General features: G+C 35.2%; 1 protein-coding gene across 2 annotated transcripts; it reads left to right on the top strand.

Annotated features, from left to right (window-relative positions):
- Positions 1–40,163: 40,163 nt before the first annotated feature.
- Positions 40,164–69,870, top strand: LOC111507035 (uncharacterized). Of its 2 annotated transcripts, XM_023162263.2 has the most exons (4): positions 50,350–50,680; positions 50,774–50,907; positions 57,275–57,516; positions 68,026–69,870. In XM_023162263.2, the coding sequence occupies exons 1-4, from the start codon at positions 50,476–50,478 to the stop codon at positions 68,492–68,494; spliced, it is 1,050 nt and encodes a 349-aa protein (XP_023018031.2). In that variant the 5' UTR covers positions 50,350–50,475; the 3' UTR covers positions 68,495–69,870. The 2 variants fall into 2 exon arrangements, with proteins under 2 accessions (XP_023018032.2, XP_023018031.2); XM_023162264.2 differs by lacking the exons at positions 50,350–50,680; positions 50,774–50,907 and adding an exon at positions 40,164–40,469.
- Positions 69,871–72,089: the final 2,219 nt, after the last annotated feature.

Below are 72,089 nucleotides of genomic sequence, written 5' to 3'. Positions count from 1 at the left end.
ATGATGGAGCCATTTCTTCATTATATAAAAGTCTGTCTCAGATTGAATTTTAAGAGTTTGCGAGTCAGCGACCTGACAAAAAATGGCAGTATCATCAGCGAATCCATTAATTTTACCTTGACTCCTCAGTGAAAACAGCCATTTATATATATGTTGAAAAAGAATGGGCGTAGTACAGTTCCTTGAAGCACACCATGCACATCATATTCTACCGATTCTTCACGACTGAACACATTTCTGCGTTTTACAATATGTTTTCTGTTTCAAAGATAGTTTTTGAATAGTTTCAATTCACTATTTTTAATTCCGCTATTTTCTAGAGATTGCAAAAGTCATTCAGATATTTCAGTTAGTGCCAAGATTGCATCCTGAGAAGGAGTTTTCATGAAAAGAGAAATGAAAATTTCTGTTTTTTACCACTTTTAATTGTGACTAACGTTACTGCAGTTTCGTCCTATATGGACATTCTCAAACTAATACAATAACAATAACAAGTTTGAGAATGTCCATATAGGATGAAACTGCAATAACGTTAGTTAAAATTAAAAGTGGTAAAAAACATAGAAATTTTCATTTCTCTTTTCATTATGATCTCCTACCACGTAGTAACGGCTACATCCATCAATTTATTGAAGGAAGTTTTCACTTTGAATCCAAATTGCTTATCTGGCAATAACTTGTTTGAATTAATAAATGACATTATTCTATTCTTTAACAGTTTTTCAAATATTTTGGACATGTGTGATATAAGTGAAATTGATCTATAATCGTATATATCTGTTTTGTCAGCTTTTTCGTAAAGAGGTATGACAATAGTATTTTTAAAGATTGAAGACCCAGTACTTGTCTCGATACATTTATTAATTGTGTGGATCAGGGGAATGACAATGAGAAAGAATATTGCTTTTAAAGTTTCAGAACGTATTGTGTTGGCTCTCAAAATTGAGAGATTTTCTAATTTTATTTGCTAGCGAACTACCCAATTCAGAAAATTTTTTGTTCATTACGTTAGCCATTTGCTTTTTATCTGTTACTTATTCGCCTATACGTCGTTTTTTTCGAGTCAATTGTTTGATTTTTTTTTCTTATTTTAAGTCATGTTTTGAACTATTTTCCACAATTTCTTCGACTTGTTTGAACTTGCAATTAGTTTATTGCAGTATTTGAATTCAGTTTTTTCAGAAATGAAGTTAGTTTATCCTTGTAGGTATTCTATTCAGTTTTGAGTTGCATGTCATTAGGGTTTCTCACAATTTTTTTGAACATATTGTTTTGTATTGTTACGGAATTCAAGAGAGTAATTGTCATCCAGGGTGCTATTTTTGTGTTTTTTTCTTTTTGATCTGATTATCTTGTGTTGAAGTGTATTTGTTGATATTTACATTGGGGACATCAATAAATATTTTGGTAGTTGTTACTGGAATGTGAGCAGTGTATATACAATATATATAATATTGTATGTATGTAATATATGTAATTCATATATTTAATATTTTTATTTTTTAATTTTCCCTTCCAGAATCCAGAATTAGTTGTAGCAGAGTACTGAAATCATCCATTATATTTGTCTATACGATTAGAAGTAAGATGTAATCTGAAATTTTATATGGATATTTGATAAATATGTGATCAATACAAGACTGATGATTTGTTATCACTCATGTTGAATTGTTTATTATTGATATATATCCAAAATTCATTAAGAATGCTTTTGTATTCGATACTACATTCATCATCTTCTATATGTCTGTATGAAAACTCAAAATTCAAAAACTACCGAATGAATTTTCACGTGGGGACGGGTCAATTCGCGAGGAAGATATAACTCATTATAGTTTTGTGTAAATCGGTTGAAATATGACAATGTTATCTGTACAAAGTTGAGGAGTCGATGTTACCTATGCAAAGCCTAAGAGCTTTGAGATGCAACATTCTATTCTGAATAAAGTGCAGATGGCCAGCAGTAATTAAGTTGATTGAAGGAAACGTTGACCAAGGCACCGTTTTGACATATGTTCTGCCAGAAGTAACTTTCTTTTTAGACTATAATATGACCCTGTGTCATTTGATTGTCAAGTTTACTTCAGTAGAAATTTTGGTAAAATTAAAACAAGCCACTATATTATGAGGCAATGCTGTAAGCAATGAATTTGAATGACAAAGGAATTTGAGCCTAATATGGTTCTGAAAAAATGAATGAACGTCCATGGTCATCGAATTGATTCACAAGTGCACCGCTGTCTATCTTTAATCAACCACCCCAGTAAGTACGAGGGTGAGTGAGGATAAAACATTCTCCCCCATTTGGCTACCCCTGCACAGTACGTGACCCTCAAGCTTTACGCAAAGCGCATTCGGTTACGTTTCATTTTATGTCGTCCTTAACACTGAAGTTTTTACTTTTGTTTGTTTAGAGTTTATGTTTGTTGATTCAAGAATGAATCCTTTTTATTTTTGCACGATATAGAGTGGTTGGTCCCTATTGTGGATTAAGAGATAAAAACAGACAAGTTATCTCTTTATGGATTTTTTCTCGGTGGAATTTTACGTATTTCTCTTCAACTAAAATAATCTAGATGTGAAGGAACTGAACATTTATTACTATGAGGTAATTAGGTGCTATTCCTCAAGTACTTAGAAATATTTATTTCTCTATTAGAAAACATTGTAGGTATATGAAATATTCACAAATTTCAAATGTTTCGGATTCAGAATCTAAATCAACAAGTTTCGATAATTTTCATTCTCTCTAGAAGAAATTTGAATATTGTTGTTACCGTGTTAAGGTGATTCCTCCGAAACTCTTGCAATTGCTTATCATCTTCCGAACACTACCATTTTGATTATGAGTATACAACCGACAGAATGCCTATAAAACAAAAACATGTTATTACTTGCACTTATGCTCAACCGAGACAATTGGAACAGTGATGCTTCTCAATGTTGCAATAATTCTTCGTGTTAAAAATCATTATTCTTCGTGCCTAACCTAATCGCCGCGATTACCTGTAGACTGAAAATCGTTTTGTGCTCTCGTGAAAGAATGAATTCATTTACACTATCAAATGGGCGATTGATCAAAGAAAAAGTTGATACCTATAAGCAAACAGGGGCTTGTGATAAGCACAAGAAAAAGTAAAATAACCAATTTGAATTAGCATTCCATTCAAGAATGTTTGCCATGACAATTATAACAATACATACTTCAATAAAATAAGTTCAGTGAATTGATGGAAGTAGTCTTTACCACGTTTTCTTAAGGACAAAATACAAGCACTACTGGAAAATACTTAAGGCGCTCTCAGAGCGGTGCCTGTGCGAAATTAGCGATTCACATTGAATTTGAATCACTGGAGATTAAACCCATTTGCGAAAACGTTCTCAGGAAGTTCATTCCACATAAACGCAGTTCTCCAGATGAAAAAGCACTTAAACAGTGGAGTTCGAGATGTACTAAGTTGAACCTCAAAACGATGAGCAGCCACAATCCATCGCGAATCACTGATATGTACCGCTCTTGGTGGAATCGAATGTGCCAAGTCATTTGAACATCTCCCGTGGAAGTATCTATAGAAGAGAGATAAATCTCCAACCTTTCTTCGATGTTCCAGGCTATCGAAGTTGCACGTGACGTTCGCGTCTCCAATCAGGCGGATGGCTCTTTTCTGGATGGAATCCAGCAACTTCAGGGTATGTTTGGGACAGAACTCCATACATGAGAACGATACTCCAAAGAAGGACTGATTTGAGCTTTATAAAGCATCAAAAGATGCTGAGGTGTGTATAGTTCGGAACAGTATTCCACGCTTTCGAAAAGCAGCCTTTGCAATTCCAGCGACATGATTGTGTCAAGATATATTGGTGTCCATTTCAACCCCCAACAAACTTATCGAAGCAGAAATCGAAATTGTCTGACCTGACATTACTATATTCGGTTCAGGGACATTTATCTTTATGGAGAAAACCGTTGCATGGGTTTCTGTGGCATTGAATTGAACCTGATTGCTTTCACCCCAATTCGAAATCACTTCTAGATCCTCATTAAAATATGCAATCTCCCGGTGAAGATGTGCCTCCGTAGCCGATGTCCTGGAATCCAAATGGAATGACGCGACAAGTGTGCTGTCTTCAGCAAAGCAATATATTGGATTCATGGTTTTTTCCAATAAATCATTGGTATACAATAGAAAGAGGTTGAGACAATATGGATCCCTGGGAAACACCAGCGTTGATGGTGAAAGTATTCGAGAGATATCCATTGGCGGCCAATTGCAGGGAACGTGGTAGGAGATCATCATGGAAATTGAATCCCTTTTGTCTTAAGACGACCTGAAGCTTCGTTGACTCTTCTTGGTGGATTTGAAAACCGTTTTTATGTTGTGTTTCCCTAAGAGTGTTTCAGTTCTGTCTGTGACTCAAGGTTTATAAGGTATGCGCGTACAACCATCTGAGCTTTCCCCCCGTTTTGAGCCGTAAAACTCTTCAGTTTCATGGCTTTGTTAACCTCGTGTACACTGTATCCATTCGATCTCAAGATCACTTGAAGATGTTCCAGTTCTTCCTCTAGATGCTCTGGTCCACATATTTTTCGAACTCGTTCTGTTAGAGTGGAGATGACTCCTCTCTTTCGACTAGGATGATAATTCGATAGTGCGTGCAGGTACCTATCCGTTTACGTGGGTTTTCGGTACACTTTGTGGGTTAGTCTAGCACCACATCGTTCGATCAGTGGCGTGGCGATGGAAAGTACACTTAGCCTAGTGATAGCCAATTACTTCATGGACCTTTTCGCTGAGAAAGCAATTAACACCTTTGAATTAAAACCGACCATGTGGGTACGTTACGCGGATCACACCTTCGTCATCTGGAAACATGGGAGGGACGCTCTGAACCTTTTTTTAGACCAGTTTAACGCTCAATACCAATCATCAAGTTCACCATGCTGACTGAGCAAGATCAGCGGATAGCATGTCTAGATGTATTTATCAAATGATGTGGTGCTAGACTAACCCACAAAGTGTACCGAGAACCTGCATGCACTATTGAATTACCATCCTAGTCAGAAGAGAGGAGTCATCTCCACTCTAACGGGACGAGCTCGAGTAATATGTGGACCAGAGCATCTAGAGGAAGAAATGGAACATCTCCAAGTTACTTCGAGATCGAATGAATACAGTGTACCCGAGGTCAACAAATCCATGAAACTGGAGAGTTCCACAGCTAAAAAGGGGAGAAGGCTCAGGTGATTGCACGCGAGTTACAGTTCGATAACCTCTTACATCAGCAGGATATTGTTCGATGACCCGAAGACGACATCAATTATTTTGCTGATACCTGCAAAGTCGGCAATAATTTATATATAAATAGGTGCAATTGATTTGTAATAGCCAGTACTTGTATTTCATAGTTATTAGTTGTTACTCTGTTCAAATAAAAAGTTTTTAAAAACCCTTTTATGTGAACGAGAAATATAATTGGCGCAGTCATTAGGATAGTGGAAGAGTCCTTAGAAGATCCTCGTCGTTCTCAAACGTTTATCCACTATTCTCCCGAACCAAGTTCCAACGAGAAGCAAGTACTCCAGGAAGAATTCCGGCCGTAGACAAGAATACCTCTTCACTATCGTCCATCAAGGAATATCTACATAGAAATAAGTTTTTGGTGACAGAATATGCAACGAGCCATCATCGTCATCCTGTAAGCACAAATAAACTCAACTTCATCAATTGCAAATACTATTTTTCGTCCACCTACCTTAGTTTTACCAAATTCACCTTCAAGTACCAAGGAATCATCAGACCTAGCCAATCTCCCTGGTCCTCACCAGGTCGTTCCAAAAAACTGGACGCCTCTGGAAAAGCAAAATGGCGTATCGTTGTGGATTTCCGCAAAGTCAACGAGAAGACAATCGACGACCGCTACCCTATTCCGAACATTTCTGACATCCTCGACAAATTGGGAAGGTGTCAATATTTCACTACCCTGGATTTGACAAGCGGATTTCACCAAATAGAGATGGCAGAGGAGAACATCCCTAAGACCGCATTCAACGTCGAAAACGGAAACTACGAGTACCTGCGTATGCCGTTTGGACTGAAAAATGCTCCAGCGACCTTTCAAAGGGTTATGGACAATGTCCTAAAGGGTCTACAAGGAACTATCTGCTTGGTTTATATGGATGACATAATCATCTTCTCTACATCTCTGCAGGAGCATATGGTCAACCTCACAAAAGTTTTCCAACGTTTACGAGAAACTGGTTTCAAAATACAAGTAGACAAGTGCGAATTCCTGAAAAAAGAAGTCAGCTTTCTAGGACACATCGTCACTCCAAATGGGATAAAACCAAACCCAGCAAAAGTCAAAGCAATCATGGACTATCCTGTACCTCGAACTGTCAAAGAGATCAGAGGATTCCTAGGACTCCTAGGGTACTACAGGAAGTTCATCAAGGACTTCGCCAAGACGACCAAATCGTTAACCTCCTGTCTCAAGAAAGATGCCCATATAGAGCATACGCCAGAATTCCTAAAATGTGTTCAAACTTATAAAAACCTGCTTACCAATGAACCACTACTACAGTATCCGGACTTCACAAAGCCCTTTAAGCCACAGATGCCAGCAATTTCGCCATAGGAGCCGTTCTGTCCCAAGGACCCATAGGAAAAAAAAAGCCAATAGCTCATGCATCTAGGACTCTGAACGAAACTGAAATGAAGTACTCTACCATCGAAAAGGAAATGCTAGCAATAGTTTGGGCCACCAAATATTTCCGACCGTATCTTTTCGGCAGAAAATTCAAAATTCTGTCAGATCACCGTCCCCTCCAGTGGCTCTTCTCCTTGAAGGATCCAAACTCAAAACTGGTCCGATGACGCCTGAAGCTAGAAGAGTATGACTACGAAGTGGTCTACAAAAAAGGCATAAGCAATACCAACGCCGATGCGCTCTCCAGAATAGAGATACATACAAAGGAGCTCCATGAAGCAAACTAAGACGACGACAAGGCATCTCTATTCAACCATCCTCCATCAGAAGTTCCTGAGTCTGCAGATGACATCATCAACGATCTGTTTAAAGATTGCTTTCATCAAAATTTTCCTGAAAATAAGGACCCCATACCGCAAGAACAAGAAATTCAGAATGAACCCCCAACCGAAGGAGACAAGGAATGCGTGAACCTGAACCCGGAAATTATCCCAGACGAAGATACTAGTGGCATCACAGCCAGAGAAAGTCCAATATTAGAAATACCAATATCAGAGAAACCTCTCAATGTCTTCAATAACCAAGTCATCTTCAAACGAGTAAGCTATAACCCAGCAAGAACGGTGATAGAAGAAATATTCCCGAATAAAAGAAGATACCATGCTCAGTTGGGAAACGACAATATGGACGAAAATGTTTTCAACTTTTTCAAAGAATATATCAGCCCGGGAAAGAAATACGCTTTGATGTTCGAAGATGAAGAACTCTACCCCAGCATGTGCAGAATTTCGAGAGAGACATTCCAGAATTCCTCTTTCGATCTCATAAAATGCAACCGCCTTTTGGAAGATGTCAGTTGCTCAGCTAGACAAAAAGAAATAATCAAGCAGCATCATGAAGGAAAAACAAACCATAGAGGAATCACCGAGACGGAAACTCGGATCAAAAGATTGTATTATTGGCCCAATATAAAAAAGGATATCGAAGAAGCTATCAACTTATGCGAAAATTGTCAAATCAACAAGTATGATCGAAGACCAGAGAAGCCAAAGTTCATGCTGACACCTACCCCAACGAAGCCTCTTGAAATAATACACATGGATACCTTTCAGGCTAGTGGACAAAAATTCCTGACGATTGTGTATGCATTTTCAAAATATGGCCAGGCGTATCCATTAGAGGGATGTAATGCTATCAACACTCTCAATGCTCTCTTAGTATTCATCAACCATCATGGAATACCACATATGATCGTCACTGATAATGGAACGGAATTCAAAAATGTACTGATCCAAGAATTTGTTGACACACATAAAGTCAACATTCACTATACCACTCCAGAAAACCCTCAGTCAAACGGGATAGTCGAAAGATTCCATTCCACATTGATCGAGCACTTGAGAATATTGAGAGATACGCATAAGAAAAGAGACATCAAAGAACAGATGCTCTATGCCATCCTGGGATACAACAACTATATCCATTCAGCAACAAGACAGAAACCTATAGATATTCTGAACGGACATCTCATTCCATCCCATTCGATATCGACATAAGACGAGCCTTGATTAACAACTATGTCCAACAACACAGGGAAAAAACGAAGGAAATATATAGGAAAATCAACGAAGATTTACAGAAACAGAAAACAAATATCATAGAGAAGAGAAACAAGAAAAGAGAAACTCCTATTACCTACAAACCCTGCACCAAGATGTAAAGAAGAAAAACAGTGAAAAGAAACAAACTGCTACCACCTTTCTTCCCAAAAGAAGACATTTGCCTAATAAGATAACTGAATTCTTCGTCCTTTTACAGCCTTCATCTGACGAGAGGACAGGAGATCGAAATCCAGTACCTCAAGACAAACCCAGGACTACTTCCCCTCAAGATGGGACAAGCAAAGATCAAGACTAGTACCCACGACTTCATCCAGTACTACGATCTTCAACCCATCCACGAAGAGATATTCGCTATAGAATCCCAATATGATGCCGTGTCCACAGCAATTCGTAACGGACTAAGTGACCCTTATTACTTCAACTTGCAAAATTTCGATCAAGGACTGAAGTACCAACTGAAAACTGCCAAGGAAAAGCTAGCGACTCTTAATCTCCTCAGTAGACCCAAAAGAGGACTCATAGATGGCTTAGGAAGTGTGATCAAAGCAATTTCTGGAAACTTGGACCAAGAAGATGCAAGGAAATATGAGAATGCTATTGCTTCCCTAGAAAACAACCAAAGGAACATAATAAGTAATGTGAACCAACACATCAGTTTGAACACAAGAATAATGGAGAGCTACAATGAAACCATCTCTCTATTAACACATAATCAAGATACCATCTCAATAGAAGTCAAGAGAATTGAAACCGATTTCAATAGACTCGTTTTTGACTTCAATCACCATCTGGAAACCAGAAACGTATTGGATCAAATCAACCTGATACTTCAAGTTATTTTACAAACACTGAATGACTTAGAAATGGCAGTATCCCTGGCAAGGATCAATACAGTCCATAACAGCGTCCTCAAAAGCGAAGATTTGAGTTGGATCGTAAGGACACTGCTCACCTACCACTCAGAAAACCAGTTACTCTATAACCAGGAGGACGACATACATAAATACTACGACGTCATCAAAATAGACGCCTACTACACGGATCATAAAATCTTATTCATCCTTCATGTTCCCTTAATATTCCCTGATACATTCACCTACTTCTACTTATTTCCCATTCCTACACAAAATTTGACAATAATCATTCCTCCTTACCTAACAGTCAGTCCCTACCTACCAATACCTAAATTCACCTTGTGAACGAATTGGCCTGGATTACCTTTGCGAAGAAAATTTCCTCCAAGATACTGGCAGATCCCCTGACTGTGTTACCCAGATGTTGGAAATAACAGATGAAGAAGCAAGATGTGAACACGTTCCAGTTTCGATGAATGCAACACTGATTCTGGAAATGTCAGAAGCCCATTACATAGGAATATTTCCACAGGCCACGAAGATATCTACACATTGTTTCAGTACGAAAGGTATGTTTCTGGAAGGAGTGCATCTGACCAACCACCAGGTTGTGAATTCAAAACCAACAAGGACGCCTTCATAAACTCCAAAAGTATCATATTAGACGAACCCCTCACTTTACCAAATGTCAAGACAGCTCACATCAATTCCTCGCTGAAATTCATACCATTGAAATTAGATAAGATTCCCCTGGATAAACTACAACATCTGACCCTAGAAGAAGAGAGGTTACAACTCATCCCAGAAGAAACCAGACAATCTGATAATAGCCATTTCTGGATGACTCTCATTTACATTTCAATCACCATCTTCATTATATACGTAATTTACAGATTGAAAAGGCAAACGAAGAAAGAACCATCCAATGATGATCCACCAGTTCCCGAACACGAAGCATCATCTTCAGTCTTGTTCGTCCCTTACAAGACTTCCCCAGAGGATGGAGAAGTTACAGTTCGATAACCTCTTATATCAGCAGGATATTGTTCGATGACCCGAAGACGACATCAATTATTTTGCTGATACCTGCAAAGTCGGCAATAATTTATATATAAATAGGTGCAATTGATTTGTAATAGCCAGTACTTATATTTCATAGTTATTAGTTGTTACTCTGTTCAAATAAAAAGTTTTTAAAAACCCTTTTGTGTGAACGAGAAATATAATTCGCGCTTATCTACCTTATATCTCTAGGGCCACAGACATAATTGAAAAACTCTTGGAGAAACACAACATCGAAACGGTTTTCGAACCCAATAAGAAGATTCAACAAAACCTCAGGTCGGCTGAAGATAAAAGAGATCCACTATCAGCAGTAGGAGTTTATCGCATACCGTGCACTTGTGGGAAGGTATACATTGGAACCACCACTTGTGGGAAGATATACATCGGAACCACCAAAAGATCCATGGGAACAAGACTAAAGGAGAATAAAAGAAACTGCAGACTAGGCCAAACAGACAAGTCAGCTGTGGCAGAACACGCACTAAGTGAAGGAAACCACAAGATTCTGTTGGAAAACACGGAACCCATTGCCTCCGGCCAGGAATACAATAGTCGACTGGTACGGTAGGTGATAGAAATCCAGAAACACATGAATAATTTGACCAGAAAAGAAGAACCTGTGAACCTCAATCGAATATGGAATCCCATTCTGAGAAGTTCAAGAATAGCAAACAGCATGACGGCAGGTAGAAAAGGTTCAACGACATTATTGACACTTTACCAAATCCAGGTACAGGTATCATCACACCAGATTACCTGAATCAATATAAACACACTTTACGTAATTTACCTGAGCCAAATCCAAGTAATAGCATACCAAACTATCTGAAGCGTCAACATAAATACTCGTTATGCAGCCGTAATATCCAGGCATCGGATATATACAGATTTTCAAAAGGCGTACTCTTGTGTAAATTGAGTAAGTGAAATATAATATATTGCCATTATCGGCAAATTTCGGGTAAATTTGAGGTCAACTCCGGAGTTTCCCAGGGCTCTATCCTTTTCTACACATATTAAAAATATAGCTGAGTCTGCAAACTGATTGCTAGGTTATTTAATTTCACCAATGTACATTCCCCTAAAATGTTGTATTATAGTTTAGTAAGGCCAAAACTAGAATTTGGTGCAATAATTTGGCATGGAGAATACCAGACTACATTAATCTTGCAAGAAGAAATTCACGTATATCCCGATTATAATGTAGTTAGAACTAACCATCTTAGACATGAATTCAAAATTCTATCTTTGGAAGATCGAAGGGTGCTTATCATTTTGCTGTTTTTCTTCAAAATTATTAATAATAAAACTAATTTACCAACGTTACTTTCTTTACTGCGATTTAATGCGCCTCCAAGGAGAATGCGCTCTTCTGTTACATTTAATATCCCTGTTTTACATAGAACTACTAGAGCTCCTCTTACAACCAAGTGTCAACTAGCAAATTATTATAATACGATCATTGATCTGGATTAGTCAATAACTCAAAATATGTTCAGAAACATTATAATCAAACCAATTATTAATTTATAATCTTAATGCTAACTGATTATAATTACTACTGAATTAAATTTTTTTATTCGTTAAATTAAAACTAATATTGTAAAAAATCGTAGTGTTTAGTTCACGTTTATTATCACTTTTATTTTTACTTTTACTTTTATTATTCATATTTATCTCTTGTAAATTATTATTCATTCCCATATTGATTTCAATCTAAGAACCACCGGTAGACAGCTGTTTCAGCCTATTGGGCATCGTCAGTACCGGGTAGGCGGTCCTCGATTGAAGACAAAATGTAACCTGCACGTCGTCTTGATTTCAGACAGGTTGGAGCCTGGCTCCCTTACCCTTTGGACTGATGTTTGCCAGAAGGACAAACGGGTCATAACTGATGGTGAGTGTTGATGGTATGGTGGCATGAATGTCCTCAGACATCAGTACTGCCCTTCACGATGTACCACTACCTGGCTGGGGTGAATTGGATAAACAAGTTGTTCATCTTCCAACGGAAGATATAGCGGCCTCATTCGACAAAGTGCCGGGGCCTTCTATATCGGGAGGGGTCGTCTACAGTATAATCCATAGCTTCCCTGACTAATGGGACAAAATGTAAATAACCAAAAAAAGTACTTAATAAAAATAACTGCGTAAACGCAAGCGAGACATAAGTGGAACCACCTATTGGTGTGACACCCAAGTCAACTTGCCAAGTTTTTATGTCAGTGTTGGTGGTTTGACCAATCAACTCGGTACTGACGATGCCCAATAGGCTGAAACAGCTGTCTACCGGTGGCTCTTAGATTTATCTATTTATATTTTGATTTTCATGAAATTATTTTCCAGCAGCTTGACTGCATTACTTCCGTTCTGCTGATCACCCAAAGATATTCTAGTCAGCAAAGACTGTCATTCAACTAAAATCAACAGCTATGGGTTTCTATGAAGATCTAAGAGCTACTCTTGGTAATGAAATAGTCAATAAAATGAAACAGTGGTCCCGCCTAAAGAAGAAGCTAGCCAAAGAAAAAAACACCGTAGATGTTTCCTCCCGAGATGTCGTACAATAGGAATACTACCAAAACACATAACACACGCCACACAACACATTGATCAATTAGTGTTAAGACAAGGTGTACAATATAACAACATAACAAGAACTTTCACTTACAGGTTAGGAACCAAACTTCTTTATTATGAAATCAATAGTAACCATAAATCTCTTAATCACATTCAACACAACTTAGAGTTGCTTATGAATGAGATAATCCAATTAACAAATAGTGCCGTCTTCCGAGAACTTTCTGGAAGACAACAAATCTCTTTTAATAAAATCTTTCATAAAATTAGATTAAAGAATTTAAATAAATTCAACAAACTTTTATTTGCAATTAATAAATTAAAACTTTCCACCAAGCCAGAATGGATAAAGAATCTTTCAGGCACTAGTATACCTGAAGACATTTCAAATTTTTTGGCCTTAGGCCTCAAGTTCAGCATTGAACCGATCGTTTATGGTACATTCTCCATAAAGAATATTTTAGATGATGTTGACTACATCACTTCCACTATCACAAATGATAATGAAAAAAAGTCCATAGTAGCACGATTTACTAATATTATTACTAATTTTATTACTTCCAAAAAACATATCAACAACAATTTTTTCCAAAACCTTTTCTCAAAAACTTAACGTTTCTTAAACAATAATCCAAACCTCAGAATTACCAAGTCTGATAAAGGCAATGTCATTGTGATACTTGACCGTGACCAGTATATTAACCTTTCTACAAACCTTATTGAAAATTGTGATTCTTACTCACATGTGAGTAAAGATCCCACATTACAAGTTCAACGTAATATTTGTGACATTATGAACTTCTATAATCAATATTACAGTATCTTGGAATCTTCAAATCTCAATTGAAATTCATAGATCTTTGAAGATTCCAAGATTTCAAGCATCAGAGAAGTTTCTATTTTTTTCTACATCATACCACTGTTAAAACAATGATAATTATTTTAGTTGACAGAGAACATGATGAAAGAAATATTGAAATGCAAATGCATTTTTTCGTTATCAGATACTGTCCATTTCCTTTGTGAACAAATAGATATTCTGAGGAAATTACTTACTTTCATTATTATTAAGGAGAATCACAGAAACATATATACAATTTCCATTGAAATTCATTGAAGGTATTTTCACATTCTGAACAACAATGTTCATTTATCGTTAAATTACTCTAAGAATTGGAAAAGTTGGGGTTCATATTGGTAAGGATCCCAATTCGATATAGAGTATTTCATTTGAAGTAAAGTCTCAGGAAGGATAAGTTATTCAATTCACTATTCGAGAATAAATGGAAATGGTTTTCATTTCGATGTATATACTTCGTGTGACTACCTTGTATTTCGTTCATTGAAAGATTCAATTCATCAGATACTTCCCTGAAAATGTGCAAACGTGATGGGAACATTTCGAAAAATATATTATTTGGTGCGGTCCCAAAAAAGTTATTTCTGGTAGAAACCGCAAGTCATTCATTTTTTATACTCTCCTGAAAATATATTTCCAAACTGAATATTTCTAAAAAATGTAATTAAATGACATTCAAGAAAGACTATTGTATATTTCAATGAACTTGTGACAACCTGTCATTCCGCTCATCGAAAGACTTCATTTATTTGATACTCTCCTGAAAAAATCATCATCATCCAAAAAAATTGGAAATTTATATTTCAGGAAAAAACTTATGTTACAACATGATATGTCGCTGGATGAGAAACTTCATTTTTTGAAAATATCTCCCTTCCAAACTGTTTAAAAAAATTCAATAAAGACTGAAATTGCAAAAACTATACCGTAATGATCTTGGAAAAACATTTCGATTCTGTAATTTGCTTCAACGGAACAAATAACAAATCCGACAATAGCGATTCCTCGCAAGAAGATTTAGAATGCATTCGAAAGTACTCAAGGAGACGAAATAAGCAAATGTATAAAAAGTTTGAGTTCCAGAAGTGCATTTAACAAAATGGTGGACATTTCGAACTCTTACTTCAAATAATGTTTTTCAAGAAGTTTGTAGGGTCTACCCTACGAGAGCCAGCTACAAAATTCCATCCTTCTCTCAGGATCAGCTGGATGTAATTTTTGTGCAATAACATTTCAAAACACTTTTTTTGAATTCCTTCCTCTTCACAAACTCTCGTTTGTGGCACATTCATTTCTGACAAAATGATTTAGACTTTCACGGCTGAGGTTTTCAGTGTCGTTGCTTTTCGAGTTCTTTTCGGCTATGGTATCTCTAATTGCCCCCAACCAGGGATACCATAGCCGACTGGTACGGGAGGCAATAGAGATCCACAAACACACGGATAATTTTAACAGAAAAGAAGAAGCGGTGAACCTCAATCAATTTTTTTTTCAAAATAACCGCATCAACCTCGGGGGTTATTAGCGGAAGTACAATCGATTACAATACTGATGAAATTGAGAAAAAAAAAAAGATTAAAACAATTAAATTTTGTCAAGAACATTGATGTCTTTCAAAAAATGAATAAGATTTTCAATATTCTTCAGCTCTAATGCTCGACCGAAATCACCGGATAACTTTGACTGACGTCTGCTCTCTTCAAAAGCCGGGCACTCGTTGACGATGTGTTTAACACTATGGAACCCCATTCTAAAGAATTCGAGAATAACGAACAGGACAACAGGCAGCAAGATTGTTAATGTTCCAGGTTCAAGTAAAGGTACGAATACAGGTACAAATGCAGGTACAAATACAACTGATTACCTGTCAAGGCATAAATACGCTTTACGAAGCCTAAAAGGGTAGTCATAGGACAGCAAGCCATGATGGTTAAACCTCTGAAGAAGCTAGCCACTCGCGCCAGCGAAACGTCAGGAAGAAATTCCAAAAACCCACGGCTTTCAAATTCGAAAAGCAACGACACTGACATTCATTTCTGCCGAGACTAGAATTGAAGACAGATACTACAAAACAAAAACTGAAAAAATGGGACACGTCTAGAGCTAATAAAATTAAAAATTCTCGAAAATTATCTACGGAAAAAGACTCCTGAAATCCAAATAAAAATGTCAAAGGTAACGATATAATAACAATAATTCACCGAAATTTCTAAGCAAGCGGTTCCAGATAATAAGGAAATAGAAAAAAACATATCAGCACATTGTTTTTCTATCTTCACATAATAATTCCAATATACAATGGCTGAAAAAAGCGGTAATCGATGAGATATCTTCCTAAACCTACCTTATCTGTTTGAAAAAAATCCTTATAACCTTATAACATATATTATTCCAAAGAGGGGTACAGACAAAGGACAAAAGCAAATGTAATGACGAAATTATCAATAAAACAATAGTTTTTAAAAGAGTATTCTTTATTAATGATCTTAGAAAAAGTACAATGTAACAGTAACGTATAACTTACTTACATAACAAGTATAATAGTAGAAGATATTAAAAAAGAAAAAATCTTACTAATGAGAGATATGAAACTGTTTTTTAATTTTCATCAACTGGTTGACATTAGATTCAATGGAAGACAGTTGAAGTCTAATATCAGGTTCGGTGTCCAGGCTATTGCGGTATTTTGTTTTCGTGGCTGCATAAATTGAGAATCCTGTTTCGCTCAAGTATGTTGTTGGAACGAGAGAAGAATACTCACCACCATTTTGACAAGCATTGGATATTCATCACGGATTCTGCACCAAAAATCGTTCTTGTGTCTGATATAATTTTCAAAACAGATTATATAACTCGTTTGCCATGCTATCTGGCTTTTGCAAGTTGGGTAAAATAGGATGATGAATCCATGAATTCAGTTTCATTTTTGTATTCTATTCTTCAGGAAACTATTTCTTAAAAGATGCGGAAATTGAAGTGAAACATTGGACCATTTCTCCAATTAAATCATCTTGAGACATTTCCGAGTTGTTATCGCTAACAAACTGACTGAGTGACATAAAACTTTCTATTCCTCTCTTACCATCGCAAATAATCAAAAAATCAATTTTTCTTTCGAAGGCAGATATTTTGTTACAGGCATTAAACTACGTTGTCTGTTTACCTTGCAACGATACATTTAATTCTTTCAGTTTTCTAAAGATATTCGCCATGAAAGACAGTCAGAACAACCAAGTTTTATCATACAAACGATCTTTCAAATCAAAAGAAGTATGTGAAAGATACATTTGTAACTTGGCCTCTAAGTTTAAATAGCCTTGTTAAAGTTTTACCCCAGAGACAGCCATCGCACTTCTGTATGGAGCAGTGTTTTTTGTTTGATATCATAATCTTCACACAATAATGAGAATAATCGGGATTGTAGTGGTCGAGATTTGATAAAATTATTTATTTTTACCGCTTCATTCATAACTAATTTCAGATTCGACGGCATTTGCTTCATCACAAGTGCTTGTCTATGCAGGTTACTATGGCTGGAACTACAATCTTGTTTTTAGACTCGGGGTGTACAGTTTCTAAATATCGGCGCTACTTGACATGTGCCATGGAACTATAAGGAAGCAGTTTAGTATTCAAACAAATCAGAAACTGATATATGATTCATCATACTTCCTTTTTTTTCGCCTTTGGAACCATGGAACTTGACGTCGTTGCATCATCCGTCTGGATCGGTGATTTCTGATACTCCACGCGTATTGCTTTTGAACCCTCAGCTTCGTTAAAGGATATTGTTGCAACACGTTCAACGCCTTCTAGCCAATGTTCCTTTCCTCTTTATTAATGATGTTACATGGCAGGTTGGTGGGGTCGAAATAATGCACGATAATCGTAGAAGAGTTAGTCCGAAGAAGAAATTTACAATAATGATACAATCAGGATACAGCAGTAGAACAGTAGAACAATAAACATTTCGTTCCCAGCAGGTAGGTACTTATCGTTCCGACCGCTAATCGGCGCTCTCAACATTCTCAAACATTCTCAACATTCTCAAAAATACTCGAGTCAGTGCCTTTGATAAATTAAAAGCCAAAATAAAAAAAGAAATACGAAAAATGCGGTGTAAGCAATCTTGACTTTATGTTTTGAAGTTAGAGCCGAAAGTCGCCTGTTCACAACTAATGCGTCTAATCTCAGAGGCGAATTTTATCAAAGAGACTGCACGCTCACAAGTAGATATCAGCGGGGGCGGTATGGTTAGATTGTACGGTACGTTTACCCAAATGGCTTGCATCGGATTCTTTAGAGTAGCCAAACGTCGCCTTTTGGCAAGGCAGCGTTAGCTTTGTCTCGAGTGGCGGCCCGCCTCCTTGTATCTAAGATTTACAAAAAGAAGTTCTCCAAAAGAAGACAAACAGATGGAAGGACATTTCAGGCTCTAAAAACAAGATTTGAAAGAACTTTAATGTCAACCACGAGAAGTTCGAACGTGTCTTCCGTGTAACAAATGAAGAGAATACATTTCAAATTGCTCTTCACCTTGTTGAAAATCCTCATGTGAGTATTCGAGACCTGAGCAGGGAATTAGGATTTTCTCAAACCAGCGTATCTTGAATGATACGAGCAAGCAAATTTCATCCTTCTCACATGCAATTGATGCAAGAGTTGAGAGGAAGAGATTTTGAAAAACATGTTCAGTTTTGCCGATGGGGCTTAGAAAAGATCAATCAGGAAAATGCTTTGTTTGATTTCGAATTATTTTCGGATGAAGCGACTTTTCACAAAAATTGAACTGTGTATCGGCATAACATGCATTATTATGCAACGGAAAACCCTCATTTTGTTCGTTGCCTGAACCATAAACAGCGTTGGTCACTGACTCTATGGGGTGGAATTCTCGGGAAAAGAGTTATCGGTCCGTATTTTTTGGATGGTCATTTCACTGGAAGAAAATATGTAACATTTCTTCGGCATAAATCTTCGAATTTATTGGACGGGGTTCCATATGGAACAAGACTTAGAATGTGGCTACAACAAGATGGTGCACCACAACATTTTAAAACTGAGGTACGGAAATACCTCAACTATCACTTCAATCAAAAATGGATAAGTAGAGGTGGGCCTGTAGCGTGGCCACCCAGATCACCTGACCTGACCAAAATGTTTTTTTTCATGAGGAGTATATCAAATGGATTGTCTACCAAACTCCTCCAACATCTATAGAAGACATAAAACGAAGAATCACTTGAGCTTTCAGAGAAATCCCAGAGGATATGCTGGAACGTGTAGGGAATTCGTTTAAATAAAAAAAGACTGACACCATGTGTTGCAGAAGATGGTCGCCATTTTGAACATCTTTTGGACCCCTACATTCAATAAAAAATTTAGGCGTTATTGTTCATATTGAATAAATTTTGAGTAAGTGAACTGAATTTTTTGTGGTTACAACAATTAATAAAACTGGGTATAATTTGTGAAATATCTGTTTTTCTATAGTATACCTCAGATGAAAAATGTTGTAAAAAGTTGAAACATTTCATATAAATGGAAAAATACAGGGTGTTTCTTTTGAAAACGTTGAATTATATCTGTTTGAGAATGAATGGTTTTACCGAGCACACTATATATTGTTTCTGAAAGTTGAGATTCCCGAAATTATCATAGAGATGTTGACTAACTGTTGACAACTTTCTGCAACTGAGAGAAACCATCACAGGAGGAAATCGAAGAAATTTACAGAAGAGGTCTGATTTTACTTCACCACCACGCTCGTCCGCACGTTTCACAAATCACCGTCCGAATTGAGCGTCGAAATTCTGCCTCACCTACCATACTCCCCAGACCCCTCCCCAACCGAGTATCATTTTTTCAAGCACTTCAATAACTTTCTCACCGGTAGAACCTTCGCCAATCAAGACCAGGCAATCCTATGAATTGTATGTGTTTAATATGAAAATGTTGTTTATGTAAATAGTTCTAAAGTACCTTCTGAAGTTACCTTTTCAGTATATTTTTTCAACTGTGCTGAATAATAATTTTTCAATTTCAAGTGCATCTTTAATCAATCAATCATATTTCAAGTGCATCTTTAATCAATCAATCATACTTAATTGTTCAATAAATCATTAATTACAAAGTTAGTGAAACTTTATTAAGTTAACAATGTAAAGTTTTTGAAAAATATTGAAATTATGATTTACAGTGAGTGAACAATCATTATATGGTCAAAAAAGTACATATACGAATACACATAATTAAAAGAATATATAAACCATTACAAATAATAAATAAATAAATCATTACAGATATGTAAGCATCTGAAATACTAAGAGTTGAAATACATCATCGTACATTTCTCTTTGAGTCATAGTAGGCTTATTGTAGAAATACTCCTTTAACAATTTTTTAAAATTTGCTATTGCCCTATAGCACATTGGAAGGTGGTTGTATATTTTCTCAGTCTCATATATCAAAGAAAATTTTGTAATTACTGATTTTGGGTTTGGCAAGGGTAAATTCCGACTTCCTCTCGTGTGGTAACGTCTGCCAGTATTTGCTGTTGAGTTGGAGTATTTTTTTGTGAATTGAGCAAACGGTTTCTAAAAGGAATACACAAGGTACAGTAAGAATTTTCTGACTGATGAAAAGTGGTTTGCAGTGGTCTTGTGATTTTGTCCTACATATTTATGTATCTGACATCCCTTTTTTGTAGAACGAATACTGAATTTAGTAGTTGCTGACTAGAAAAGCCCCAAAAGGCAATTTCATATCTCAAGTGCGACTCTATCAAGGAAAAATACACAGTTCTGTCTCAGGATTGATTGAGTTCGTTAGAAACAACTCGAACTGCATAGCAGCCAGATGCTATTTTCTGCATAAATTTGTTATACCTACGCTCATCAAATTTTAAATTTATCATCTATAAATACCCCTAAAAATTTTGTGTGAGTTTTGTTAACTATAACGTGATTTTCTATAAGTGAGTCGTCAAAGTTGAGTTTGAATCAATCTATGTTTGTTTTATTTGTGTTGAAACATAAGGAGTTTGAATCGCACCACTGTTTAACCCTATAGAGATCCAGAGTTATGATGTCTCTGAAATTATCTTCATTTGTCCCATTCCAAAGGATCGTGGTGTCATCCACAAAAAGTGTAGACTTTCCTTTAATGTCAATGGTTACCAGCTCATTCCGATAAAGCAGAAAAAGGATAGGACCCGAAACCGAACCTTGTGGTACACCTGATGTATTATTCAAAATACTATAATTTCAAAATTCAAGGATTCTAGAGAAGGGAATGCTACAGATGCATCAGAATATATGATTTTCAGTCATTTGGATCATATAATAACAAGTATTACAACTTATATCACTTAGGTTATCCTCTAAATTGAAATTAAGCAGTCTGATAAGAAAACATTCTAGAACAAACTTCATTTCAGGGCCAAATACTTCACAAAATATAATGTTATACTTTATAAAAAATATGGTGCATCCGATGTAGCACACCAAGATGAAAGAAATTCTTGAAATTTCAAAATGCTTTTTGGTTCTGGAATAGAACTGACCAGTATTTCAGCAATGGAAGGTCACAGTGATCTTTTTGAAGGCAACAACTCCTTATATTCCAATTTAGTTGTCTACGATATTTCCAAAACTCTTATAGATGTTCCTGAAAGGAATTGTTATTTCCACGAGAAAAAATAACCTCATGTTAACGGTACTATAAATTCCAAACTCGTCACTATTAATAATGAATAATTCAACAATTATGAATGAGATAACTATTTCAAAACGCCATTTCAGATACTATGAGCTTTCGTAGTAACAAAGCAGGAATATAAAGAATTTTATGAACTTCACACCAACGCTCATCTTTTAATGTGTGTTTGTATTGGATGTATTATAGATCAAAGATTTCATTTCCAGTTAGTTCATCACTTATAATAACCAAAAGTAAACGAAGATAATGAATGTTTTCTCAATTTTTGTGAAAAAAGTTTGGTTAGTAAGGTACACCGGGGTAAGTGTGGCCTAAAATTCCAATAGATAAACTATTTTGGGTTGTAATTTTATTTTATAACGACTAAAATTAATGAAATTTTGGAGTGTCATTAACAAGGGCATGTAGAATTGGGACTGAAAATATAAAAGAAAAATCTACTGTATTTTTTTTTCACATATGAAATCGTCTTTATGAACCAATGGTTTACACTTCCCCAACAACATGGGGCAAATGTAAATTAGGTATCTAAATTAATTTAGAAGCATTGAACTTTCATTTGGGTAAGTGTAAATTAAAAAAACAAACGAAATAATATTAGAACATTTTATTGGAAATATTAATTTAACATACATTTTGCTCGAATGAAATACTGAAATTTAAATGTCCTCTTTTATGAATAGTAGGGGGAGGTAAATAAAAGGAATTTGGTCTGCAGTTATAATTGATATGTCTTCGATGTCTGGCCAATAAAATTCGGATGAAGATCCTGACCTTCTGGCAAATTTGACTTGTAAATTTGGTTCTAGTGCTGTTACCTGTCCAACATAAAATTTAGACAATTTTTTTTGTGTTAAATTTTACCAGAACCCAGTTCTCAATGTTTAATTTTTCTTGACTATTATCCAGCAAGCTCATGAATTCTGCTTCTTCGTTGAAATCTACTATTTCATCATCCAAATTTATGTCATCATCTGAAGCATTTTCTTCTTTTTCTTCTAAACTATCTTCATCTGTCTCTTCTTCGTACAACTGTTTTTTTTTTCTTTTTCCTTCCTAGTTTTTTAGGCTTTGATTCAACTTTATTCGCTTGCTTTTTTAAGATAGCAATTGCCTCCAAAGTTGTAATAACTTCAGCCCCTTTACAAATTTTTTTGCGTGTAGTTTTTTCTGTTTTTGGAACCTGTTTCAGTTATTCTAAAATAATGCTCTCAAAAGTTATGGATGTAAGTGATGGTGTCAAGCTTTTAGATTCAAATGACAAACTTGCATCGATTAAAGATTTTTGAGAACTGGATGAAGGTTTTCTTTAATTTGTTCTGCGACAGACGGATCTGGAACAGCTACTGGCGAGTTGTTATTGCTGTTTTCTAGATTCCACCTTCTGTATGCTTCTGGATCAAAATTTTCAGCTGCTATCACTTGATTATTAAAGGGGTATATTCCTCCTTTTTCAAATCCCTTAATAAGTAATGCAGGACTTGCTTCTGACCATATTTTAGAAATTATGGTGGAAAATACTGCTTTAGGTAATTTGGTGCCATAATTTTATCTCTGCCATTTTGTCAGTTCTACATCCCATGCTACTTTTAATGACTTAAATACACATAGATCCATAGGCTGTAATAAGTGACTAGAATGGGGTGGAAGCTTAATTATTATTATATTATTAGCTATTGCTTTTTCTATCAAAGAAATACTAATGTGTGAGGTGTGGCCATCATAAATTAATATAACGGGCCTTTCCTTGCCAATATTATGCAAAAAATTATTTTCAAAATATTTTGTAAACGTTTCTGTCTCCATCCACCCGTTTTTTGTTGCTGAATAAGTCATTTTAGGATACTCGGTCTTGTTGGTAATCCAGCTATCCCAAATATTCTTCCCTTTGAATACTATCAAAGGTGGAAGTTTTTCACCTGCAGCGTTTCCCCCAAGGAGAACTGTTATGTTTTCACGACCGGGGCCGCTTGTTGTTCTATGAGCTGCTTTACCTTTTTCTCCAACTACTTCAATACGTGATGGATCTAGGCAAAAACTGGTTTCATCAAGATTATATATTTGAGATGGCGGTATATTTTGAACATGCTCTTTGAGAAGATTGAAATAATTGTAGATAATGAATGGGTCCATTGCTCTCTTACGAGCAACTTCAACCGACTGCGGTTTTTTGAGACTTAAGTTGAATGTTTTCGTAAACCGAATAAAGTAATCGTCTCCAGGGATTCCGTCTTTGAAAGGTGTCGCGATGTCATTTTCATTTACAAAGCGTCCAATTAACTGAAGAACTTCTTTTTTGGATAGTCCCAAGCCCCATTTCTCAGCTAGTCTGATACTGTCTGCAATTCTTTTTTCCACTTCAAAAGGGAGAATAGGAGCCCTGCCTCCAGTACTACTTTTTGTTACCCTGGTACCCTTAAAATTCATTTTTGGTATAGCTCGGTGGAGGTTTTTTGCGGATATAGTTTCGTACCATAGTCTGTAACAATAAAATGTTTAAGTGTTTTAAAATTATAGCAGGGGTAAGTGTAACCTATTGCCGGTTACATTTTCCCCAAATACGATTTACTGGTGGGAAAGTGTAAACCATTACAATGAAATAAAAATAGTTAAGATTCTAACAAAAATAAATTTATTAGTTACTAAGTAACACCTTCAATAAAGTACTTACCGAAAATTGTTGTTAAATCACTTGAAGTTTTCAACTGACAAAAAAATAATATTGACACGACGGAGCTCGACAGTCAACTGAAAACCCACGCGCACGAATGAACTGATGTCACATCAGAGTCTGCATTGTCTATATGTAAAAGTTGTAGTAGAGTTTAAGGTAGACATTATACTTATACCTACCGCAGCATAGATGGCTGCACTAGTAGCATACTGAAGCTCCTAAATTAATATAGGTTACACTTACCCCGAATTTGCACTTACCACGGTGTACCTTAGTTGTTAAAAGAAAATTGAAAAGAAACTTCCAAAAAGCATTTCAAAAAATTCAATCCATTTGTTAAATTGAATATGCTCTACAAACTACAGAATAACTGATGTCCAAAGATTTGTAGAAATTCCTTATAGTTCTATCCGATGAATTATGTCTGCTCTTGGCATTCACCGCGTGCCTTATGAGAAAAATGGAACATAAAGGCTCACAGTGAACACTAGGAGAAAGACAAAGACGAAGGGTGAGATGAAAACTGCTGCAGTTACCATACCATTGCAATCACTAGTGACAAACAAAACCTAGAAAAAAAAGTTTATTGTTAATGGAATATGTTTACAATTGGTTTATTTATAGTGTCTTTAAAAAATATATACTTTGGTAATGAGGCACCTACTATACGATTCAGTTTTGCAGATGGGTGTGTATAACGGAGTAGATCTTCGGTAAGTGGTCACAACCGATTTCAATATCAAATCATTCTTGACTAGAAGTAATAAGTGATCCAAGTATTTATGCTGAACTAATGTTCTCCATATGAATCACCAAAATTCCACATTTACTTTTCTGTATTCAAATCATTTGATAAAGCTACTGTGCTAGCGAAACATGTGATATATTTTTCAAATAAAGTTTGTGGAGATCAAATCGTGAGGTGTAGTTTTTGAAATTCCACATTTATACCAGAAGAAATCGGGGTGAGCCTGAATTGGTTTACATGTGGTATATAGTAGGGTATATACCATATCTAATATATAAAAATGGATGTTTGTTGGTTGGTTGGTAAGTGATAAACTTCTACATCGCTCAACCAATCGTGATGAAACTTGACATGTATAAGTAATTTTTCATAGAGAAGGTTTTTAAGCAATCAGTTTTTCTGTTACTCGCCACTAGATGGCGCTGTTGAAAGCACTGTTATATAACGCTGCGCACGTCAAGTTCGGTGATTCAACAACTAGTATACTATATACGAATAAATTGGGTGATGTTCTAGATATTTGTAGTGGACCTGGCCGATACTTGATTGCCGATACTTATTTCTTAGATGTCAAAAGAGTTTAGTGTAAAGTTGAATCCAAGTTTTATGGGGCCGCAACCTTTTTCCCTCGGCCGTCCTCTTGGAAAGAGTGATGCAGATGTTTATAGAACCAAAAATAAAAAAGTATGAAAGTAAAATCCATGAAAATTTCAGAATTAATTTTTTTTATCATTATATCTGTTTTCTGGTCTTTTTACAGAAAATGTCATCAATCAGAACATTATTACTGGAGTATATTCAAAAAATACCTTTCATCATGTACTAATAAACAACAACTTTACATTGTCAATGATTATAAAATGATTATTCCAGAATGTTCGTCGATTTTCGATGATAACTTTATTTTTGGTTCTATGATTGAAAGTTACTGGACCAAAGCTGTAAAGAATGTAATTAGCATCGAAAAATATCATGTGAGAACAATAGTTTGTCAGATAAACCATAGAAACCTTCTGCTTCTTTTTCAAGAGGGCGGTCGCGGGATAAGGGTTGCGACCCCACAAACTTTCAATTTAACTTTACACTAACCCCTTGATATCTAAAAAACAGAAATGGATACTATGCAAAAAAAAAAATAAGTTGCATCCTCTGACAAATGCAACCTCAAATTTAATTTTTCAATGGTCCAACTAGTGTTTTACTTCTGAATTTGACCGATGACATGGGTTATGTTGGCTTTGAGAACCGCTGTGGTTTGTGGCTCATTCTCATACACCTGCGACTTGGGAAAATGCCACAAGAAAAAGTCTATCTGGGTCAAATCGCACGATCTCGGTGGCCACTTCACATTACCTTCGCGTGAGGTGACCATGCCCTCAAATGTGCAGAATATCAAATGTGGCATAAGCTGTGTGGCATGTAGCGTCGTCCTGTTGAAACCACATGTTGTTGATGTCCAGATAATCCAATTTGGGTCAAAAGAATTTGGTAATCATCGTACTATAGTGTTCGCCATTAACAGTGATGGCCTGGTCAATGTCATTCTCAAAGGAATATGGACCGATGACGCCGCCAGCCCAAAATCTACACCGAACAGTGACTTTTCCAGGATGCATTAGACGTACTTGAATGTCATGTGGGATGCTGTCGATACAAATTCGACAATTCAGCGAACACACGTCGTTGTCTATGGTCGTTTACATTCAGTTCCCGGTCAGTTGAACTTTGCATGGGTACAGGCATATGTCACGACGCAAAATTCGCCAAGTTGTGGTCTGCAAAAGGTCGAGTTATTGTGAGCGACGCGAAATCGACTGCCCCGGATTATCCTGCACACTCTCACAGACATGGGCGAAATTTTCGGCAGATCTTGCGTTTCGTCGACGTACGGGTGTTGGTTGATCGTTTACTGAACCAGTGGACTCAAATTTACCACCCACATTGTGATTAGTACTCTCGGTACGTTGCACGAACAGAATACCCATTTTGTTGAAACAATTGTATTATTTGCACGTGTTGTTGAATGCTATATCTGTCCATGTTGCTTTGGCAAAAGAGACTGAATAAATAACAACTAATTTGACAGATATAGTATCAACAAAATGGCCGTTATCAATTGTCAACGTTAGTTCGGAAGTCCCTATTGGATGACCCTATAGTTAATATCATTTAGTAGTGCAGCATATAGTGAAATACGTGTGGCGGTTTTGTAAACTGGTAAGTGAAAGTCTCCCAATGAAATGGTATTTACATACTTTCTAAATAGTTATTATCATTGTTTCCTCGTACTGCATGTGTTGAAATATTTTAACAGAAATCAATGTTTTCCATAAATAGATTGAAATGTATCAAAGACTAAGATAATGGAAAACACGTGTCTATGAGCTTGTAGAATATGAGTCATTTCAGGCTTTCATGACACGATAACTTAAACGAAACCTGTAATCAACAAAACGTTGCCTTGCTAATCGATATATTTTCATACTCATTAGATGGAGCTACTCCGCAACAGATGTCGGGGCAAGTCAAATATCAATAACTTCAAAAAATACTTGATCAACTTATGTGGTAAAAATAGCATCTACTTCCCGAGTATTATATAATGAAATTCATCGTTATTTAGTTGAGCGGTAATATTTCGTGTACTCATGATTCAGTGCAAACGATCAATAACCACAGTAATTTGAAAGCAATGGTATTTCGTATGAAGAAATGATTATTACTCATGTACCTAGTAGACAGAAATAGATGTTTACTGTTTGGGAATTTTAGTGAAACAGGATGAGTAACGGCTCAATTATTTATTATCTATGACACAAAATTATGTACAAGTGCATAAAATATCACAGTGTCTAGTTGCATATATGGCACGTCTACGGTATGACGAGTCACCTGCGTTGCATTATGCATTCGTGTCAGACAAACTTCTATAGATCTGGTTACTGGATCTGCCGAGAATAGAAAAGTTAGTGATACAAATATCCTCCAATCTTTCTCTATTTTTTTCGGAGTAGCGAGGTCAACTCAAAACGGATTACAAGAACTCGATTTGATAACACAATCAATAATAAACATTCGCAGAAGTTAGCAGGCAGGCAGAAGTAAAAGGCAGGTCTCAGCGGGTGCTTATTTTGATGCATATTTCGTGTCATTAGTTTACATTTCGAAAAATATTTTTTCAGGTTATTTTTGGATTAATATATTCTGGAGAAATTCTACATTTCACTATACATATTTTTGGAGTACCCATATCACAATTTATTGGTTCATTCCGCATTGAAAATGTATGTGATATCGGATCCATTCTGCTTGTTTTTGCAACATTGAGTTTCAACTTTTTCTTAGCTGACAGTTTGCGTAGGAACAATTCGTTATTTCATCGAGTTTAGTTTGTGTATGTTTTAAAATTGTTTTAGAGATATATTTGAATATTAATATGGTGCATTCTTGTGCTGATTTTGATTGTGCGGAAAGGCACAAGAAAACAGAAAGCGCATCGATTTATAAGTGAGTTATTTCATATAATGAGTGTAGGTTCCCAAAGGATAAAATGATGAGAAAAAAAATGGGTGAAAGTATTGAAAAGCAAGAACTACAATCCTTCTACTCTTCTAAGACTTCAGAAATCATTTAAAAAGTGACTATAAATGAAAGGGGAACGAAAATATTGAATTTGATGACACAGTTTTTTATTTCAACAAGTATTCTCCACAGAAAATATCATCTGGAGTCAATCCTGTTACTTAAAGTATGAAACAAAATTTATTGAATTTTATCATATGATTAATGATAATATTACTTTAGAAGCTTTTGTGGTATCAGTTCGAGTACAATTAATTCTGTCTATACTTGACATCATTCAACCTTCCTCTCAAGTTTTAGAAGTTTCAACGGATTACCCAAGCGAGCCTATAACGCTTGAATTTAGTAGCTACATTTGAAAAAGATATGTATGAATCGTTCTTTTTTTATAATAAATTGCAGTTGTACAGATTGAGGATTGTAGAATAAATTGAATATTTGAAATGATTTTTTAATCCAGTTTGCTATATTTTTTTATTTTTATACCTATATATTATTGAATGATGCATAAAATCATAGTTTAGGAAAATATTTTGTGATCTATCGACTTTGTGTACTGATTTTAGATATAGAAGTTATTTCCAAACATAATTTTTGGTGTACATTCTATTCCAAGTGGAGAATTTTTCATTAATTGAAACGTTAACGGGTTCATATACACTTCCATATTTAAATTGATAATTATAGGCTCCGTAAATTTTACGATTTGGCAATATTGATTATTGCTATTGTTCCTATTGGTCAATCGAACAAGAAACGGGAATAGGGTCGTGACGTCACCACCCTACCACATTAGATTTTCAATAATTAATTACGGGAAAACTACGGTTCTTAGAGAGATGAAACAAAGTGCACTGTTTTTCAATTTGAAATTTCTATCAAGTGAACTATAAACAAAAAATCATGAAACAAGCCCATTCAACAAGAAAGGTGATTTCAGTATTTAGTTGGGTGTATGATTTCAATTGAGTGTTTCACTCGACTGTTATTCTATAGGTAGTATTTTAGATTTCCTATTATAATCGACATATTCTATGTGTGACTTTTTCTATTATGTATGATTATTGTAGACGAATGAGTGTGATGATTTTGTTGATTTTAAACGTTTATATGATATTTATCTAAATAAATTGCCGCATACTATCGGTATGAAATTCGGAATAGCAAATATGTTTGGAGCATCTGAAAAAAGGAAGATTCAGGGATTATGAAAATGATGTGCAGCACGTAGAAATAACCATTTTGCACCATTTGGATGATGGAGATACGTACCTTCACCTTGAGGTAGAGCAACAACACTCCCAGGAGTTAATGACCGAAAGAACTATCTCAACCACAAATATTAGCACAAACTCCGACGGATCTTGTCATCGGAACTGTCGGGAAAGAGCAAAGTTGCTATCACAAATATGCTTATGGTTCCGAATCTACTTCACTCTTTTGGAGTAGTGAAGTGAACTCGTGTGGTGAAGTGAACTTGGTTTGGTTTTCTTAACTGAACGGAGTGACCAAATCTCTGTCACCGTTCAGCAAGAAGCCCACATAAAAACCGCAGATATAAATTTACTCCTGCGATTTCATGAAGATTAGCCGATCCACGAGGGATTCATCATGGCCTGCCAGGATTGTATCTTCAAGTCAAGTGATATACCCAGATCACTCTGTTCGAATGGTTGTTCTGATTATATGAATTTTTGGTGAAATAATGTCTTCACTACTCTCTGATCATACCAGTTTGCCTCAAGAAGGCAGAAATCTCAGTCGAACAAATGCAGAAGGCTATTGTCATTTCTTCTCAGGGCACACTAATCTCGGACCCAATGATCACTCATCCCACGGTAGTGAGAATAGATCATTAGCTGATGATGCTGGCAGGCACTCCGAATGGGTCAGAGCTGGGGCCTGACTGATTTTTAGGTAAATAATAATGATAATAATAAATGGCTATTATTTTACTTGTCGTAGCTTTTCGATATATGAAATAAATTATAGTACAGTAAAATTATTTTTGAAATATATCATTTTAGAAAAAGCAGTCAGCTTCTTGTTCTAATTCTTGAAAAGTGAAAGCCCATATAACGAACCTTCAAGGGTAATAATCTTCAGATCTATTCGTATTCATTGATAGCTTTATAGTCGGAAAATTTCGAACTATATTATTGTCCCTAGAGTATTCTAAGCTCGCGTGACACTTCAGAATAAACTTTACTCTTGAAGAGCCTTCCTCGTCAATGTAAACACTGCTTCGACTGGTTAACAGAAAAACCAATACGGTGGTCAATTTACTCTGACAGCCGTAATTAAACAACTCTTTTGTAGCACGATAAATTGGAGTGAGAGGAAAATAGTTTTCAGTGGCGTTCTTTCTACAGTTTTCGAGGTGTTGACCTTTATCTCAAATGTATTTTGTTGAGATCTACTATTTCAACTTCTCTCTAGAAATTTTCCATTCTGGGTCAATCATATCTCAATTCTAATTTCACATTCACTGCAAATGGGTTTGATAGGCAATAAGTTATATGATACCCTCGGTACTCAAAGCGTCATACAGTAATCACAGGAATCAATTCAACATCTCAATACATTTTATAACTTTCACTGCCGGAGTTACAATTGAAAAGAAAAAAATCCGTGTGATATCTTCGGTGGTATACGCAAATTTGTCATCCGACAAAAACACGTTTTCATTATGTTTGTTTGAGGGTAGTTGACAATGTTTCTAGGTAAATTTTATTAGTTCAAACTTCCATTGTCTAATATGATATGAAATGATTTGAAATCCCTGAGGAACCAACAATTGAAAATTAAAAATAAATAGCTGAAAATAACAATTATTTTATTTAACAAAAAAAAAAGGAAATAAAATTAAGAGATTTCAAGTCAAGTTACAATGTAATTTTGTTTCAGGGGTTTTTTGCTCAATATAATTGTTATTTTCAGCTATCGATTTTCAATTTTCAATTGTAATGGTTCTTTCAGGGGTTTCAAATCATTTTATATCATAGTAGACTATGGAAGTCTGAACTGATGAAATTCACGTTTTCATTATATTTTGTATAGATGGAAGAGCCTCTTCTAAGAGAAACATTCTATATGTAACTTATCATTACCTTGATTTTGCCTCCTGTTTTGAAATTTTCGGAAACAATAAAAAACGATTAAAACCTGATTGTAGGTTAGTAACTTTTTAGAAGTAGGTATATTGATTTATTTATTACTAGTTGTTGCCCGCGACTTCGCCCGCGTAGAATTTGGTTTGTCACATTAGGTTTCGTGACAGACCATTTTAAACAAATAGTTACAATATTTTTTTATCGAAAACTTCAGGCTTCCAACTTCAGAACCATCTTTGAACCTCAACTTTCCCCCCTTGGGGGTAGAAATTCCCGATTTTCTTTTTTGATGCTTATTTACGCTATACAAAGAACCTACCTGCATATTTCAAGATTCTAAAAAAATATGCCAACTGCACTAAATAATTAATAGCTTCGGCAATGGAATTATGTTACCTATAAAGACATTCACAACACTAACACAACCGTCAACGACGTCTGCCCTCACGCGTCTGCCCGCGTTCGGGTCTCATTCTCGGCAATGGCGTTTCATTGCTCAGTCCACCCCCCTACCCCCGCGCATCGTTCCTTGTCGTCTTACAGTAGGCGCGACACGTAATGGCTTACTGCGTTGCGTCATGTTAATCTTATCGTGATAACTTTCGAAGGATTCGTTACTTGATGTAAGAGACATAGTTTATCTATCTTAAATACTTGAAACGACAATTGAATTAATTTTTATAAGAATTTAGCAGATATTCTAAAATGTGCATTATAAAAAAATATTCAATTTAATTGTATTTATGAGGCCTATGGCAGGTTGAATCATCGCTGTCTGGTGTTGAATCACAAATTCTTTGTGTTGGGCTCTAGTATCAACTTGTTGCCTTGCAGTGAAAGACAGAGTACGAATCCCGTTCGTAGATATAATGTTTTCGTAAAGAGAGATGTTATCACCTCTTCTTAGTCCAAATTGTTATTCAGAAGAATAGGATGAACATCCAACAACTGGCAATTACAAACTAGTACATGGAGGAAAATTGTGGGAATGGGTGTCTTGAAAAGACGGGAGGAGAAACGCGAAAAGATAGAAAGGTTTGGAGACTTAAAAAATTTACGAGTCATATCTGGCCCTGAACAAGCAGTGGAGTTAACAAAATCTTAGTATTCCACCAGATCAGGAATGAGTCAATGAGAACAATCTCATATTACCATCTCATACGTACTGTATGAGTACATATCCACAAGCGGAAAAAAAAGAGAGAAAAAAACTGCTTCAATGAAGCAAGTATCAGCTTAGACTAATCAAATGGCGTACTTACTGGACACTGCCTATTAAAGCGATTCATAACGGAGACCTGTGGACAATGCAAAAAATTCAGCTCTGTACGTTTCAAGTACAGCCCAAGTTTTGCACAGAAGAATATGATAAACATCCAGCAGAAACCTATACAAATCAATACAGAAAACAAAATTGTGGAAATGAGTGTCATGAGAAATTGGAGAAAACACATAATGACATCGATAGGCTAGTGTTCAAACAAATACATAACAAATATATATGACAATCGAGGTCCTGTTGAACCCAATTTCGTTTCAGAAGATTGAAACATAATGACCAAAGCAATAGACGAGAAAGTAACGTTACTTCTGAAATTGAAGTTTTCTACAGAAGGGTTTTTAGATGTCTTCCTGTTTGTAACAAACTTTCACTTTCCGATTAGTAAAGTAATCGGACGTCTTCTACTAAAGAGCTATCTATATGAAGTAAAAAAAATTAACCATAAAGAATAACCTCGAAATGGTTTTTTCCTATACGCGTAACAAAAATGATTGAAATGGATTCTCCATTAACCTTCAGAAGGTCCCTTCAGAAGAAAACTTTTCGAAAATTCAAAGTGTAGTATTTCACAATGATTGTCGTTATTGTAACGTTCTGTATGTGAAATTCATTTCAGTTATGAATCGAATCGTGGATCATACGGCTGGAAGAAGAAGATTCAAAGCATGGGAGAAACGAAATGAAAGTGTGAATTGCTTGATAAAAAAAACCATTCTCAGAAACAACCTCGAATATCGAGTCTTACAGACTCAATAAAAAAAGAAACGAAAATAACATATTTTACGGAAATAATGGGTCAATCACTAAAATTAAAGAAGCATTCATCATTGCTTCGATTTCTGATATTAGGTTAGGTTAGTTCAAAAGTGCGAAGGGTCGATTCGACCTTCCACCGACCCTCTAATATGTTGCAGACTCCAATTCTTCATTATGTTTTCGATTACACTTCAAATCGATTGTAGAAAAAAATTAAATCAATCAAGTCGAAGTAAATTACCTCAATCGATAAACTTTTCAGTTATTAAATTTTATGGTCCACTCTTTTCAAGTGATAAAGTTTTAATATATACTGATTATTGATCACTTATAATCTAATTCTAAGCATTAACTTATTCAAGGTAAACATTAGAGGGTTCATCCTTCATAGATATATTTAATCGATATTTTATATAAACCCAAGACATTATTTCGCGATTCATATAATTACTTTATTGATAAAATATATTTCCCAGGGGAAATTTATATTTATGGGATTAGTTTTTTCTCGTGAAAAATTACAGGTGATTAGCTAATGAGAATTATTTGATGTATTTTTAGAACTGACTCTTTGAAACTTTTTCGATACAAAATCAAAGTAGTCATTACATCTTCATGTTTCTTGATAAAATATCAACTCTAATGGAAAAATTATTGAGAAGTGCTAGTCAGAATGTATTGAAAACAAGGACAGAGTGATAGTTTTTCCACAGTGTCTTCGTCTACTACTATGCATACAGTCTTCAAATACATTTGAGCTCACCTCAATCAGTAGAATAAATAAATAATTTCTCTTATTCACTATAAATAGAATATTGGAAATCCATTAAATTCGATTTTTTTTCAGAAAGAGATCTGACGAAATGCATATTTATTTTTGGTAATATTACTAACTATAATATTATATGAATGAAATTAGAGATATTTTTTAGAATGGACTAGTTTTTTGAGAAATGCTTTTTGGCTTTATACTCCTCTATGTTCATTCCAAAAAATTACGAAGAAAGGAAGAAAGCAATTGAGTTCAAAAGAAACTCTTCACACAGAATCGTTGATCATGCACAGAAGTTTCTTTCAGATACAAATGGGAAAAAAGCTCCTTTAAAATTTATTTCTCATCAACATTGAATTACACGAAACTACTGAACTTCACGAAAATAACTTATTTTTCACTCAGTTTGTACCCCAAACATTCGTTATGGAATTGAAATAGGTTGCCATTATGGGGATGAAACAGTTTCGATTTTAATCTCGTAAAATTTAGGTCTCGACGAAAAAAAATCATTGATATAAATTTCCTCTAGAATGCATCCGAAACGTCAATTTTAACGATATAGTTTGCTCATTATCTGCGAACATTCGCGATATCTAACAAAAAAATATTGAACCATAACACAAAAATTTTCTTGTAAGTGAACGGCACTAAAATACATATCCATGCCAAATTTCAGCGAAAATTGTAACAACGCAAATCTACAAAAATTTTGTTGAAACTAGACCTTCATCACTGTCTGTCACGAGAAACTTTTGAAATGTCTAGAAAAAATTGGATTTCGTGGAATCGCATATGAACTCTTCGAGAACTATCTAAAAAATAGACGATATAAAATCATGGTTGGAGAGTCAATGAGCTCAATGAAAACAATGGAATACGGGAAAAGGAAATACAGAAGGAAATACAGAAGGAAAAGTCTTCGGCCCACTGCTTTTTAATATATATCTAAATGATCTTTTCAATCTTGATGTATCTGGTGACATAGTGAGTTTTGCTGACGACACGGCAGTTATTTATCATTCGAAAACATGGGCCGATAAATTCAGATAAGACTTTCTTTCTACCTCTACGAAACTTTGAAAATTAATATCGGTGATATGGAAATATAACAAAAATCCAAAGACAAAGTAAAATTTTTTTTTTTGATCCACGATTATTTTATCGTGAGTATAAATGCTTAATGCACACAATAATTACAATAACTCTTGGAAAAGATAGGATAAGAAAAATAACTGGCTAGATGAACTGTAGACAAGTACCATTCTGATCATTCTCATAGTGATTTCAATTTAAGATCCACTGGTAGATAGCTGTTTCAACCTATTGGGCATCGTCAGTACCGGGCAGGCGGTCCTCGATTGAAGACAAAATGGGAAAAAACCAAGAAAAGTACTTAATAGAAATAACTGCGTAAACGCAAGCGAGACATAAGTGGAACCACCTATTGGTGTGACACACAAGTCAACTTGCCAAGTATTTTATGTTAGTGTTGGTTGTTTGACCAATGAAGCTGCTGGATTCCATCCAGAAAAGAGCCATCCGTCTGATTGTAGACGAGAACATCACTTGCAACCTTGATAGTCTAGAGTCTAGAACATTGAAGAAAGTTTGGAGATTTATCTCTCTTCAATAGATACTTTCACGGGCAGTGTTCAACTGACTTGGCACATTTGATTCCACCAAGAGCGGTACGTATCAGAAATACGCGACGGTGTGGCTGTTCATCGTTATGAGGTTCAACTCAGTACACCTGGAACTTCACTGTTTGAGAATTTTTTCATTTGGAGAACTGCGTTCATGTGGAATAAACTTCCTGAAAACGTTTTCTAAATGAATTTAGTCTCCAGCGATTCAAATCCAATGTGAATCACTACTTTCGCACAGGCACCGCTTTGAGAGCGATTTAAAAATTTTCCTGTAGTGCTTGTGTTTTGTCCTTAAAAAAGCATTCTTGGTTTACTAGTTGTATTGTGTGCCTTGCACTGACGTGATTATGTTTGTTTCTGCCACATTTACCTTCTTCGAGAAAAACGATGCATGCGTTTTCGTCCTCAAGTTGAAATTTCCTCCAGATATTCACTAGAATACGCGTATAAAACTTCTTGTCGCATTAGTAACTGATGTGCAGGTATCTAGATGGAAAGAATAGAGCGCCGTCGTTAGCAAAGCAAAATATTGGCTTTCTGGTCTCATTCAATAGATCGTTGATCCTTGGTAACACCAGTTTGGTAACAAAAATATCCATCCGTTACTTGTGGGAAATGAACCACTAATAAAGATAACCCAGTAAGCCATAACTCAAAGTTCAATTGATAATCTACTATACCACACACGGTCAAAAAGTTTGAACATATCAACCGTTATAGCCTGAGGTTATCCGAATATCGTGATAATATTGTTCCAAAGGTAGGTGTCCTAATATGTTTAGTCGCCCTCTCCGGGACAAGATATCAAAGTTGGACAAAATTTACTTTTCAGTGAGAAGAACAAAAGCACGAGCCGCCACGTCTCGGGAGATGAGAGCTCTCACGTCTCCTACACCTAGAGCCGGGGAGCCACGTCTCCTCATCAAAATGCAAAAGGAGTGAGGGCTTCTACACGAGGAGTGAAAACGGCTCTTCCTTGTTGACGCTTCACACTATCATGGCAGAATACGATGTGGAGCTGTTAAATAGTGCTGTCTCCAACCGACCCGCTCTTTGGGATAAAAGTCTCTACATTTATAAGGAGCGAAATGAAGTCATAAAAAGTTGGGTGGAAGTCTGCAAGGTGCTCAACATAGATTTCGCAACTGTATCCATCCTATTCTTGATCGTTGACTTTCTGTCATCGAGGTTTGTGTCGACGATAGAGAAGATATATGGAGCTATATAACAGCTCGCGTGCGATCCATTCTACGACTGACCTCAAGGAGCCACGAGCTAAAAAGGCTTCCGGCACAGTATACTATATACAGTAATCCCACTTCGGGTGATTTTTGTTTTGAATTTTCTACACGCAGACCCAGGAGTTGCAGTCTCAGGTCTACGCAAACGACGAGTTCAAGACAGGCACGCAACCAAATCGTTTAAAACACTGCTCAACATAACAAATATTCATATAAACTGCTCAAAAAAATACAGTCGATGAAAACCATGTTGGGCACCTAAGAAAATTGTACAAATGATAATTTTGCATTTGTGTAATATTCAAGTAACCCAGATCATTTCGACAACGATGAACTATGTTTCAAGTAGATTTTAAAAATTCATGGGATCGGATGTGACAAAATATATTTTCATTTCAACAAGAAAAAAGACAAGATGAAGAACGAGTTTTGTTATTCATACCGAGTCCCTGTGTGTATACAATCGTGATAGCATGGTCTTCACTGATGAGGAACACTTCAAAACGGTTCGCAGTTGGGTCCTTGTTCGAATCAAGCGAAGTCCCACTATTTGTCCTAGAGAGCTCTTGCAAAGTTGTTTCTCCAAAGTGAGAAGCTTTGCACTTATGTCTGAGGAGACTTGGATTCCGAAACGTTAACAGTCGTAAGGTATTTTTGATAGTCAAATTTACATTATATAAGAAGTTGCTTACTAGTAGGATATGTTTCATTTAGAATAACTGTTTTTAATCAACGCAGCAATTTTTCGGGGTTCATTAGACATCTACACTTGTATAGATTCCAATATCAATTGTACATTTTCCAATATATGTCGAGTTATTAGCTGAAGAAGTAATTGTTTTCTGCCAGAAGGTATAGTCAAATGCATTTAGGCTTGCCAGTGATTTTATTGTCCATTTTCACTTGGGTAAAAGCTGAAAACAGTAAATACATACAAAAAAAATTATTTTTGTATGATTGAACACTACACAATTACTTTTTTACTTCTTCAAGACCTAAATAGTACATAATTTAAAAAAAATGGGCTCTACAGATTCTTAAATCTTGAGTGATGAATTCGATTAGGAATATTAATTGGCCCTTAATATAATCAAATCGGCAAACTCATCCGCCATCTTGAATTATCAAATCAATAAATGCATATACTATATTTGGCCCCAAAGATCACTATAAAGAAATTTCGCATGGATTCGTAGTATGGTTCATGAATAACAAAACTCGTTCTTCATCTTGTCTTTTTTCTTGTTGATATGAAAATATATTTTGTCACATCCGAATATGAACATCTGCCGATCCCATGAATTTTTAAAATCTACTTGAAACATAGTTCATCATTGTCCATATGATCTGGGTTATTTAAATATCACACAAATGCAAAATTATCATTTGTACAATTTTCTCAGGTGCCCAACATGGTTTTCATCGACTGTATTTTTTTGAGCAGTTTATATGAATAGTTGTTATGTTGAGCAGTGTTTAGACGCTTTGCTTGAGATTGTAGTAGGGAGAAATATCATCAGTGTCAAATACGTCAGCATTGAAAAAAATGAAACTCCTGGACACCAACATCAAAGGGACCGACACTAAGTGGGACTACTGTATATAAGTATATTGTGCTTCCGGTGTGAATGGGCGAAAGGTAGGAGTGATAAACGCTCCCGTTTGGGAGCGAGAGACGTGAAGCAGAAAGGTACCTTCTCATTCGACAGGCTGGTTCGAAAGTTGCTATATGACAATTATATAAACCCAAACATGATCGGTTTGAAAGGTCCGCTATTTCTACTGTTTATTGCAGATCATGTAGAAAAACTTGCAAGAAAATTACCCCAGGAACATTTCGTAATGTTAGGAATGAATTTGTAAACAGATTTCAATTTTTCAGAAGTGAATGATGAATATTTTGAACATTTATTGGAATAAACTGGAGTGAGTTCTGAATATTTTTTTTGAAATTATGATATTTATTAGTTTTTTTACGAATATTTAACTGTTTATTATTCAGGAACGACTGAATCGAGTTCCAAAAGTAAAACAGTATTGGATAGAGAATTAAAATAGCTCCAAAAGAAATGTTTCAGGGACTATTCAATGATGCTCAAACTCTATATTGAGTTACCTGACTCATTAGAGTCTGAAAAATATCTATAAATTCAAAAAAATTTTATAAATATGACATAATCTAGTTATTGTATTTTTATGTATTCTGATTTTGTATTTTATTCATTTGTCTATGCTATTTGTCATTTCGTTTTCTACTTCTCCATCTTCATACAAAAAATGTGGGAATCTTCCAAATAAAGTAGGGAAGTATTTTTTCGTATAAAGATGGAGAAGTAGAAAGCCAAAACGTTTCTTTTTCAAAAATTGTCAGCTCCTAAAATATACCTCTTTCAATTTTTATAAACATGTTATTGTCAAATGAAACATGATTCAACATGATATCAACCTGTGTAGAGTAAATTTACTTAAATAAATGATTTTGTTACTTTCCCCCCGAAGCTCACTAGTGTTTATGTATCAAAGTCGTTCGTTGTCTTTGCTTCTGGAAATTGTATTGATGATTATATCGTTACAAATGTTTAAAACTGTTTTGATTAACAACTGGCTCCATTTTCAACATTTGAAGCAATTGATCTACACTCTCGATATCACGTATGTAATGTTTTCACAACAAACTGTATGAATTCTGAATTTCTATCATTTCCGTATAAGCATTATATATTACCTAATGATGATAATATCCCAGCAATACATTTGTATAACAGAAACCAAGGAAATAAATGAAACTCATATCTTTGTGAACCACCGAATTCAACCAAAATTTCATACCACTTCACATTCTGATATTTTCTCCAACCAACGTTCCTTGGAGTAGTCACAAAAAAGAACAGTCGAATTCCTTATCTGTTGATTGAGATAGATAACGAATAAAAAAACAAAATATTTGCGAAGGTATCATCATTTACAGCGCAGTTCGTTTACCCGGTAGTTCATACACACTAATATACAGTTTTTTCCGAGAATCACAAATGGATTTGAGTCGTACTCACGTGGAAATTGCGATAAGCATTGGGGACGAGGATTTGCCGACTTTGGCAGAAATATACAGGGGTCACGTCATTCCGTACGCAAGAAGCTTGCTTCTTAATGGCGTGAAAATCAGGGCCATGAAGTGGTATCCCGTTCGATTCATGTCACCAGGTAATACGTGGAGGAAAGAAGGAACATTTTTCGTTATTATGGAGGTAAATAGGAACCCAAACTATAAAATTATAGATTCTACAAAAAATTATTCATTAGGTCATAATTAAATACTATAAACTGGGGTAACTAAGGCCAATTTGAGTAAGTTTCTCATTTAAAAATTGGAAATATTGAATGAAGTTTGTAAAATTTCGGATAAGCTGCTCCCTCTGATTTTGAAAAAAAAAATAGGTGAACCTACGTATTTTGAAATGTATCTTACAAACCCGAAAGAGAAATTCGTGCGCTTCCTCATTTCCAGAGTTATAGCCCGAAAATTGAAACTTCTCAGCCTTCTTTTCGCATAATACAAACTATAAAGAAACAACGGTATATGTTCATCACATAACCATTACATCTTATTTCACATTCTTTAACACTTTTCCGTTTAATAATAAACATTTTTGAAGCTGCATTTTGGTAATAGATCTTTCCATTTCACTTTTTTGAGTTTAATATCATAGCCTGCATCACTGTTTACTATCAGTATTTAAAACTCAGATCAGGTGTTTTGCCTTCACTGTTGAGATCTTCAGTAGTTTTTTGAGAATTTATGGAGTAAAAAATAGATTTGAGAAGTAATTATTGTAAGATTATTGAATCAAGTTTTTTTTTTACACAAAAAATGTTTATTATTGAACTGAAAAGTGTGAAAGGAAGTGAAATAAGATGTGGAGGTCATGTAGTGAATAGATACTTGTGTTTTTCAGATTCGCAATCTACCCGTCAAAATACGTGAATACATCGGAGGACACAGCCGATACAAAATTATACTACTTCCTTATCTTCGAAGCAAATTTACATAAGTTGTTCATAATTATAATAAATTGATCAGTATTCTGAATAATTTCGTAACTTAGGATAAAAAAATGTATTTAAATTTGTTTTATTTTCATTTTTTTTATTTAACATTTTTATAAATCTGAGTTATTTGTGTATGGGGTAAGAGATGAATAAAGTTACCTAATGTTTGAAGGTGGTCGACAATGTTTCGTGGTGTATTTCATCAGTTCGGACTTCCATTGACTAATATAATTTAAATTGATTCGAAATCCCTGAAAAAAATAAAAGATTAACCGAAAATAACAATTTTATTAAAACAAAAAATGAAATTACAAGGAAATAACATACAAGCTACAACCAGGAAATAAAAAATTGAAATATTAATAAAAGCTGAAAATTAAAAAATATTATTAACAAAAATGAAAAATAAAAATTAAAAGATTCCAAACCAAGTTACGTCACGACGTTTCGATTGTTAGTATCCACAATCGTCTACAGGTGATAACTGGTTGTAGCTTGTATGTTATTTCCTTGTAATTTCAGTTTTTTATTTTAATAAAATTGTTATTTTCGGTTAATCTTTTATTTTTTTCAGGAATTTCAAATCAATTTATATTATATTAGACAATGGAAGTCCGAACTGATGAAAAGTTACCTAATATTATAAATAATTTTTAAAAACTGAAGAGGGTGTTATAAAACGGTCAAAATTGGTTATTACGACATCGAAGAGACCGTTGATATCGATCATAAAAAACCGTTAGTTATAATAACGATGTTTTCAATGTATGTACAAATGTGCATACAGAAAGCCATAGCTACTAATAGGAATAACGAAAATGGAATATTAAATTAGTTACAAAATTTATTGCACATAAAACATAATGTATGTGAAATTTATCATGGAAAAACATACGACGTTCGTGTATAGTACATGGGTATAGTAACTCGCGCAGTGTTGAAACACTGCGAACATTTTTTGTTGTACACGTTCAAATCCTTTATTAGTATTATCATCAGTTACGACTGCATAAATAGTAGACTATGTCCGTGAAAGTATTGAAACTTATTTGAATTAAAGAAGATATTTTCAGAAGAGATTAGTTTTTGGGAAAGAAAGGTTTAAGGACTTCTATTTCTATCGTGAAACTTAATGTTCATGTGAAAGTAGTAATTCAATGTTCATGTGAGAGCTTTTTAAAAGCTTTTATTTAACTTGACTTGTATGTATGTTAACAAATCTTGCAAGTGTAATTTGACCCACTTTCCGGTATTCGATTGACCTGAGATTTTGCATGCTGGCCAGAACCGATGACAATGCATGTTAATCATAAACGTGACCTGATGCTGCTGCCAGGATCGGCTCCGTACGAGAGATCGCCTCAGCGGTAAATACCAGGGAAACGTATACGCATTCGTTTATGATAGGCAGTTGGTAGGCCCACCATGAAATAGATGCTTCAATAAAAAAATATATTTCTAGAAAAAAATTAAATCAAGCTTCTATCTTTAAATACCTACTTCCCGAGTCTGAGAAGAAGACAATAAATGGTGTAATAGGTTGTAAAAACCCATATTTATTTGCATTGTGAAAAAATATTATCATCTACCACCCTCTAAGTTTCCAGAGTAAGAGGGTCCATCACGCAATGTGAGCAACAGGCATAAGAGGCATACCATGACTTGTGTAATTTAGTGAGATGGGCGTCATTAGCATTGGTCTACAACCCGTCTAGGAGAAGGAAAACTCCAAAATCAAACCCGGAACGGTGTTTCGTCAGGCACGAGTAAGCTCTAAGCTGATAAAAATGGCGCATCTTTCACTAAATCACCACCCAAGTCGAGGTGAGGCCGTGCCGAGAACTGAGTGGTATCAGAGTGTAAAATAATGTCGTGAATGTACCACCTCAGGGCACCGGAGCGCACCCTGTTGTATATTACCTCTTACTCTGCTAAACGAAGCTCTGGAAAGGTTGACAAATATTTGTTCGATAGTCGTGGGAACACTATGGGAAAAAAACATCAACACAAAGAAAAAGAAGGTTAGAGAAAGATAAATTGAAACGAAATGAAAAACATGCCAATGAAAGCGTTAACTTAAAATGCCAAAGACTTGACAATGTTAAAATATGCATGCAACGATTAAGAGCAACCGAATCCGACGATCAACATGAGGCCCTAAGTGCGTCAGAAAACATAACTCTCAAATTAGAGTAGCCGAGTCCACCGAACAGCGTAGGCTCATTCAAGTGCGTTAAGAGTACATAACTCTCAAGTACGAACACAAGAAAAATCACAAATTGAAAATTTCTACAAAAGTATAAATATATTCTGTGATCAGGTGTGCGAGGTATGCACTAAAAGGTGTTACTCTCTCTCCGTTTTATAGATGGACTTTCGTATTGATCGATAACTATCGATTGAAACTAAAAAATATAAAATAAAATAATGACGAAAAAACTTTTAAAACAAGCTTTTATTCAAGTGCCCTAAAATGATCAAAATAAAATTTTAAATCACATTAACCACATTCATTTATGACTTTACAGAATTAAAATTATAATAAAAGCTTGTCGCGATGCCTAGAAGAGATCTCTACATATTTCTAGTTAATTTCTCGTTAATTGAATCGAACAAAAATGTGAGACAACAGGGTAGCACAATATTCAAAGATCTTTTGAATGCATTACGAATAGGAGAACTTCAATCGAAACATTTCAGTATTTTAATGAGTCGACTAAACATAAAGTTAACTGGCGAATTTATGATTGAAAAAGCCTTTAGAATCTATCCCACTAATCAACAAGTTTTCAATCATAACAAAACCGTGCTAGACCATTTTCGTGCGCGAAAGATAGTCTAATAGACTACATATGTATAGATTTCATCTAGGCATCGCGACAAGCTTTCATTATAATTTCAATTCTGTAAAGTCATAAATGAATGTGGTTAATGTGATTCAAAATTTTATTTTGATCTTTTTATGGCTCTTAAATAAAAGCTTGTTACAAAAGTTTTTTATCATTATTTTATTTCCTCTAGTTTTTAATGTGAAACATCTGTAGCCGCAAGTAAAACGGCATTCTAGTGCCAGCTGTCGACCTGTGAAAACGTGCTTGCAATAGTGAAAGTGAAAGTGAAGTGAAGTGTACCTGAAGTGTACCTGAACCCGTAGGATTACCTCGTATTGTCTACCGGAGTGAGGAGTCCCTGATTCTTAGAATCAAACTCTTCCGATAGAGGCAACAGAGCCTAATCCAAAAGGCGAAGGTTCAAGTGAAGTTTTCAGAGGTAGCACCAGGCGGTGCTACCAAACCCGGGAAATCAAATGAGGTCATATAACTCCTTTTCTACTACTCGCCCCTTCTTTTTCGGGCTCCTCTTCTGAGCACGAAACTACTCTGACCCCCCGCTTTCTTTTATCTCTGTACCACTCCCTAAACTTCAAAATATTTTCAACATAAGAGAAATCCCTGATAGCCTGGCAAGTCAAAGGGCCCTCTTTAATCTCTTGAACTCCACGGAATTTCTCCGTGGACAAATTATCGAGCTCAAGGTTAACTATAACCGAACAGCCCTACTCAAAACCTCAAACAATTTCAAATGTTCTGAAACTCTTCAGAAGCTACTTCGTGACCGTACTGGTCACACCCAATTTAAGGTCATCGACCTGCGTCCGCCGAGTGACCAACCAACAGCTCCTAAAACCCCACATCTATCCTTTGTTATCAAGGGCGTACACCTTGATTTTACTATAAAAGAAATCGGCGGCTTCCTCGAAGCCGCCAAACTACAAGTACTCAAAAACTGGAGGATAACCTCCAAAAAAACCAGTAAACAGACCACACTTATACGAATCATCACAGCTAACAAAAATCAGTATACCCGTTGCTTGACACACGGTGTCAACATTTACGGACGCACCCACGAGTGCGAAGCATCTAATGTCAACCCTCTTACACCTATTCCTAAATACTGCAATATTTGCAGCAACACGGGAATTTAGCCTCTGAATGTCCGACACATAAAATAAAATGCCCGCACTGTGGCGAGGCCCACCCCCCATTAAATGCCACTCCCAAGTGTCCAAATTGCGAAGGCGACCATCCAGCCTTCTCCCTCAAGTGCCCCAAAAAGGTCACAATACCAGAAAACCCCAAAGAAGTGGCGCCCATAAAAATGCAAGCCCCAAAATACATTACCCCGTCACCCAACAAATCGAAGCTGTGATAAAAATCCAAACCACGCTCCGTCTAAACCTCATGCCAGCCATGAGAACCAAAATCCTTTCACTAGCCAATGAATTATGCAAAACTATTCTTGGTCACTCCCTCTTCGCCACGGCTAGTGGCAACAAGGTGGACTTCACGTTTACCGAGCTGGTCGCAGACTCAAATGGCTGATAGTCCAGCTGTACGGGAAAATGTGCGTTTAATCCTTGGTACAATAAACGCCCAGGACCTCAGTAGATAAATATATCACACCAAAACACTCCTTCACATTCAAAATATCCAAATCCTTTGCATCACCCTAACCAAAAATCCTCCCAACTTCTCCGGTTACAACACTACTCACAGACCAAAAGACCAACTATCCCGAGGCATTGCCATCCTAACCAAAAGGGGACTATCCCATAAAAAACACAACCTTCCACCTAACCTATCTGAACTCGATTGCCTTGCGTTCGATCTACTTTCTAACAGTGGCAACACCGGCATAGCATACTACAATCACCCAATGCAAACAGTTTCCAGAGAAATAGTTGAATACGCAGCTTCTCTCCTCAAAGCATTCCTAAAAGGAGATTCCAACTCCAAACACACTCAATTCGGAGATTCCACATCCAATGCCAACGGCAATCTTCTAGCCAACCTTTTACTCGACCACAACCTGTATAGAATTTTCTGTCCTGACCCGACGTTTCTTAGCCACGGGGGGCCTCTATCATTGATAATATCTTGTGCTCTAAGAGTCTGATAGAGGTGGTCGATGATCTGGCCTATATCGATGACACAATCACGTCGGATCACCTCCCCCTAATCGTCAAAACTTTTCTAACCTTCCCTATTACGTCAACCCCTGAAACCATTTCCTATAAAAATCACAAAATCACAAATGTCAAACGATTCTACTCCCTCATCAACAAAAAACTTTATTCCCTTGATAATCCTCCCCTCAATCATCCCAGACAAATTGACGCACAAATCGACAAAATTCAAAAACTTCCTGAATAACTTCCTTCTAGAACACAACATCATCCCTCCCCACCAGCATGGTTTCAGACCTGAACACTCCACTCAGAATGCACTAGTCGAATAACACACCCATATCTCCAAAAATATCAACTCTTCTTTTGGCACTATAGCCATCCTCTTAGACATCCAGAAAGCTTTCGACAAGGTCTGGCACGCGGGCCTGATCTGGAAACTTATCCAAATTCGTCTCCCACACCACTTTATCAGACTAGTAGCTTCCTACCTATCTAACCGACAAATCCGCGTTAAAGTCGGTGACGCCTTATCCACCCCCTTTTCCCCCAAATCCGGTGTTCCCCAGGGCTCAGTCCGCGCTCCTTCCTTATTTCTAATTCACGCTCACGACGCCCCACTCAGAAAATCCTCCAGTATGCCGATTATACTATCCTCTGCTCTTCCGCCCCCAACACCTGCAGCTTGCAAATTGAAGCACAAAACATGATCGACCACTTCGAGTAATGGTGCAACAAGTGCCGTATCAAAATTAATCCCACCAAAACCCAAACCATCCTATTCCGACATCCTCACACCTCTACCCGTCCTAAACTAAATCTCGATAACTTGAACCTCAGACTCTTAGGAGAAAACCACATACTCCAGGATTTGGTGTCCTACTTGGGGGTCACTTTCACGAGGACCCTCAACTGGGAGGTCGACTTGAGTGTAACTCTGGACAGAGTCCGGAAGAGAGCAAACCTGCTAAAAGCACTGAGAAACAAGCTCGGGAGGTGCGACAATAAAACTCTCATACATACTTATAAATCTTTCATCAGACCAGTCCTAGACTACAGAGCGATGATATACTGTACGCTTCCCCCGAGACTGTCCCACCGTATCTTAACTACCGAGAGAAGAATCCTACGTAACATCCACAACCTCCCTTACCGTTACTCATCCCAAAACTTATATAACCTAATGAACACTACACCAATCAACCTACGATTTCAGGAACTTCAGGGACGATACGCGACTAGAACGATGAGCAGTAGCAACACCGATGCCATCAACTCGCTGACCACACCGTGGACTCCTCGTGGAGGACCCAGAAGGATTCCTAGTAAGAAGCTCCCGTTTTCCCCAGCCAGACTCCTGGGAACAATGAAAGATCCGTTGGAGCAGATTCATGATATCCTAGAGGAATATCCACTTGGAATCAGATAGCGGACAGCTGCGTCCTGGAAGGAGCTGAAATCTGAAGCCATGACCCCCGGCCTTTCAACCCGTACCCTAAAAACCCCAACGACCACTGCAACTGACCCGGACCTCTAACGGATTAAAAAAAAGGAACACATGACACTAACACAACACTACACTAGACATCATTAGTCAAGACACCACACATACAACCCACTATCCCTGAAGAGGCATACGCCTATAGCAGGGCCCCACACGAAACAAACTCACAATATTATGTAATTATTCTTAAAAGCCAATAAACATTTTTGACTTGACTTGACGTAAAACCGATTGCTGATCTGACGACGCAGGCCGTAGCGATGTGGCGACGGGTCGTCTGCGCAAGCGACTGTACGATTCTCTTCCCACTGGTTCGGCGTTACGCTATCTCTCTCGCCACAATGAGCTCGGATATACATATATAGTGTATACAGTTGTGTTTATTACAGTTTACATAACCAGTGTGTTACTAAATGAATGATTTTTTAAAACAATTAAAAATTAAATATGTGCTCTGAAAAACTTGCTTGAAGAATAAATTTCATGAAGACTGACAAAATCACATTTCAAAATCAGCTGATATAGATTGAAAAATTTATTATTGATATTTAAAATTTAAGATCTTTAGTAATATGTTGCAATAAGTAGCATTTTCACATCAAGCCATTTTACTTCCTGTCGTAATCTGTTCTTTTATGCATATCACTTGTGCAAATCAATTTCGATGTTCCACATTTGCCAGGCGTCCCGTGACGGTTCACAATTTTTTATCTAAGAGTAACTTCTATGCATGATCTATACATCTTTGTCCATTTTGGACTTAGTTGCTTTCTTGATTTTCTCGTAAGTTTTTTGCATTTCTTGTATGAAGATGGAGAAACAGAAAACCAAAAACCTTTCTTATCTAAAAAATATTGGAACTTTCATATTGAAAACCATTGTGTTCGTCTAACTTTATATTAATATTTTCCAATATCAGTTATTGAATTCTTTATGAAAATATTAGTTTCTGAAATATATTTCTTGCCCCCCAAATTTGAGCTGCAGTCCTCGTGGTTCTGGTTACCTATCAGTAGAAGAAGCAAGAGCCGAATTGATCCCTCTACGAAACCCTCCATCACTTGGAAGGATCGATTGCAGCTTGAGAAATCATTTTAATACAAATTATGTGAAACACTTTCTTCCTTACGAATCAGTAGACAGTTATCCTGAAAATTTTGCGAAGAAAATCTGATTAGATATTTCAGGAAACACTTGCTACATGAATAGCATTATACAAGTGTTGTTCATGACGAATAATTTCAAGAATGAGGTTCAAACGATGAACAAGAACGAGAATGTTTTCTACTTATTCACCAAACTAAAACAATTGTTCATGCAGTTGCAGTTTCGTGAGAATGTATCATCTTTCCCACCAACCGATTTCCTGGAGTCTTTTAAGTCCACTAGATACTCACTAGGACAACAAGAGGATTGCTCTAAATTCTTGGGGTTCTTGTTGAATACTCTTCGTGAGCAGGAAAATAGCAGAATCAATACTTCTGGACGCTCTGGATTAAATGATTCCATACAGTCCATCTCGTCTTGTGTCTGTAGATATTTTGCTGGAAAAATCCTAACTAGTTTACTTTGTAGTACATGTTCAAGAGGAAGCAAAAATGTATGTGACTTTCTAGAACTTCAACTAGCGTTTCCTAATATGACTGATAACCATTCCGTGCAAAGCTTATTGTTAAATCATTTGAAAATGGAAATTTCAACGGGTGATGATCTGTATTGCCAAACATGCGCCAAACTAATCGACTATTATGAGAAAACATGTATACCTGAGGCACCAGTCAATCTAATAATAATACAAATGGTCTTCAAACATGACTCAACCTCTGACGGAATCACCAAACTCTCACGAAGTTTCGAAATAAATGGTACACCATCAATCTAACAGACCACTATTATAATCTTCATGCAGTCATTGTTGTTTACTGTGGTTCTGGCGTTGAATCTGGTTATTATCACGCATTGGTCTTCTGGCGGTGTCAGATGAATTTATTGGAGCCTCTGAAGACACCCTACAGTTTGTTTTATGAAAGAGAAGATACTAGCAGATCAAGATCTTCAGATGATGTGGTGCTGCAGGTTTTTCCGGGTTTTTCTGCAGCTGAAAAAGCAAATGCGCGACTGGAATCAATGAAGTCGCCCCAGAGCGCCAATTAATTTTTGTTGTTCTTTTATAATTTCATGATTTGTATAACTTTCTTCTTTAAAAAAGAATATTGAAGTTATTGGAAATATTAAAACATAGTTGAAAGTTTCTTTGGTTTATTCAGATAAATTTGGAATTTTGTCGCAAATGTGAGAATTCGTTTCCTATGGACTATATGAACATACCAAAGTATAAAAATAAAGTAGTTTCATTGATATTATTGCAAATATTATGTAGGTATAGTAACAAAATATGAAAATGCAGACACCCTTCCAGACTCGATTTTGGGTTCATTTATATCGATGAAGTATGTTTTAAATTTTAAATTGTCTAAAATGCCTTTCCCATATTCTTCAACAGCCTTTGGATAATATCGAACCCAATAGTCGTGAGCAACCGAATTCAACAAATATTCATATCGCCATACATTCCAGTTGAGGTTTTTCAGATGTTTTCGCCCAGAACATCTGAGAGACCTTGAAATCGAAAGTGATCCAATGTCGTTCAGGTTTGTGTGAATTTCTGATTTCGTCGCTATAGAACTAAATAAGAACATTCACGAATTCGTTGTTATTGTGGGGAAATTACGTAATGAGTTCTCCAAGGAAAGGAAGGAAAAAATCGGTTGCTGCGAGCAGCGCTGCATCATCCTCGTCAGGAAATGTAACCCCTTCAATTTCATCCGGTACTCCAACTCGTGAGCCTCGTAAGTCATTTCTTGGCGACTTTTTTCGATTTACAAGATCATTCGCCAGAGCAGTAGTTGCCAGTCCTTCCACAAGTTCAGGAGCTGAAAGTGAGTCAATCTATTTCCCCACGGATCTGCAGGAAATACACTACTCTGATTTGACGTATTTTCAAGATTACATTTTCAAAAATAATGTTTTAGTTCCGTATGTCAAAAGTCTGCTTAAGAATTCGAAAAGATTAACTGAGAACCATTTATTGAGGCAAGGAGATGAAATAGTTTTTTTATCGGATAAAGAATTTATGCTAATTGGAAGTATCTTCGTTGTATTGAAGGTAAATTATATTTTAACATAAATACCAAAAAAAGTGAAAGAAAAAAGTAATTATCTTTCAATTATTTCAATCTTCTTTAAAGTTGGTAGTTTAATGAATTTGATAACACTTTATGAGATTTTCAGTGTTTGTAATGAACACACCTGAAGAAGCTATTATACCGTATATCCAAGAACCAGCATGGAAAAAAGGAAACATTGAGTGATAAAGAGTCGGTGAAATTAGAAAAAAGTTGCCATAGAGTCTATTAAAATGACGTTGAAATTCAGGAAACTTGGATTGGTTATAGAGATAGTCGAAAAGAACTGAAATTTACCAATTTAGTTTAATTTTTTCTGTTATTCAGGGAGATTTCGAAAAATGGAAAAGATTTTTCCATCACAACTTTTGAAGCTGTACAAGAAAGAATTTACAGATTTTTGATACAATGTTTTATCCCGAAGAAATCATCACCAATGTTATTTTTTATATGGACACGGTATAAGTTAGGCTTTTTGGCGGCAACTCCACTGATATATCTCACTTAATGAGGAATTTTTTAAAATTTTAATAGGTCATTCTGATAATCTGTCAAATGGGCCACTTTTTTCCGATTTATATGACGTCATATCTCATCTTTCGTTTTTTTCATACTGGCCTTCCCTGGAATGAATTTACGGGTATAGCGAAACACTAGTTGCGGTTTATAAACTGTTTACTGAAAATCTTACAATATAGTTTGACTTGATTACGTTATCATGGATTTTCATCAAGTATCGGTCAATTGCATCATATATGAGAAAATTACTTTTTGAACATCATGTGTACAAACTTTAATCTTCACTTGAATCATACGTAGCAGAAATGCATCTGCATGACAAAAATCATTCACAAATCTTCGAAATCAAATTTAGTTAGTATGATCTCAGCGATTGCGATTGGATTTATGAAAAATTTTAATACAATTTTTTATGGGACTAATTCCATTATTTATGTAATTATATTTACTTCTCAATATTTTCTAGTATTTGTTTGAAGGTGGTTGACAATGTTACATGGTGAATTTCATTAGTTCAGACTTCCATTGTCTAATGTGATATAAAATGATTGGAAATCCCTGAAAGAATCAATGGAATTGAAATGAATTGCTGAAAATAACAATTATATTAAGCAAAGAAACCCTTAAATGAAATTACAGTGAAATAAATTATAAGCAAACATTTGAAAATTGAACAAAAAAAGATTTCAAGTCAAGTTATAAAGTAATTTCATTTCAGGGTTTTTTTGCTTAATGTAATTGTTATTTTCAGCTATTCATTTTCGATTGTATTGGTTCTTTCAGGGATTTCAAATCATTTTATATCACAGTAGACTAATGAAATTCACGTTTGTCGAAGGATTAAAGCCAACGTCATATGTCATCATTAATTTAAACGTATACGTAGCCCCTGGAAATTTGATGAAACTACAAATCATAAAAAATGTATCCAAATGACTGTTATCATTTCAAATTTCGAATACCATTCCATAGTTGATGTTTTCAAAAACATTAATACGAGACAATCTTCATTAGAAACTATTTCAGCCCATTATTATATCACATCATTCACATCTTCTCCCTCAGGACCTACTGAAACGACCTATGGGAAATTGAAATCCTGCCTGGTAATGGATAATTGATTCAACCCTTCATCATTTTTCTGTTTGCAGAGAGAGGGAACTATAGAGAGGGGCAGAAAGCGATTTCCCATTCCACCGACCGTTGTGTGAGATTTAATATTTGTTATTCGAATTTTATGTTGATTCCCTGTATGTTATATCTTCTCACATACGTGTCACATAAATTGTTACAAATGAACAAGTCTTAGTCTACTGAAGGTAATGAAATTTACGATAACGAGTATTTACTATATATAAATAAATCATGGTTTTGCAATATGAATAGGTTTTTTATGAGATTACCAAATAAAGTAGTTGTGAGACCCACTGTGAATTTCTGAGTCAGAAACTATGTGATATATTTTTACGTTTTGAGGTAGGCTCTGTAAAATAAATAGTCTCGGATAGACGGTCTTTCTGGATGAGAGTATCAATTTGAATGATTACGGCCACTTCTTGCGACAATGCAACCCTATGTTATTGTTCTACAAAAAGTTCATTATGACATGACATCAACTTGTTTAACAGGTAACTTCAAATCATCAAAACCTGGCATCCCGAGCTAGAGCTGGCAAATATTTTCATTTGTAAACTCATTTGGTTTCAAATATCGTTGGATTCATTCTTTCACATATTTTTGCAATTTCTTACAAAAATTACTTTCGAATTCAGGTAGACAATTACGATATTTTTTTCAATTCGGCATCAATGTTTTACACCATCCTACACTCGTAATGCACGGAACCTTTGGTGTAGTGATAAATATTACAGGAGTTTCATCCTTACACCAAACCCTCATTTTCAACACCTCGACACGTGTTTCAATCACTAAGTGATCATTTTCAAGAGGAAGATTAAACTTAACCTATATAAAATGTTGTTCTTATTTATACATAGATACCTCTTGTAAATCTGATAACTGAAAATACTTATTTCAACAAGCTATATAGTAAACTATTAGGTATTGAAAAGAGAAATGAAAATGAATGTTGAAAATTTCTATATATTTTACCACTTAAGATTCTCACGGATAAAGTATGATGAGCTGTTTTCTCGAGTTTCGCTCCGTGTTCTGTGTATTTTATCCCCATAAGGATTATTTTCATAAAATAAAATAATCCTTATGGGGATAAAATACACAGAACACGGAGAAAACAGCTCAAAAATGAAAATATTCGTGGATACAACACTCCAAACAGAGGGGCACACCGCGGACACGTGTTTCTGGCTATTGGCCTCATCAGCGCGGTGCAGCCAAGTGTAAAGATGGGCAACACTTGTTTGCCGAAAGCAGGAAACAACACAAACGCACGGAGTCAACAACAAGAGCCAACCGCACATTTGTGGTTCCAGTTAGAAGACCTAGAATTCCCACCGCGCTGATGAGGCCAATAGCCAGAAACACGTGTCCGCGGTTTGCCCCTCTGTTTGGAGTGTTGTATCCACGAATTTTTTCATTTTTGATTTATATCATGGACACTCGATAAAATCTCTATTTGTATATATATATATATATATATATATATATATATATATATATATATATATATATATATGATAAGTGATAAAAAACATAGAAATTTTCATTTCTCTTTTCATTATGATTTCCTACTACGTAGTAATCGCTACATCCATCAAGTTATTAGGTATTGGTTCACCGTCGTTATTCATAATATTATCATGTTCATTTATTTCTAAGCTCTCATAGGCATCTAGATTCCTGTTGTTGTTAACATGTCTAACTTATTTTAAAGAACTAAATCATATGGAATGGTTTTGTTGCGAAACATGATGGGTGACTGCTGATTTTTCTGGTCTTCCATATTTTAGGTGCTTCAATAGATATTTTTGCCTGTCCATATTTTGCATCGCAGTCCTTGCATTCAATTTCGAATTTGCCAAATTTTCGACTTTGTTCTCCGTGTATTGATGGTATGGAACTGATGAGATTTCGGTCATTCTCAACCTAAACTTTTTCATCTACAATCTTCCTCGAAAAACCGTTACTGACTGCTATTTCCTGTATTGTCATTTTTTCTTCTGTAAATCTCTCATGTGTGAGAGGAAACGTCAGAAGACGATGCACTACAAAATTCAACCCAGCGCGTTTGTGCTGTCCACAGTGATGTGAACTATCAGGAATATACTTATAAGTGCTTGGTTCCTTCGTATTCTAGCTTTCCACATTGACTCCTCATTATCAAAACGTCAAGAAATGGAAATTGTCCTTTATTTTCTAACACAAATGTGAAATAAAGTCCTCAATATTCGATTTTTGTTATCGAATATCACAAAAACATCATCCACATACCTCAGTTATATCCTAGGGAAATACAAAGTATTTCCTTTCAAATTAAGTTTTATATCTGAAAATCGTTCAAATTGAAATCGAATGGTTTTATAGTAACATTTTTAAAATACTAGAGAGATAAAATCACAAAGTGAATAATGAATGCACAACTTTCACAGAAAAATAATCTGAAGTTCGTCACATTAGATGTGTCTCATTCACATCCAGACCACCTTTCCACAACTTCCAAATAACTTCAGATGGAAGTATGGTTTAATAAGTGATGTCTTGAAGAATATACAGCGTCTCAAGTCGAGCTTTCAGTGGACCTTGGAAATGTGTGAAGTTATCCAAACTTGTTAGATGGAAATGGAAAGTAACTCATTCACAAGTCCGTCTTTTCAACAAAAAGTCGTTTCCTCCTGAATATTCTTTGAAAATATAGTTTTTGTAATCGAAAATAGATTCGAAAAGAATGATTGGTTTCAATACTGAGCTAATCAGACCTGAAATATGTTTTAATTTCTTTTACACAAATGTGTGTAACTCTTGAATGATACTAAAAAACGACTAGCTCTAAAAGTGAACTTATAAATATTACTGGAGTTCTATTCCAACACCAAATCGATATTTTTACACCTCGACACGTGTTTCAACCACCAAGTGATCATCTTCAAGAGGAATGTTAAAAATAACTGGTGTTGGAATAAGTGTTTGGTGATTGAAACACTTGTGTCGAGGTGTTAAAAATAACTGTTTGGTGTTGGGATAGAACTCCAGTAATATTAATTACTACACCAAAGGTTCCGACAAATGTGGAAATTTACATGGGAAGCACTGAAAATATCAAAATTTCATTTTTGGATGCAACTTCTGTATTTACAGATATATATGTTTATAGTTCATCATCAGAACTTTAAATGGGCTATCGAAATATATTCATAGGTTTTTTTTACGGAACGTTGTCCAACTTAGGCCTCCCAACTATGAAATTTCAAATACAACCCTCTTTCTTTTTTTGAGGATTTTTCATCGGCCACCTTCATTCAATATTGAGAAATTCACCGATATTTCTGAGCGGGTCAGTAATTTGATGGTCATGGAATAAATTGTTGCTTTTCACTACAGCCCTCGATCGTTACTTTATATATAGTTGTTTCTGAGAAATTGTTCTTGAAAACTTGTTCAGTACCCCACTCTAGTGCACAAATAATTAATAAAGTGTAACCGTACACGGCCAAAGATACCTATTCACGTTTTTCGGATTTATTGGCAATTTTTCATGCCTGACGTTTTATCTACAACTACGGTATGCATGGACACAGTGATTTACTTGTTCTCACTTCGCGAGGACTAGAACCTATACCCAAAGAACACGGTCAAATAACACGTAAAATAGCTTTCACAAATAATGAAGAGTCTGATATTGTATTGGTTTTTCAAAGTATCGAAGAAATGGAAATATCCACTTTTGTTGGAACTCTTTACTGTGGTGAATGTCCTCATTTTTCAGGGACTCCATATAAGTAGGTAGGTTCAAGTGCTTGGGCCTATTCGACCCTCCATTCCGAAAGGATTTAATGTTCAACGAAACCGATTACTTTGTTCGGTGAATGATCTTTCCAGTCAACTGCAAAAGCCTAAATTTCCTTGTGGAAAAAATCCACTCCAAGGTTGACAGACCATGGTACATTTTCCTCAGCGAGGACCTGATCAATCTGCCAGTACCTTCTCCAGGTAGATAAGCAACACAATGTATGCCTTGAGAAATTGGTTGTCTGGCATTTCAATGAGATGTCCCCCCATGGCAGCAAGGTACTTTCACCCAACAGCCAGAAAACGGTTTTTTAATCCTCTCTGGTCATCTAGTCCGGAGTGTTCAGTTCCGATATCGTACCTGTGAACCAATTCAGTTGATTGGTTGATATTGACGTTGTGGGATGTTCGAGGTGCAAGATTTCCACCTTAATTACTGCAGCAATCTTTCCATAACTTGATATGGAAAGATATGAAAGATGAATCAATCAACGTATTCAAAAAACACACTTTGTGAGATTTCCGGTAACGAGTTTACAAAACCGCGACACGTGTTTCGCTATACAATAGCATCTTTGGGCGTCACATCATAGTATTTACAAAACCGCGACAAGTGTTTTGCTATATAATAGCATATCACAGTATTGTGACGCCTGAAGATGCTGTTGTATAGCGCAACACGGTTCGCCATTTTGTAAACTCTCAACTGGAAATATCACATTAAAGTGTGTTTTTTGTAAATGTTATAATGAATTTTCATCAAGAATCGGTCAGTTCTATCATATAATTAATAAATCCATTGATACAATGAGAAACGGAGTATGTTTTTTATGAGAAAATCGGAGTCTAAGTTCATGTCCCATGATAGCTATGATCTGGACTAAATGAATCTTTTTTTTTCAGTATGGTGGAAGGTATGATGTCGCTGTTTTCACCAACGAGGAGAGGGGTATCAATAACATTTATGCCGGACTTATGGTTTCAAGCAGAATTCGATACAATAAAACAGTGTTCAAGGATGTTTACGAAACTTTTTATACAACCGTCAAGAGAGTTATCCAAGAAAAAAAATTAAGAGTAGACCATGAGTCAATTTCACAGGTCTACGTGATGGAGCAGGAAAAAGCATTAAAATTGAAAAATAAGTGAGTATGCATGTAGAAATACTTATTGATTTATCTATATATAACTACACTGACCCGTTACTTGATGAAAACAGCAAGTAATAAGTAGATACATTTCATTGGACGTCCATTGTCTAATATGTTATACATTGATCTGAAATCCCTGAAAGAATTTATGAAAATTAAAAAGATTCGCTAAAAAATGACAATTATATTATTCAAAAAAACCGAAATTACAATGGAATAGAATGCAAGCAACAATTAAAAATTTAACCATCAACAAGAAATGAAAATTAAAAATTAATAACAAGAAATTAAAAGAAATCAAAAATCGAAGATTCCAAGCCAACTTACTTCACGACGTTTCGATTGTTAGTATCTGTATTGGCATCTGTAGAGTAGGGAGGGTGAGTGTAGGCCCACAGCACTTAGACCACATGTGAGCCATTGTACATGGAGAGATGTTGACCTCCTAGGTCATCGTCCATCCTGTATTTTCCAGAAAGGTGGACAGGTCACTAGGATACATCTCCTTCATATCGGCAGGTGTAGGCCAAGACTCATCGAACACACACTTATTGACATAACTCAGGACACTCGCATAGGACATGCCTAACAGTCTCATCTTCCTGTTCACACATCCTGCATAGAAGTGTGTCCACTATCCCTATAATATGGAGGTTGGAATTAGTTGACAGTCACCAGTCAGAAATCTTACTGTTAGGCGTCATCGCCAGATATTCATTCGGCGCCAGTTTCCCAGTGTCGCCCAGGGTGATCCTGGCCAGACTACATCCTTTGATTCCAGCCCATCTCTTCAGATATTGAGCATGAGTGTGACGTTTGGCTAGTAGTCCCGCAATTGTCGAAGTCATTAGGCCGTAGGTGTCACTGGATCATAAAATTCTTAGTCCAGCCGCTTCCTTGGTAAAAGAGTCGGCAATGCTATAACCTTCACTCCTGTCGTGCCCTTTAACCCACCTCAGGATAATGTCATTATCTACCGAGGTTTTGGCTGAATCTTGGTGACACTCTAGTACTAGCCCTAAGCCTTGAACAGATAACGTGGTATCTGTTCAAGGCTAATAAGGCTTGTCCACTATCAGTGCAGATTGTTATGTTTCTGCCAGAAATTCCTTTCCAGGTTATTTCTTTTGTGACGATTGTGATACCAGACAGTTCTGTTTGCCACGCTGGTATTTTTTCCCGTTCCCCACTTAATCCTTAGGCTTAGTGATCTGGAATAAACACCACATCCTGAGCCTCCTTTGGTTTTTGTTCCGTCTGCATATATGCGTATTGTATTTGTTGCATCTGACACTGTATTTTGTTTTATTTGTATTTTGTAGTGTTTATTGAACACGAACCTGGGTTCAATTGCATCACTGGCTGCCGAAGACGATTGTGGATACTAACAATCGAAACGTCGTGAACTAACTTGGCTTGAAATCTTTTAATTTTTAATTTTCATTTCTTGTTAATAATTTTTAATTTTCATTTCTTGTTGACAGTTCAATTTTTAATTGTTGCTTGGATTTTATTTCATTTCAATTTCAGTTTTTTTGCTTAATATAATTGTAATTTTTCAGCTAATACTTTTGATTTTTATAAATTCTTTCAGAGATTTCAAATAAATTTATATCATATCAGACAATAGAAGTCCGAACTAATGAAATGCACCACGAAACATTGTCAACGACTTTTTAATAAGTAGATGTCCTAGGGGTATCAATCTTACAAACCATGGGCATCTGACCCAAGGGTTTGTAAGTCTTCCAGAGCGAGCATACACATCTAATAATACCCGCGGTGCTTACAAACATCAATCGTTTATTATTTTCACAATGAACATTCGTTTTATAATAATTGGCTTATATTCGTTCACAATAAAATGCAGCACCCATCCATTTGCTGGCAAAATACTTTTTTCAGCTGTCGAACTCAAAACGTCAAAATTCAGGAACGGTTTGAAATTCCTAAGGAAGTCACAAAAAAAATTGACAAATAGCAATACACAATTGGCTAGCAGAACATAATAATAAAGGTTCGCTGCTCAGTTACTTGGGATCTTATGAATCAAATATTCGATCCTAAAGCAAGCTTTGATGGTTGGTAATATCGTTGATAACCACAACGTTGGCTGTATCAGAAACAAATTAACACGTAAAAATGTGCTATGTAGGTACTACATTCCAGTAAATTCTTAGAAATGACTGACTTTTTTTGCCTCAATCGTTTGTAGTGAAGAACGTGACAGTGACCAAACAGATGAGGAAAAATGATGATAAAATATAAAGAATCACAACCTTGACCACAATGTTTTTATTAAATGCAATAATATTCCTGAGAATTCAGTTGCTACTATTATGGAATTGTACTTCAGTTTAAAACCTTCACCTCAAATATTCCAGAATAATGGGCTCATTAAACAAAATTTTTTTATTTCATAATTAGAAATTTTATGTTTCATATGTACATCTGTGAAAAATCTGAATTTTCACTCTTTATCTTCCCCCTCAAATTAATTGTTGAATGTGTCGTTCACCGAAACGTGGCGTGGTCAAGTTTGACGTCACATCAGTCGACTCGGCGACAAGGGAGTGCTGGCGGATAAGGCGAAATTAGTGTGCTAAAGCCATAGAAAGATGTGTGCAGTTTGTCAACTGCGTGAATATGAATAGTGATAAAAAATGACGTTACAAGTATTGCATCGTTCCTGAATGCAAGAATTCTTCGGTAACTGCACCAGACAAAATTTTTATTTTACTGTTACGAAAGTTATGGCAGCGCGCTATGCGGAGGGCCGAATTTGTAGTTGATAAACAGGTTTTTCGAAGATCAAAAGCTAAACAGACCGTAAATATCATATACCACCGAAAATGAAATCGTTCTGAAGACATAGAAAACACAGAAAGTATTGGAAAAAATTACTACTAAGTTCCTCCGAGGACAGTGAGAGTTTGAATACATCAGACATGACTTCTGTTGATACATCATCAGATTCTACTTTGTCTGGAATATTAGTTGAAAACTGGAATTAGAAAAACAATATTGAGCGAAGATCTATTTACTTCATAGAGAAAAATCCGAAATTATGTCTTGGAATCCCATGGTACTCTTTATTTATTATAGAACTTTTGTCTCAAAACTGCCAGTTACCTAGAATTGATATATACATTACTTTGAAGAAAATTAAATTGAAGTGACGATTGCAGCGATTCATAATCTCCAACTACAGGCCCGGTTGCCACCGCTCCAAACTCGTTTGCCTGGTGTGACGTCAAGATGTACCGCAGGCGATCTCACATTTTCAATTGCTCTTGCTCAGATGTTAATTGACATATAAACCGGAAAATTTTGTGGGATATTTGGGAGATGATTTACTTTTATAATATATAATTTTCAATAAAAAACTAAATTAGCCTGAATGAGCCCATATTAAGTTAACATTGTACTTGTACATTAAAAAAGTAATTTTATGGAGTCTCTTAACTTTTTCCTTCCAAAATCCGTCAGAAACAGTTTTAAACGTAAACATAAGGACAATTTATCTTTTTTCGTATTGAAAACAATATATTTACAAGAATATTCATTTGTTGAAATTCAAATTAGACCTCACGAATGATTGAAAGAGCCACAATACTTTTACAAAACAATTCAAAATATCAAATAAAATTACTAGAATGATTGAAATCTGAATAGATATTCTAAAATGTTTTACTCGTATAATGTGAACTTTGATTCAACCATTTTAAAGACCTCTTCAAATTGAGATTTCAAGATACTTCAACGTCGAAAGTGTCATTTTACAAGTGTCCTGAATGATTGTATAAAACTGAGAACTGAAAAAAAAAGTTATTTTTCAATAACAAAGAATCAAACGAAGAATTTCTCAAGATCGCTTTGAATTCAAATTTAAGATTTTTTTTTATTAACAATGTCTCAATCTTTTTTCTTCCAAATTATTATTACAAAAATTCTTTTGCATTTTTAGATCGATTTAAGTTAGTTATTTCAGAGTAATATAAAATCGATATTTATGGGTTTTACTCTAAAACAAATTTCCCAAAATAATACTTTCGTTTTTATTCTCTATGTGGGACGTATATAAATGATTTTGAGGACTATGAGATGATATCTCATGGATAAATTTTGAAATCATATAAATAACAGGAAGGAAAATAAAAAACCCTATTCATGTGAAATAAACGTAAGCAAAAATATATTTTTCTGCATTGAAACTTAACTCACCAAATTGCTTAGTTTCACTCAATGCTCTAATCCATAATCCAATTATAGCTCATCTGAAACATAAAAAAGTCGGTTGGTTATAAATTAAGGGACTAGTTTAATAATTATCATGGAATATAAGGAATGCTTATGTGGAATGCTTATCTGACACTTATGGTAAGCAAAACGTCTCAACGGAAAAATTGTTCAGCAGTAATTCATTTTCAGATTTATAGATTAATACTAATACGATTAGATTTATTTATTTTTGCATTGCATTGCAGTGTTTTCATGAAAACGCTTGAGAAAGCTATTGTATAGCGAAACTCGTGCTGCGATTTATTGAGATTTTGTGAACCATCCAGTGAAAATCCAGGGAAATTTTTTGTTCAAGTACAAAATATGGTCCTTTCGGTAGCTGAAATCTACCTCCATCTGCAGAAATGGAAAAATTTAAATATATGAGCATTTTTTTGCTTATTCACTCAATTCCTAAACTTCCTGGCCAGTATTCATATTTTTCTTCAAGACCGGTAGCCAAGTACTTTCCATTTCTAAGGAGCTCTTCTCTCTTGACATAAGACTATAGGCTATTTTTTTCAATTTACGCCTTTTAAAGTGGGGTTCATTGGCAATTCTCATATTTTTCAGTTGAGGAAAGTCTAAATACTCAATTAAAACATTTTCATGTCAAAATTATTCTGAAATAGTGACTGCCAACTTCGTTTCATCATTAAGGTTTTTATTTGGTTTTTATCTGTTTGAACTCGAGTACTTATTTCATTTATCAATTATTTTTGAATAAAAAATATTTATACGCTTAGAAAGCGGTTTTCAATAATGAGTTTGTACTACAAACAAGAAAATCATCTGGGTCAAAATGTAACACAAATACGTATTGAACTTGATTCATAAATTCATGGAAACTGGCAACGTTGTAGTTCTAGGCCACGTTGCCTTAGTCTGTGACTAAGTTGTCTTAAGTATTAGGAGTGATTGAAGATATTTCAGTTTGTTGAATAATCAAACATTAACAACGCCATTTAGTTAGATCCTCTATTGAGGATCTACTAAATGGGGTAGCTTCTTATTGTGTGGTACTAGTGCAACAGTTCCTCAATAATACATTTCAGCAGGTCGATGGATTGAAAGGAAGGGCTTTATCGAATGTTCAGCCAGATCTCCCGATCTGACTCCACTGGATTTGTTTCTATATTGTTCCTATTTGAGTTGTCAGTTTACGGAATGCTAATTATTTGTAAGTTTCGAGTTATTTATTTATTTTCTTGATCTTATTACCGTTGAATTGTTGTGTTATGGCGTTGTTGGAAAGAAGAGCTCTTATGTGAATTTGACATTGTCAATAAAATAATTGTCTTGACGAAAAGTGGATATTTTTTTGGCACGAAAGTTTGATACGAAATAACATTGTTGACCCCGACGTGATGAGCAAGGATAATGCGACGGCAATGACTATAATGGATACTACCATTTGTTATTCAGGAGAAAGATATGAGACAGGTTTGTTGTGGAAAAATGATCATGACATCCTACCAGAAAACAAATATATGGCCCTACAAGATTGAAATGTATGGGAAAAAAATGCAGTCTCGACAAAAAATTCCCCGAAGCCTACTGCCAGAAAATCAATAGTTACATAGAAAAGGGATATGTTAGAAAGCTCAAACTGGAAGAAATTCTCACAGACAATCCACGTCTTTGGTACTTACCACACTTTGCTGTGAATAATAAAATAAAATACGCCTGGTATTCGATGCAGCCGCCACGCCCACATAGCAATAGATATTCCAGGTATATTTCATGAATATACATTTAAGGATATTGTATTATGCTATGAATATGCTATGGATATATATATCTTCTGGAGAATATTCCCTGGAAGTGCTCCTGGCGAACCTTTGATATATTTTAAGAATATTCCTTGGGAATATTCTTGGAATATCTTATAATATTCTTAGAATATCTAAGGTATATTCTATTAAGAATATTCCAGGAATAGAACCCGAGGAATATTCATAAAATATTCAGGATATTCTTAGTTTATTGTAGGAATATACAATAGAGAAACACCATAGAATATTCTATAAATATATTTTATGAATATTCTAGGAATATTTGGAATATTCCAAGAATGTGACGAGTAACCGCTATTAGGCATGTATATATTGCATTTTGATACAAGATTCACACAAGTAATAAAACACATAATATTCATAAACAAATATATTTTAAAAACAATATACACTGAAATATTTGACGTTTCAACCAATATTAAAAATAAAAAATCTAATTCAAAATATTTATTCACTGAATAAAATATTCCTGAATACTGTCATATTACAAATATTAGAAATGTATTCAAATTAGGATATTCCTACTCTCAAACAGATGTATACTAAAAAATATACTAGAATAACAACTCTGTGAATTCATCAGCACTAATTAAAAAATAATAAATATATCATTTCATTGAAAAAGAAAAAGTGTATTACATCAAGAAATAGGTTAGGTTAGGTTTCTCACTTAGAAAAATAAACCCACAAATGAAGTATTTAAAATGAGTGGTATGATGGGTTCTTCAATGAATTTCACTTACTTAAAGTTATTCAAACTTTGCTCACCAGAATAGTTTTCCTTATATTTGTCCAACAATGCATCAGCCAGTGTTTCAATAGTAATACCTGGAACAAAATGTACATTAACGTTCATTATCACTATTTGAAAGTGGCAGATATTTTTCGCATAGGTTACTCATGAACATTTACAACATTTTATGACTTGGAGAGCAACTTGCATTGTCTTGTTGAAAAGTAATCATTACGTTTTCAGTTCCCTGGCGCACCTGCCTGTACCAGGTACCACTCTGTTTCCTTTTGGGCAAATTGATACTATCTTGAAAACGAGTGATAAAAATTATGAAAACAAATGATACAAAAGAATGTGTTATTCACTTACTTTTCTCTATTGAAGATACACAACTGAAATCACTCTAGTTCAAACATGTACTTAGTCAAAGCAACAAATCCCACACACCAACTCTCCTCGAACCTAAAATGAGGTATAGTAGGTTAATCACCATGACTTTACTATCGATACTTTTGCATTTTACTTACTTTTCTTGAAGACTGAATAGATGCAACTCTCCTGTTTGAAGATCCAAAATCAAACTATTCGCTGTACTGCAAATTGGACAACCCCAAATTATAAATGGTACACTGAACGTGACAGAATTATACTTTGATAATAACACCAACACACCATGCATTACACACGCGAACCTGCCACGTCAACCGCCATGTTGAATCAAATGTCGAATTTAACGCAAACGCAAATGTACCATTCATTAAGGGACAGCCGCTTTCACAAAGCTTATTCGACTGTCGCGCGCTACACTTCAATCGACCAATGAGAAACGTTTACTCCAATTATTCACTTCCACATTTCTCTGTTTCCAGGAATTTTCGCTTTGTAATTAAATAATTTCAAATACAAAAAGACAAATAGGATGAGAATTAACCAATTTATTGATGCAATTGGTTCATTTATTGGGCCATTCAAATTTTTTTCTCGTTTACAACAGTTGCTGTTGGAGCAATTCATCCAGAATCTTTGCGTTGAGTTCAAAAACTGGTTAACACTATCAGGGTTATATACATTAGGTTATGCATTCGATTAAGATCTTCAAATATTTTTGTTTTTAATAATATTGAATTTTTGGATACGTTATTATAAGATAATTCAAAATTCCATTGTATAGAATATTCCAAAATATGCCGTGGGGATATATTCTAAGAATATACCATATGGTATATTCGATCGACAATATTCTTAGAATATTCAAGGGAGAATAATCCATTTATAGACATTCTATGCACATTCTTTCGGGAATAATCCTGCCATATTCATTCAAGCATATTCTATGAATATTCTAAAGGCATGTATATATTCCAAGAATATTCTATGAATATTTGGAATATATACGTTCGTTTTATGATATACAGGGAATATTCCATGAATATCTAGTGCTGTATGGGCGTCTAGAGTAGTAAGCTTAAATACTAAACTTTTAGCTGGACCAGATCTATTTAAATCTCTTGTTACTATTTTATGGAAATTTCGCCAACGACGATATGGATTTTATTAAAACAACGATAAAAATAAAATAAATACAACAATAAAAATTAATTGGCGCTCCAGGGCGACTTCATTGATTCCAGTGGCGCATTTACTTTATCAGCTGCAGGAAAAACCGGAAAAACCTGCAGCACCACATCATCTGAAGATCTTGTTCTAAATGTTTCATTAGATTCAAATTCGTGAACAAAATCGAAAGTCCTAGAGATTCCTATGGCGAAACTTAGAGAGTGAGAAAGATCCAGATGAATATGAAATGTCGGTCATGACATTTGGTGCAACTTGCTCTCTCCCGTATGTGCCCAGTTTGTGAAGAACTTTAATGCTGAAAATTTTTGTTCTGATCCCGAGATTCAGAACGCAATTATCAACAAATTTTGTGTAGACGATTACTTGGATTCCAAGGATACGGACTTGGATTCCAAGGATACGGAACAGGAAGCACTTCATACTATCTCAGAAGTATGCAAAGTACAGAAGAAAGGAGGCTTCGAAATAGTTAATTGGATGACAAACTCTCAGATTATACGAGAGAGACTTAAATCTGAAGCTGTATTGGCCCATTCAAGGATCATTGGGGAAACTTCATTCCATCGTGTTTTAGGACTTTGGTGGAATAGCGATGATGACTATTTTTCTTTCAAATTGGATATCGGCAATGTTCATAATGAAAAACCGACCAAAAGAAATGTTCTCAAGTGCATTATATCCGTGTTCGATCCACTTGGATTAATATCAACACTTACTATACGAGGTATTACTATACAGAAGATGTAGCGTTCTGGAATCTTCTGGGATAGTTTTTTACCGGAAGAATTATTCAAGCCTTGGCAAAGATGGTTGAAAGATCTGAGGAAAGTAGCGAACTACAAAATATCAAGATGTTACAGTTTTCTGATCCCCGGAGCAGATAGAATTGAACTCCACACCTTTTTTGATAGCAGCGAGGATACATTTTCCACAGTATGTTATCTTCGAGTATTGAAAGAGGACAAAATAGAGATTTCCATAATTGCTGCGAAAACGAGAGTTGCACCTCTAAAGCAGCTTTCAATTCCGAGATTAGAATTGCAAGCCGCAGTTATGGGAAGCAGACTGACAGAGATAATTAACTTACAACTGGAAATAACCATCAATAGAATGCATTTTTGGACAGACTCTAAATGTGTTCTGGGATGGATGAGAGCAGATGGAAAGATTCTTCATGGTCAATCACTGAGAGAGGAAACATTACAAACACTTTTTTCGGAAGCAGAGTCCATAGTAAATTGTAGGCCGCTGACTGCAGTTTCCTGCGATCCGTCAGATTTAGAAGCTCTTACTCCCATGCATTTTTTGTTGGGATATTCCAACACCACGCACGAGCCCACATTACTACCAATAAACCCTGATGCTAATGGACTGAGGCGCGAATGGAAAAAATCTCGAATATTGGTTGACACATTTTGGGACAGATGGGTGAAAGAATATCTTCCACGTTTCACGAAAAGGAGTAAGTGGTCCAACGACAGCAAACCCATCTCAGAGGGTGATATAGTAGTTGTGGTCGACAACCAAGCTCCACGATATAAATGGAAATTAGGAAAAGTCATAAGTGTGCATCCAGGTACAGAGGCACGAGTTAGAGTGGTAGACGTCAAGACAGCGTATTCAGAATGTGGATGACCAGTAATTAAGAACTGCAAATTGAAACTAGAAGACTGTTGATTTTTGAAATGTTGATTATTTGATTAGTTTTGAGTTATTTATTTATTTTCTTGATCTTATTACCGTTGAATTGTTGTTGTTATGACATTGTCAATAAAATAATTGTCTTGATGAAAAGTGGATTTTTTTTGGCACGAAAGTTTTATACGAAATAACACGGAAAGAAACTATTAGGTGCTGTAGGTTACACCTGACATTCTTTATAATGTAAGAGGGAAAACGAAACCTATTTTATACCACTGTATTCGTGATATCATCGAAATACGATATCGAGCATTTAATAATCGCATTTGACATTGGATTGTTATGGGGGGGGGATTTCAAGTTAGAGTGGTCATTAGCTATTACTGCCGGTGCGTTCTCTAATGTAGATATCAGGCTGTAAGAGAAGTGCTAGATCGACACAATCTTGTACAAATAAATAATTATCAATTTCAGAATCCCCGAGGATAAGGAAATCTTAACAATAAAGGATATTCATGCTGAAATGGTGAATGCCAGTTGGAGCCATAAATACCCTGGATCTCTGCAATATATTCAATCCTTGATTCGTATGAACGGTGGATATGTTCTTGTTCCGAAAGGTCCCGAGGGAACTGCCTTGGCGTGGGGACTGAAGTCGGTTATGGGCCAAATAGGTATAGTCGAAACGATGCCTGATTACCGTCGAGAAGGATATGGCAGTATAATCGTTAAACATTTAGCCAGAGAAATCGCTGAAGAAGGAAATGACGTTGTTGTAATTTTCAGAGTAACCAATGAATGTATTCAGAGGCTCGTCGAAAAAATCGGGTTTCGAAAAGTGGGATCGTGTTACGATATTGAGGTATCTGATCCAGCTTCACAGCCGCAATCAATTCCACAGAAACAACCTAGATTAGCTGCCTCTACCTCCTCCTTGTCTTAATTCTTTCTTTCAAAATGGTTATTACAGAGCAAAAGATATTTCAACAGGTAGCTTTAGCGTTAGATGAATCTAATGAAAACACTTTATTTTCTCACAAAAGCACGTTATTTCCTTATGAAGATGAACTTTTTAGCGAACCGCATGTTAAGACATAGTGCTCTAGTTCTTATTCGTAGGGAAACGTGTTTTCATTAGATTGAAACATATCGGGTGAGGCCAAATTTTGAATTATTTATGCAATGATACATATTTAGTCACTACGGCATGCAAGCAAAACTAATATTATGACAATAACTTAGACAAATATGTAATTAAGACTGTATGAATACTTCTTCTTGAAAATGAACCAGTGCTCTTAACAAATGATATTGTATATATTTCAAGTATTTGACCCTTCATATAAAAAACGGATGATACTGTCACAATTTCAGAGTAATTTATTTTCTTGATATCGGTGATATGAGGTTATGTGTTTGAATGTTAATGCTTGTTTTCAATGCGAGATGGCACTGCGATATTTCCTGATATCTGTCACAGGGTCACTTTTTCAAGTTTGCAAACACATATATTCTTAACTACTTATTTCTCTATTTATTATCAAAATATTAGCTTTGCTCAGGTTGGTAACACTATCACGGACATCTGTTAATGATTTTGTTGTGCTCGTAGATAATAATATTTCGTAGGTCATAACATTTTTCAAATAGTTTTGATTTCATTAGAATGGAAACATCCATGATTAAATTAAAGAATCACCACCCTGTGAATGAACTTTCAAACGTCAAAATGAATTCACAGGCAGTGAATGAATATTTCCTAGATACAGGTTGCAGAATACAATATAGTAGTGAAGTTCAGAAATATTCAGAATATCTCTTCATGAAATCTGCAGGAGGAAAAGTGTGGTCTTAACGGTTATTAGGTAAATATATTGTACTTGCTGTCGAATATTTCATTGTGGTTTATTGAATATCTATTTCCTACAGTGATAACATAGTTATTGAACAAAATCAAAAATAAGCCTCACCCCAACAATATGGTTTGTTTGAAAGTTATTTTTTTATCATGATATTTATCAAAATGTGATTTTCTCGAAAATATTTCAGAAACTTTTATATGATGTATTTATTGATAGTATAAGTGTTACAATATAGTACAAGCTGATTTGTTTAGTTTATAAACTGTATGTGAATGCTACAAAAAATGTTTTTCCCGCTCTATTTGTTATGTAAGTATTAATAATTGTGTTTTACATTGTAATTTATATTGTGAATTATCGTGTTCGTCAGTTTTATCATAAGTTCCTAAAACTAATTTTATATACATACGCATCACTCTTATTATCAAAAATAAAATTATTAAACTGTTTAACCTCATATTTGCGTTCAAACATCGTTCTGATTACCGTTTTCATCATAGCGTCTTCCAATATGTATATAATTGAAATGATTATCAACAGATGATTAAAAGAGTCAAAAAGAAATAAAGGGCATCTCTTGTTGAAAAAGAAAAACTTTGGACTTTTGGAACATTGCCCAAACCACATTCAAACTTTCTTCATCACGAAAAGATATAAAAACTATTTAAATATATGCATATTACTGGAGTTTTTCCCCAACACCAAACCGTTATTTTAACGTGTTTCGATGACCAAGCGATCATCTTCGAGAGGAAGATTAAACTGTTTAATCTTCCTCTTGAAGATGATCACTTCGTGATCGAAACACGTGTCGAGGTATTAAAAATAACGATTTGGTGTTGGGAAAACTACAGTAATATTCAAAAAGTAAAATGTTTGAAATATATTCTCAAGATCCCAAAAAGATTTTGAGCCATGTACTAATTCTGAACTCATACTGATTCTCTTGAAAATTAATAATTGCTGAATAAAATATCTATGAGGATACTTGATAGTTCACAATGACTGTTTTCGTTCGAAATCTTGGGAACAGTTAAAAAATTAATAGATTAATTGATCAATGTTCGTCCTTTCAATATCCTGTGTAACATTCCTTATGATTTGCACTTGTTTCAATCCCAGTTGAAGATAATTTGATGTACAAAATAAAAGAGATAAATTATTTCCATATAACTCTATAGCCCCCATAGTTGTTTGAGATAGATAGTTTAGTTCAAGTAAGCGATATAGTGCAATATACCTTCAACAGCTCCCCTGTAATAATATAGTTGGGTAGCTAACTAATTTCGTTATTCAATCATTTCATTTCTGATTGAATAACGAAATTAGTTAGCTACCCAACTATATTATTATTATTATATATATATATATATATATATATATATATATATATATATATATATATTATTATATATATATATATATATATATATATATATATATTTTTTTGTCGAAAGCGCTCGAAGATATTTAATAGAAGATATAAAGCTTCAAATCCTTTTTGTAAAATTTTAAAATTTAATATCAATATAATATATATATATATATATATATATATATATATATATATATATATATATATATATATATATATATATATATATATATATAATATATATATATATATATATATAGAAATACGGAATAATGTTGGGGATGCAGTCAAAATTGCTGGGCTGTTGTTTAAAGAATACTCTTTGTTATATGGTCGAGCTTTCGAGAATGTTTATTCCCTTTATCAAGACATCTACAATAAATTGATAACATTGAAGCAAAATTGTAAAACAATAGATAAAAAGTACTTACTAACTTGAAGTTATAGTAAAAAGTCGAAAGTTTCACTGAGAAACACAAACTTAGTCCTTTTCATTATGTAGAAAAGTGTCACACATTAAACTTTTATGGTTTAAAGAAAAAATATATATAAAACTTCAAATTTCATAATGTCAATTATCAATTTGCAAATATTTCCTGTTTCCTTTCTTTCTAGTTGCTACCACGCCACTAGTAAGTGCCATGCATGGTCGTTAAAATGAAATTTAAAATTTCAAATCCTTTAAATGTTATTTCTGAATAAGCTGCCAAGTTTTTATGTCAGTGTTGGGTGTCACACCAATAGGTGGTTCCACTTATGTTTCGCTTGCGTTTACGCAGCTATTTTTTTTATCAAGTACTTTCTTGGTTTTTTCTCATTTTGTCTTCAATCGAGGACCGCCTGCCCGTTACTGACGATGCCCAATAGGCTGAAACAGCTGTATACCGATGGCTCTTAAATTGAAATCAATATGGGAATGATCAAAAAGTACTTATCTATTTATTTTTTGATTTTTATGGAATTATTTTCCAGCAGCTTGACTGCATTAACCTTTCTAGATTATATATATATATATTATATATATATATATATATATATATATATATATGATGTGTTGTTGTTTTTCCGGCTTCGAGAGTTACACCTCTCGAAGCGAAGTAGTAACTCGTCTTGATAATGCCATCTGAGATGATGGCGAAACGTCGACTATCGAATAGTACACAACGGATGAACACCCGGAAAAACAACACATCATATTCTACCATCCGTGAAAACACCTACACTGTAATCCTTTAAACGATTCTCCTCAACGATTTGAATAACTTTCATTTTGTGTGTGACAATTAACTTGACATTCACAT

This window comes from Leptinotarsa decemlineata, unplaced genomic scaffold (genome assembly GCF_025532065.1).
Source record: "Leptinotarsa decemlineata unplaced genomic scaffold, Ldec_3_MD MMD2_tig00000505_RagTag_RagTag, whole genome shotgun sequence".
Classification (NCBI taxonomy): Eukaryota; Metazoa; Arthropoda; class Insecta; order Coleoptera; family Chrysomelidae; genus Leptinotarsa; species Leptinotarsa decemlineata.
Note: the sequence above shows the minus strand (reverse complement) of the source record. Positions and strands in the feature narration are given on the sequence as shown.

Bases quoted from the DNA above. Each gene is read 5' to 3' on its own strand.
- LOC111507035 (XM_023162263.2), top strand. From the start codon at position 50,476: ATGAGTTCTCCAAGGAAAGGAAGGAAAAAATCGGTTGCTGCGAGCAGC. The intron at 50,681-50,773 runs GTGAGTCAATCT...ATAATGTTTTAG, and splicing joins CACAAGTTCAGGAGCTGAAA to TTCCGTATGTCAAAAGTCTG. The intron at 57,517-68,025 runs GTGAGTATGCAT...TATCAATTTCAG, and splicing joins GCATTAAAATTGAAAAATAA to AATCCCCGAGGATAAGGAAA.